The sequence below is a fragment of the Pan paniscus genome, chromosome 8 (assembly GCF_029289425.2).
Source record: "Pan paniscus chromosome 8, NHGRI_mPanPan1-v2.0_pri, whole genome shotgun sequence".
Taxonomy (NCBI): domain Eukaryota; kingdom Metazoa; phylum Chordata; class Mammalia; order Primates; family Hominidae; genus Pan; species Pan paniscus.
This window is the reverse complement of record NC_073257.2, coordinates 129,404,454-129,475,511: the sequence shown is the minus strand read 5'-3', so window position 1 is coordinate 129,475,511 and position 71,058 is coordinate 129,404,454. Positions and strand designations below refer to the sequence as shown.

Sequence of the window (71,058 nt, the reverse complement as noted above, 5' to 3'; positions counted from 1 at the left end):
AAAGAAAGAAAAGGAAGGAAGGAAGAGGGAAAGAAGGAAAGAAAGAAGGAAAGAAGGAAAGGAAGGAAAGAAAAGTAATCTGATGGAGCCAAAGCCTCACGCCCCTGATTTAGCTGGTCAAGAGCTCACAGCTCCAGCTTGGGGATTGGATGGTGATCGTTCCCTGCAGCTGCCTATCTCTCAAGATGCCTGCTAACCAATTTCAGGATGTTGCCCCATATCAGGCATTTCCAGGTACCCAACAAAGCATCTTACTGTGCAATCAAGTTTGAGTGTGACAGAAACAATTCACAGAACGGATGGTGATGAACTGAATGCGGTAACTAATTCCTTCCCAAGAGAGAGGCACACAAACCCGTGCTTGGGAAAGAGTACTGTTTTAATTCTAGGTCTTCCTACATCCAAAAGAAATGAGATTCCCATCCACAGAGGTGTTCAAGAAGAGGCAACAGGATTAGTAGAGGCAATTAAAACCCTGAGTTAGCCAGTATTCTTTGGGGTGCCAGGGACATAAGAACAATGAAAAAAGGTAGATGAGGTATTTGTAGGCTTATTTAACTGATACTTTTGATGACTTTCAAGAATGTTTGAAGCCAAGTACACAAACAACATCATGAGAATCTGCCTCTCTCCATATCTAAACTCTTCTTTTCCTTCTGATTGCTCCATTTTCAGTCTCCCCCATTGACTGCTAATAGCTTCAAGCTTCATGCTAACCAGAACTTCTAGCAGAGAAAATGTGCCTCGTTCTCAACAGTACCAAGAAAAACCCCTGGATGCAGCCTCGTCAGATGAGCTTGGGTCACCTGCCCTATCCCTGAACCATTCACCATGGCCAAAGTGGAGTAGAATGCTCTAGATGAGGGAGTGATGTCAACCCACTCAAACCTAATGGATTGAGAATAGAAGGAGAGTGAAGGTAAAATGGATTCTGAACCAAGTTAAAAAAAAAATTATATCATCTACAGTTGCTTCCCACCATACTTAAAATCTATGACTTGGTTGGCACGATTCTTGACCAGCATGTTCCTTTTTAACCCACATGTGTGATGCCATGCTCACTAGCCCTTCCTACATTCCTAAGACAGAATCTTCCAGTCATTGACACACAGACACCTGGACCCAAATTGGATCCACCTGTATCCATCCAAGTTACTAGAAATCCAAGGAAACATACAAACCCAAATGGATATGCTGAAGAAGCAGGCTTCCCCCCAACACACAAAAAACATCCTGAAGACTTCTGAAGTCACAGGGGTAGCTCAATACTCTGCCAGAAATTCCCCACCAGTCTTTGAGTAGACTTCAGTGCTCTGTCTTATTTCCATTCTTGGCGAAGGGAAAAACTTTAAAACCACGCACCCTCCCCTCTCTCCACCAGGCACATTACAAGAACTCCTAGGTCCCAGTCCACAAAGATACTTTTTATCAGACAGTGAGTAACTTGGCCTCCTTACTCCCCAGATGCTCCCAAACCTCTTCCCATTCTGAGATCCTCCATCCCAGAGGCACCAAAGGCTAGTCCCCTCCATTCTCAACTGAACATTTGGCATCAGGCCACCTCATTCATGCCAGAAAGACTCAGCCAATATGATAAGAGCACAGAGGACACTTGAGGGCATTGCATTCGGAGCTATAAGCTAATTGATGGAGTACTAATAAGTCCCTTTTGGTCACCACTTTTGGCAAAGCCATTGTCTAAATACTTAGCAGCATCTGACCAATGAAATTACTGGTTCCTAGTACAGAAAAAAGCACATGGCTACCCCACCCCAGCTTCCAGATAAATTTCTGCCTTCCATATCACTGACAGGCCAGGGAAAAGGGAGAGAAATTCACAGGTGAGCAAGGGACCCTTATGAAGCGGTGACCTCAGAAAAGGCACCTGGCCAGAGAGTCCCCCAGAACTGTGAGCACCTGAATTCCAAGAGGTCTTGAAGGATCCTTGAGGAAATTCAGGGCTGGTTATCAGAACAGGGAAAAGGAAACTTCAGGGTATCCCGAGAGCAAAGACTGATCTGAAATCAGGAAGGACTCTTGGGGAACACTGGGAGAAGGAAGAGTCTTTGAGAAGACTCGCAGCCAGGTTGGCCTGAATCCCAATGGCCATTCACCAGGTGCTTACCGTGTGCCAGGCCCCCCACTCAACACACACTGGTCTGAGCCTAGTTCATCAATGCACAACATGGTGATTGGGACTGTCACTGTCCCATTTCGCTGGTAAGAAAACACAAATTCACAGAGGTTGTTTACTTGCCCCAGGGCACACAGTAGATGTGGGACATGGCTGGAGGCTGGGCTGCATGCTGCACAGCCTGCCGTTTCAGAAGGCAGATCTCTCCCAGTTACCTTGGCATTAACTGTCTCTGAGGACCAGACCATTATTTTTGACCTGGGACTGCTAAGGGCCTCAAAGGTTAGAAGTTCTGCTGTTTTAATTACACATCCACCTGACAAAAGTCACCTTAATTAGGAAGGCTCTCCCAAAGAAAATGCAGCTGGCAGGGCTGGGTCAAGCTGTCCCATTGGGTGGGTCTTTCCGATGCAAAGTTACTGGTCTTCCAGAATTTCTCCTGCATCTTTTCCTTCCCTCCCCACTGCTCCACCATGCTGTAGTTCAGCTCTTCATCCCTCACACCCAGACAACTCAACCTCTTCCAAGTGGCCTCTGCCCCCAGTCTATCCCCCACTGTTGTAGCAGATCACTTTGCTGCTTTTATGCAGAAACCTTCAGTGGCTCCACCGCTCCCAGGAAACAGTGGAGACCCCTCAGCCCTGCACTCAGGACCTGCTCAGTGCAACCCTCGCTTCCTTGCCAACCCCAGTCTCCACCACTTTCTAACGCTGCTTCCACTCCCAGGCCCTGTTCCCTCCTGGAGGGCAACAGAGGGTCTGTCTTCTTGCCTGGAGCATGTGCTGACCACAGGGGGTCCTGAAGAGAGAGCCACTTGGCAGGGGCACCGGCAGATGCTGGAAGGGACTTCCACACATAGCCACCCCTCACACCCACTCCCCATTGTTCTTCAGAGCCTCTCACCCAGAAGAACACAGATTTGCAGGCCCGCTTTGGGACGTGTCGGAGAACATGGAGAGCCAGTCGTAAGGCACAAAGGGAAACCAAGTCACAGTTGGAGCTACTTTCTAGATCTCCTGTGGTATGATTGTGCTGGGGTGAGGAGAAGCTTTGGGAGGGATGTCCCCACTCACAGAAAGGGAAGTTCAAGAAAGCCGTCAGCCCTCCCTGGCTCCACGTCCCCTCTTCCTCTCCAACCCTCCCAGAGTCCACATTTCTGTGATTACTCCCTACACCATCTGGAAGGGCACCCCCCAACTTCCCCAAGGCAGTGTGGGTGTCCATCAAAGGCCTTCCCTGCCAGTGTCACAGCAAATCTGTGAGCAGGCGACGGCTGCAATTGCCATCACCATGAAGCAAGGAGGCTCCACGCAGGGCCTGGGAGATAGACTCACCCTAGGTGACCCAGAGGAAGATGGTCTGCTCCGTCCCCCTCCAAGCCACCTGAGGTTGCTGTGAGCACCTGAATGGACTTCACCCACCAACTCCCAACCCTTGGGGAGGTCGATGATGTGGCTGCTGGCTCCTTGCAGCCATGCAGGGACAACAGCTGAGTGGTAGCATGTTGGCAAGAGAAAGGAAAGGCCTGGGTTACTGGACCAGGGAGACAAGGATGAGGGTTTGCACAAGATCACTCCCTCCAAGGTAGCTTTAAAGCAGAAGCAAACTCAGGTGCCTCATTAAAAGCAGATTTGGGTCCAACATTCTTTCCAGGCACCTTTGAATGACTTGCTCTTGTCCCATTGCCATTCCTGCTCCCACCCTACACCCCCAGAAAGCAGCATGCCCTTCACAGCTATGCCCTTCCAGGCATACTAGCCCACCCTGGCACCAGATGCAGACCTCCTGTGCCCTCCAGGATAGCCCTTGACCACATCTCTGCCTCTCCCTGCTCCAGAACCACCCCTTTCCCTTTTCTCCATCTAGTTAAAGCCTTCCTTCCCTTTTGTGGCCTGATCCAAACCCAGCTCCTCTGCAGAGCCCACCATCATGTTCTACTCTTCCCCTGGTGAACTCTCCTTTGCCCAAATAAGCAGGATAATTAATTTCCAAGCTGTCTGGAAAATAGTTCTTCTCAGGAGAGAAACTCATCTGTGTATAAAAAGTCAGGTACAAGCTTTATTCATGACCATGAACAAATAGGAAGTAACCTAAGTGTCCATCAATAGGGGACTGACTGCTCTGTAAAATGGGGATTATCCATATAGTGGAATACTATACAGCAGCTGAAATGAATTCATCAGGTATATGTGGGGCTACGGTATGGTAAATTTGTGTGTGTATGAGAGAGACAGGGTTTCACTCTGTTGCCCAGTTTGGAGTGCGGTGATGCAATCATGGCTCACTGCAGCCTCTACCTCCCAGGCCCAAGCCATCCTCCCACCTCTGCCTCCTGAATAGCTGGGACTGCAGGTGTATGCCACCATGCCTGGATAACATTTTTAACAAAATATTTCATAGAGACGGGGTCTCCCTATGTTGCCCAGGCTGGTCTTGAACTCGTAAGCTCAAGCGATCCTCCTGCCTTGGCCTCCCAAAGTGCTGGGATTAGAGGCATGAGCCACCACACCCTGCCTGCAGTATGGTAATTTTTATATAAAACACACACAAGGCAATGCTATGTATGTAGGCATAGATTTGAATATAAGCATGGTTGAAGGGTCTGGAGGAATCCCCAACAATGTGTAACTGGTTACCTCTGGGGAGGGTACAACAGGAACAGGCCTGGAAATGGAGGGCCAATGGATTTTAGCTTAATCTTTTAATGCTCTAATTTTTTAAGGCACATGTATTCATTGAACAACTGATAATCTTTTTAAATGTTCTCTGGAGACTCCCATCTCTCACTTCAACTAGAGAAGATCTGCCTTTAGCTTTGATCTGATTTGCTTGGTTACATAGTTTCATTTGGGACAAAAGAAAAAAAGAAAAAAGAAAGAAGGAGGGTTGTTCTGATTTTTGGAAAAGACTGCCCTCTGACTTTCTTCGATGTTCCTCCTCCCAGGACCCGTGCCATACCCCGTCTGGTTTACGGGCATCATGATCCTGCCCCCATCAGCCTTGAAGCCCATGAGTTCAGGGACCATGCTTTGTGTCCCTCCAGTGATGTCCTATGGTGTCCCATCTTACCCTTACACTGGCAAGGAAGACAGACGCAGCCTCAGGGAACCCCTGCAGTGGTGGAAGTGCGTTCCTCTCACCCACAGCCACAGTGTTTGCCCCAGCCAGGAGTAGTCCCAGAAAAATAGCTCAGTCCAAGACAATAGTAAGCCCAAGAGACACAGAATCCACCCTATTGACAAGGAGAGCAATCCAGGGCAGAGCAAAGCAAGCAGTAGAGGTTGATGAGCCTAGAGCCCCATAAAGAGCAGGCCTCAGTAACCCCAGAGCCAGCCAGTGATCAACTGTGGTCAGTTTCTATAGAGCCCTTTAGCTGGGAGGGAGGAGGAGAAGGAGAAGGGAGGGAAGTGGATGGATGGCTCTGTTGTCTCCTAGCATAAACTTGACCTAACATGAGCGGAGCCTCACCTAGAGAAGCTGACAGTCTTTGATTCTAGTCTATGGTCACAACAAGGGAAAAAGAGAACTCAATTTCTCTTTGAATGATACCTCTGGCACCTCAGCCCCACTCTACTCCATATTCGCCCTCTTCCCATTACACCCCTTTCACGATGGTTCGTGCCGGATGCCGCCATGTTGCTGAGTCGGCACCAAGTCTGTGTAGACATGGTCAGTGCATCAGCCTCCTCCCCTCCCCTACCTAGGCTCCAGGCTCCATGCTCACCCCACTGGGATTTCAAGGCCTGCCACCAGCTGTGTTTTTTGAACACATGCCTCAGAGACTTCCAAGTCTCTTGGGAGAGACCACTGTTCAACCATCTTAGAATATAGATCATTAAAATTGTGTACGTGGTGATGGGTCACCAGGGAGCCAAAAGATGCTACTATAATTTGGATATGCATTCTGAAATGAATTTTTCAAGCTATAGAGGGTGTAAGGAAGATTAGCACAACTCCAGAATTTGTGTTTTTTTTCTCTTAACACAGAAAAACTATTTTCTTTGCAATATGGGGCTTGTTGGTTAGAATGAAAACTTTCCCCCCCACCTACTGGGACCACCAAGGAAAAGAAGGCAATTAGCTGTCTGTGCCAGTGAGTGCTCCAAAGGCAGATGTGTCAGGAGCCGGAAAGAAAAATCTAATTGAGCCCCACCTTTTTTGTTGTTTGGATTTTTTGTAAATTTCCATAGCCCATTTTAGAGTCTACTGCACATTTGCTCATCCACCCATAGAGTGAGAAGCTTCACAATTGTGTCCTGAATTTTGGTTGAGCCGATGATACGTGAAAATATTTCTTTTCATCTTTCTCTTAGTGTGTACACTAGACTTTTCCAAATCCAACCTAATCCAATTCACCACATTTTACTGATCATGACCCTCAGTCCCAGAGAGAAGTGTGGTCTATCCGAGATCATACAGCCATGAAATGGCAGGGCCTCTCCCTGTTTGTGTCCATCACTTTCTACCATACCAGTCTGAAGTATTTGAAGCCTATTTCAAAACAGCCTGACTCTTAGTTCCACATTTCCCATATGTAGAAGTTGGGTTATAAGCAAAAAGCAACACTCCTGATTCTGTTGCCTTCCCCCTCCCCCCAAGCAAAAAGCAACACTCCTGATTCTGTTGCCTTCCCCCTCCCCCCACCCACATTTTCTCAAGTGTACTAAAGCTGCTCATTTTAAAGCATGGGCTGAAGATTATCCCAAATAATTTTTAATTAAAGATCATCATGTAAAGTGTATCATTTTGTGAGTCTAAAAGCGATTAACTACATTAGGGATTTTGGTGACACATGTCATAATTAAGTGTTTTCAGTGTTGAGCCAATTAAGGGTTAACAGGCTGCAAATACCATCTTTGCACATTTTTGCTTAATGAATTCGTAGTAGGAAACTATTCTCATTAGGTTAATTTGTCAACAGAATCAAGTTACATCACCAGGATTTTTCTTGGAGCTCACAAATTTAAGTGCCTTTATATCATGGCGCACACTTTTGCATTTGATTACGGCTATCGGAATAAAACACTTTTCCATGAAAAGGAAGAAAGTTGATCGAAGATTTTCAGGTCTTGGTCTTAATTCTCACCTTCTAGACATAGGCATGTTTATGTTGTTTTATCGAGCTCTCTAGGGCTTTCTGTCTGTAATTCCCTAGTAGGTTGTCATGCCAGAGAGTAAAACACGCATCTGTGTACTTGTAGAGGGAGGGCTTCAGCCCCTAACATGGGCGTGCTGGCCGCAGGGAAAACTACTCTCCTCCCTGCACTCATGCAGCCAGAGAGAGCTGCTGTTGCTTCTCTCAAAAAACTTGAAAAAACACCCAGCCTTCCTCCAAAAGACTCCCTCTTCCTTCTGACAAGGTTACTATCATCTTGGCAGAAGAGAAAACAGGCTTTCTCACTCCAAGGCTGTTGACACACTAATTAGTCTATTTAGTGGGGGAATAAACCGCCAATCATATTGTCAAGCCTCTTCTAGGATAAGAGATAACATTCCCCACCCAGAGCTTTGGGTACCATGTTGCTGTGGTCTTAGTTATAGCCCAAGCAAGTGCTTGTATTGTTCTCAACAGCAAACGGAGTGGAAACAACTTACATGTCCAATAATGAGGAGCTGTGTGGCAAAGCTGCATTATGAATAGAACATGAAGAAGCTTTTAAATATAATGACATGACTCAGGACTAAATATATTGACATGAAAACATGTCCACAGTGTGGTAATAACTGGCAAAGCACATTACAAAGTGCTATGAATGTAGCGCTAACATACATTTTTGAGTGTGTATATGTGTGTTTTCATATACCAGGAAAATTCTAGAAGAACACACTCAACTCTGGTGGTAGGGGTTATCTCTCAGGAGCAGGTTTCAGGTAGTTTTTACTTTCTTCCTTGACTTTTTTCCTATACTTTCTGATTCTTTATGATAAGTATATATTCCTTTGGTGATCAGAATGAAGCTATTTTTATTTGGGAAGGGAGTAAGCCAGTGAGTGAGTCCCAGTGGCTTAGGGGTCAGCATGGGAGGGAGAATCCACAAACTCTAAGATAATAAGATGCTAAGAACAAAAACCAGTGTGGGCCAGGTGCAGTGGCTCATGCCTGTAATCCTAAAATTTTGGGAGGCCAAGGCACGAGAATAGCTTGAGTCCAGGAGTTCAAGATCAGCCTGGGCAACATTGGTGAAACCCTGCCTCTACAAAAGATACAAAAACTAGCCAGGTGTGGTGGTGCACACCTGTAGTCTCAGCTACTCAGGAGGCTGAGGTGGGAGGATCACCTGAGCCCAGGAGGTCGAGGTTGCAGTGAGCCAAAATCACACCATTGTTCTCCAGCACAGGCAACAGAGTGAGATCCTGTCCAAAACAAAAAAACAACAACAAAAACACAAGTGTGGAATTATAGTGCTCTGTTTTTTTCATCCATAAAAGTTATTTTGACTGACGATCCCCTTACACAAAATGACAAGTTTGGGTGGAAGGGATTTGATCTGGGTTTGCATTTGGTTTTAAGTAGCCTTCTCAAAATGTCATCAGCACACAACAAATGGGGGGAAATAACATGATATTGACCAACTATTTATTTGAATGTTTACACTCCATTCATTCCATAAGCATGGACTAAGCATTCACCCTACACAAAGCTCCTTCCTTGGGGTTAGGGCCAGGAAGATGAATCAGACAGGCCCTGCCCTTTGTAGCCCGCAGCCCCATCCTAAGGCTCCATGAGCAAGTGGAGAATTTCCCTAAGTGTGGGACAGGCTACCTAAGAGAGAAGTCAGCATGGGTTCCTGCGGATGCACAGAGGCAGAACTAACTTAGCCTGGGATGGTAACAGAAGGCTTTCTGGAAAAGGAGTTCTAAGGTAAGACCTGGAAAACCAAACTGGCCCAGGCAAAGTGTCGGGAAAGAGTGACACACTGTCCTCTCTTAAAAGTGGAGCTGGTGACAGTTCCAGCTACCACTACAGATTCTGCCAACGCTGTGCTGAACTGTGGCCGGGGGCTGGTAAGAGAGGCTTTATTGTGATTGTAGAAGCAGGAGGACTGCAATACACGGCAGAATCTGTACTCAGTCTAAGACCTGCCCAGGAAATTGCTCTCTTGAACAAATCCCTGCTCTTGGCTCCTTTATCTGTGTGTATCTCTCCCTCATAAAAGCAAAGTGCAGAAAAAAATTTCGAGTATTTGGACTTTCCAGTCTGGATTCTGGGTTAACAGGAGGTCGCTGTACATGCCTAGTGACCATCTGGGGCCTCACCCATCCTCCGAATGCCCTGTGGCACGTAGAAGCTGATCCTTGACCTACTTAGTTCACAGATAGGAAAAGCAGAAGCTGGTAGCTGACTCTCTCTCCAGACCAGGAAACCCCCAAGTTATTAATATCTTCCCACTGTTCCCTGAGATGGGAGATGTAATACTAACTGCTACAATATTTTTTGAGCATGTACACGTTGCATGTGTGTTACTGACCTTGTCTAGTTTAATTTAACGCTGTCCTAAATCTAAGAGGTAGGTAGTTATCCCATTTTACAGATGAGAATGCTGAGGGTTTAAGAGGTTGAATCACCTAGCCAATGTCACGTATGATAGAGGCAAGATTTGAACCCAAACCTTCTAACAGCAAAACCAGAATAATACCTCACAGGCTCCCACCCTGCAGGCAGCCTAGCTCCTCCCCAACCCCCTGAGAATTCTGGACCTAGTGGGTGAGCGGCGCCAAGCTGAAGTTCATCCCAGACCCTCCAAACAACACTATGCCTGGTTATTGGGCTCTGAGAGCTCCGCAATCTGGAGCACTGTTTTTAAACCACAATGGTCATCTATTAATTGGGTCAAAATCTATATTTTTTAATGAAGGAATAGAATAGAATGGGTGAAAAAAAAAACTAGATCAATGCAAGCAGCAAGGGTAAGTTTTGTTTCAGGACATTTTATTTCAGTTTTGCACATATGTGTGCAGGGCTGTGGGGAATGATTGCCAGGTTGGCCTTCATGCTTCAGCCCAATCCAGAAATCCAGCCCAATCTTCACTCACCAGCTCCTACATTCTGAGAGGCAGCCACATCCCCAAGAGCAAAGGGCACCTCTTTCCAAGCTGTGTGCTAACAGGGCTGGGTCTCCCCAGCAGAGGCACCCCTTTCCTCATGCAGGGGCACTGCATGGGTGAATGGTGTCTGTGTGTGCATGGGCTGGACACTGTCCATTTGGCCACACCCCACTCACTGTTCATTTTGCACCCTTCTCTGCAATGTTCTGGGCAGCTACAGGCTGACCCCTTCAAATGCCATCTCCTTGGCTCTTTGGTTGGTTGGGTTTGCCCAGTGGATATCCCTGTTTGAGATCACGAGACTGTTTTTCCCCAATCCCTCCTGGCCTCAGCACAACACCCCCAATAAAGGCTGTTCCTCCCAGGACTGCAGCTCCTGCCATGGCTTCAGCTCTCAGTGGGCCCCAGTTACACCATCCTTCATCTTGTCCCTTCAGCCCTAAGGGTGGTAACAGCTTCCCATCATTGCTAGACTTCGGGTGCCTCAATAGGTATGTTTGTTTCCTTAACCCAGCCCGCACCTCTGTCAATATCCCTTCAATAAAATCCCTTTATTTGAACCATTTGAGAGAACTCTGTAACCTGCTGGGACCTTGCCCACCACTGATCCAATGTGTGTGTCTATCTTGCTGTGGGTTACAATCAAAGCAGTTTAAATATCACTGACCTAGAGAAAGTCTAATGCAAAACAGCCTGGGGAATGCAGGCAGCCTTGGAAGTGGGGACAATGTCTTCAGTGGGGAGCTCAGGGGCAGAGAATTTGGGGTGGAGTGCACTGGGCTAGGAGTCAGGTCCGATGGGGCTTCCTCAACCTCAGTTTCCTTGGCCAGGGTGTGGGTACTAAGCCCCATCCATCATTCATGGGCTCCAGCTAGTGTGAATAGTCTAAGATTGTTTTGGAAGCTGATTTGTTTGTCTATTCCAAGGCCCACATGTATGAATATCATACATATTTTTAATCTAAGAAAATATCAGAAGGACATCTAAAACTTGCTTAAAGGAATTAATAGTCCCCCTGAACCTCTTCCTCTGAGGATCAAGTTTCTTTCACATCATAGTGACCACTTGCTAAACCCACATTACATCGCATTTGTTCCCTCTAATTCCCCAATTATGAGTCATTGTCCTCCCCTGAATATTTTTATACCTAACTCATGATCAAACTGTCTTGCCAAAATTGTAAGCAAAACCTGTTCGCAGCCACCCGTCAGGGAGGGAGGCAGGCCTGGGGACTGTGGATAAATCCCACACATTCTCCTGATAGTCTCTGTGCCCCAGTCCCACAGGCTACAAGTGAAAAATGCTCCTGGGGGAAGAGGGTCCCCCTCCCTGGCCCACTCCCACTAAGGGTGTATTAAGAGCCAAGCACGAAGTCGTGCTGATGGTGATGCATATAATCAGATCATCATGTGGACGGCATTCTCTACAATTTCCCCAGGAGTCTCTGGATTTTCCAACCACAATGGCAGTGTGGCTCCCTGTCAAATGATCATGCACACTGCAATGCAACTTTGTTGCCCTGCTTTGGAAGGGGAGGCCTGTGGTTGTGACAGATACTGTCAAAAGCAAGGGGGGCAGCACACCTGCTAGCCTGATGTGGGCCGGGATCTCAATACTCTGTTGATGGTCCCCAGCCTGGACCTGAACTGGAACACAGGGCACAGTGGAGAGACACTCTTTGGCTTCAGGGGAACCTGAGAGGAAATTCTGGAGCTGCCATTTCTTAGCCATAGGATGTTGTAGGTCCATCCTTTAACCTCTTTGAGCAGCCACACCCCCATCCATAAAACCAGGATGAAAATACCTGCTGCAAAAGGTTACAGTGAGAGTTAAATAAAGCATTATGTAAAAAGTAGTTAGCACCTAATACACACTCAATAAATATTTGTTACACTGTTGAAGCACGCAGGCACTGGTGTGAACCTACCTGTAACCAAATCTTTACTCTGCCATTTACTAGCCCTCGGACTTGGGCAAGCTACTCAATCCTACTGAGACCCCATTTGCTCATCTGAAAAATCAAGAAAATAATAATACTTACCTCCCAACTTCCCTTGGTGGCTTTAAGGAATAAATTCATTAAATGAGACAAGTGGTTAAAAAACAAATATATATATGTATATATATATACATATATATATTCTACAATATGTATATTGTAGAATAATGCTCATTTTTAACTTATTTTTTTGGAATAGTTTCAGACTTACAAAAATTTGAAGGAGTAGCACAAAAGATTCCCATCCACCTTCTATATACCAGCTTCCCCAAACCTTAACATTTTGTCCCCTGTGCATATCATTTTCTCTCTCATATATACAAACATAGGTGTGTATAAGTTCAATTTGTTTCCTGAAAAATTTGAGAGTAAGGCAGAGCCATCATGTTTTTTTAATCTCTAAATATTTTATAGAGTATATTTCCTAAAAACAAGGACACTCTCTTACATAACCACAGTGCAATTATTGAAATCAGGAAATTGACCTTGATAAAATAGCATCATCTAATCTTACTCAGATTTCACCAACTGTCCCACTAATGTTCTTTTCCTGGTCCAGAATCCAATCCAGGATGGCATGTTTCATTTATTTGTCACGTCTCTTTAGTCTGCCTGAAGCTGGAATGATCTTCAGTTTTTCCTTTGTCTTTCATGGTCTTGATTATTTTGAAAAGTAAAAGCAGTTATTTTGTAAAATGTCCCTCAGTTGAGTGTGTCTAATGTTTCTCATGATCAAATTCAAGTTAGGGATTTTTAGCAGGAACACCATAGCACCAGCAGGGATGTTATGCCTTCTCAGAGCATCACACTACGCGGTGTTGATTTGTCCCTGTTAACTGGGGATGTTAGCTCTGATCTTGGTTCATGTGGTGTCTGTCAGGTTTCTCCACGGTATTACCTTTTCCCTTCTGTCATTCATAAGTATCTTTTGGAGAGTGACATTGAAGTTAGGTAAACATCTCATATCTTATCACAATTTCAACCAATGATGTTAGCCTCCGTGGATGATTCTGGCCTGAAACAAGTATTACTGTAGTGGATGCCAATGTTCAACCCCATCGTTCTTTCTTCATCCATCATTTGAAAGCTACTGTATTGAAATGCTCCCTCCCTTTATTTATTTATCTCAGGAGTATGAATTCATAGATTCTTGTTTTCTGCCCCCTGAGCTTATGAATTAAGATAAATGTGGCCGGGGACATGTCTGTAATCCCAGTACTTTGGGAGGCCAAGACAGGAGGATCACTTTAGTCCAGGAGTTAGAGACCAGCCTGGGTAACATAGGCAGATTCCATCTCTACAAAAAATAAAAATAAAAAATTAGCCAGGGAAGGTGGCACATATGCCTGTAGTCCCAACTATTCAGGAGGCTTAGGTAGAAGGATCACTTGAGCCCAGGAGGTTGAAGCTGCAGTGAGCCATGATCATGCCACTGCACTCCAGCTCCCCTGGACAACAGCAAGACTCTGTCTCATAAACAAACAAAGAAGATAAATATTACAGTTTACAGTTGTAAGAGTGTACTCTCCTGCCATTAATGGTACCCATTTTCGATTACAATGATGACCAATATTTGCTATACACTTGTCATGTTTCAGGCAAATACTAAGCGTCTTATTCACATTATCTCATTTTAATTCTTAAATGACCCTACAAGGCAAGTCCCATTATTTTAGATAAGGAACCTGTTGCTGTTAAGAGACTACTGTGGGACAATCAACAGTATAGCTGCTGCTATAAACATAACTGTACAAATATCTGTTTGAGACCCTGTTTTCGATTCCTTTGGACATATACCCAGAAGTGAATTGCTGGATCATATGGTAATTCTATGTTTAGGTTTTTTTTTTTAAGAACCACGATACTGTTTTCCAGTAACCAAGTGGCTTTTAACACACCACTGTCTAAGAATATTCCCTTCTCCAACCCTCAGGTCTACTCTCTGCTTTATTTCAGAACCATGGGGTGGATAATAAGAATGAGCTTCAGCTGTAGCCTCAAGGGATCGAGAGCGCCACTGAAAACCCCACACTGCCCAAAAGGCCTCTAAATCAGGATCCCGACTGCCCCACACATGAAGAACAGAACTTTGACTCTCAGTAAGATCCTGTGGCCACTTCCACTGTGAGCAGGGAACTATCCTTCCCCTAAACAAGGATGCGGGCAGAAGTGGGGCTCCACCTCTGCAGACCCGGAAGTGATGCCAGAGATGCATACGGAGAGTCCTATCCACAAAACTACAAGTGTCTGCTCTGCACCTCTGTCTAATTATGATCCAGTGTCTTCACACCCCCCAGGGACAAGAGACTTGTTTGTTCGAGCTGACATATCTATTATTACTCTTTAGGTAGTTAGGAGAATCATTTGCAGTGTTCATTAATCAGTATCACCTTATGGATTACTAAACAGCAGCACTGCTTTAGCTAATGAGCCCCAGTAGTGTAATATTTTACATATTTTATAGCAAGACAATTAAGCAATGTCTTGCTTTTATAGCAGACCTTAAAATAAATCATCTGAGATACAAAGAGGAGAACAGGTAACAGTGCATATAGTGTATTTGCTACTAGAACTGGGGAAGTTAAACTCTTCTCCAGCCAACCCCTTGTTACACACATACTCTACCTACATAGAAATAACAGGTTTTCAGAGCTTTTTTGTTCAATTTCCTAGCTTCAGAATTACAAAGTACTTATGTAAAATGTGTATGGTTCATAGGCAGAGAAGACAAGGGAAAGAAGGAAAGATGAATAAGCTGTGTTTCGTCATTGTAGGCAAGAAGGGATGAAAAATGCTAGTATGTATTGAATGTCCAACTATGCTGGGTGTTCGTATCCACCCCTCATTTAACTTTCATAAAATCCTGTGAGGTAGGTGTGATGGCTAATACTGAGTGTCAACTTGATTGGATTGAAGGATGCAAAGTATTATTCCTGGGTATGTCTGTGAGGGTGTTGCCAAAGAAGATTAATATTTGAGTCGGCGGACTGGGAGAGGCAGACCCACCCTCAATCTGGGTGGGCACCATCTAATCAGCTGCCAGTGTGGCTAGAATAAAAGCAGGCAGGAGAAGATGGAAGAGCAGACTTGCTGAGTGTCCCTGCTTTCATCTTTCTCCCATGCTGGATGCTTCCTGCCCTCAAACATTAGACTTTAAGTTCTTCAACTTTTGAACTCTTGGACCAGTGGTTTGCCAGGGCTCTTTAGGCCTTTGGCCACAGAATAAAGGCTGTACTGTTGGCTTTCCTATCTTTGAGGCTTTGGGACTCGGACTCATCCACCAGTGGCTTCCTTGCTCCTCAACTTGCAGACGACCTATCGTGGGACTCTACCTTGTGATTGTGTGAGTCATTTCTCCTTAACAAACTCCCTTTCATATATACATCTATCCTATTAGTTCGTCTCTCTAGAGAACCCTTACTAATGCAGTAGGTATTAGCATCCCCACTGAGAGTTGCCAGTTACTCAAAGCCATGTACGTTGTAAATGGCTGCACCAGGATTTAAAAACTAGGTCTACATGATCACCAAGACCCTGATCCTCCCAGGACTGTGTCAAGAATGCAGGCAGAATCTCCATCCCCATCAGTTTCTCTGCTAGTTTTTTGAATGCCTTCACCTTCCTAGGAGCATGGGCTGACCTCCATAACACGCTTTTCTCCTACATTGTGCTGACTCTGGGAAAGAAGGACAGACAGCCTTCCCATGCCTCACATGTCTCTTTGGCAAGACCCCCCTACTCAGTCCAGAACTCCCATTTGCCCCACCCCCCATTAGCCAGTCATAAAGATGTTCAATGGCTAAAGATGAATTTATGAGTTTAGCTGCCAGATAGTGTCGCCTCTGCCCTGCAACCCTGGGAGTTTAAAAAAAAATTAGAGAATTCCACTCAATTCTACTCATCCTACTAAAGATAAGATTTTAGCAATAAGAGGTTTTACCCAAAGCACCCCACCACCCACCCACAACTTAGATCTACTGCTCTACACTCTCCTCCAAGCACATCACAGGTCTTAGGGCAGCAGAGGGACAGGCATGTGTTTGCAGCTGCTCTGAGCTTAGGCCGCTGCCACTACCAGCCTCCAGGTGGACCCAAAAATTCAAGACTCACCCAGGTCACAGCTTCCCCATCTGTGAAACAAAGGCAGATTCTTCTTTTTTTTTTTTTTTGCCTTTGAAGCATGAGTTTCCAACCACTGGTAGGGTCTCATGACTGCTTCCCTGAGTGGAGACAGAGTCCCCAGGGCTGGTCCTAGTCCTATTTACTCTAATGGTTCCCTAGGGGCTGTGGCTAGCCTCCCATGACTGCAGGCCACCTGCTGAGAAGGAGGCTCTCACTATGAATGAGGCCATGGCCAAACCTTGTAGTCAAGCAACTCAAATGTCCACAACAGCAGGAAAATGTTTAAAATATGTATATAAATGATCTGCCATAGAGTGAAAATACCATGTAGCTATGAAACAAACAAACAAATAAGCCAGGTCTCTCTGAATAGAAATGGAAAGGTCTCCAAGATATATTCTGAAGAGAGAAAATTACAGAGTATCTAATGTATTACCTTTTATGTGAAAGGGAGAAATGAGACTCCATATTCATATTTGCTTGCATATATGTTTCAATCCCTGAAATACTTTTAATCCCTGAAATAAGATACCAAAGAGAGTGGTTACTTCTTCTTGCAAGCACCTTCTAGGCAGGAGGGCTGGACATCTGGGGACAAAGTTGATAAGAATTTCATCAGATGTACCTTGAAGTATTAAACCATGTAAAGGTATTAACTATTCAAAAGACATTATATTTTAAACCTCACAAACACCCAGGAAGGGGCAGAGCAGAACTCACACTAAGTATATAGGATCCCAAGCCACATCCTGCCATCTTTGTGCTCAGGGCACAGTGGCCTGCACACAAGGTAGACTCTATACAAATGTTTGCATCATGGGGATGCAGAGACGCCACCATGGCCAGGGACTGAGAATCAGATTTGACTCTAATCCATAGACCACACTGATGGGGACTTGCTGGACCCTGAGTTGGGACATGGAGAGGGCAGGGCTATTGCCAGAAAACTCCTATCCCAGTCTGCCTCAACTGCTGGTTTATGAGCCACATCTCCCCAGCAACAAGGCAGGACCCCAAAATCACCTCCAACTTTCTCCAACAATGAATTCTTCCCCATTCTGGGTTAGAAGGTGCCAACTTCCAAGGTTCCTCTCTAGGTCCATCTGACCCCCTAGAGAGCCTTTCCCAATTGGCCCCTCTGGTCACTCTTTGTGGATGCTTCTATCTTATTACCACCACTTAATGGCAGGGTCCTAAGGGCACAGACCCTGTGTGGTGTTGGATATCTCTCATTTCCCCATACACAGTGTGCACAGGAGAGACCCCAACAGTGTCTATGGACCGAATGCCTGATATTACAGAAGCAGCAGCTGTTTATTCCCATTTTACTACAAGAGAAATCAGTGTGATTAGAAGCAGTATATTGAAGGGGAGACTTGATGGCAACAAGTGATGACAATTGACAGCATAACAGAAAGTCATCAAAAGCAGACCCAAGGATTTCCACATCTCTGCAGCCTGGGGCCATTAGGTCTTGTGGTTACAGGACTCTCCAAGTTAGAACTCAGGGTCACTGCTGTTCACAGTCAGACCCACAAGCCTTGAGGCCGTCAGTGGGGATGGGAGCCAGTGCTGTAGGCAGTGAGTCCATCACATCAAAGTGCCAAAATCCCACCAGGGCTGGGCCTGAACATGAGGTGGGTAGGCACATGCCCTCCCAGGCTCATGTCTGGGTGTACATCCCTCAGGGGGCCTGCAGAGAGGAAAATGGCAAAGCGCAGACTACACCTTGTCTCAGAAAGAGCAAGGATGCCCTGCAGTGGAATAGCACTTACCAGTGCATTCTGGGACAAAAGGAAAAAGGCAGGGAGGAGAAAGCAGATGGTGGCCATAATATCAATAATGGCCATTCCCTGAGGGCCTGCGATGAGCTAGCCATGGTTCTAGGCCCCAGAGGTACTGTGGTAAGTGAGACAGGCAAGGCCCTTGCTCTTCCCAGCTGATTCTAAAGGTAGATACAGACAACCAACCAAGTAAACACATAGGAAATAAACTCAAGAATGATATATGCTGTTCAGAGCATGAAACAGGATGGTAAGAGAGTGACCGGAGTGGCCATAAGAGCAGGTGCTTGGGGAAGGCCTCTCTGCCGAGGTGATAACCTGAATGGAGGCTAGCCTCTTGAAGAGGCAGTGGCTGTGTTGAGATCTGAGAATAGACCATTTCAGAATGCAAAGCAGGTGAGAAGACCAAGACAGGAACAAACTTGCGGGTGTGAGTAATAGAAAGAAGCCTGGCAAAGGTGGGTTGGGGTAAAGAGGGGAAGGTGTGGGAGAAAGTGAGACTGGAGGTATCTCCAATGCAGCCATCTTGGAAGGCCGTGGAAGCCCTGATGAGAAGCCTGGGTTTATTTCTTTCTTTTTCTTTTTCTTTTTTTTTTGAGATGGAGTTTCACTCTTGTTGCCCAGGCTGGAGTGCAATGGCACAATCTTGGCTCACCACAACCTCCACCTCCTGGGTTCAAGCGATGCTCCTGCCTCAGCCTCCCAAGTAGCTGGGATTACAGGCATGCACCATCACTCTCCACTAATTTTTGTATTTTTAGTAGAGATGGGATTTCACCATATTGGCCAGGCTGGTCTCAAGCTCCTGACCTCAGGTGATCCACCTGCCTCAGCCTCCCAAGGTGCTGAAATTACAGGTGTGAGCTACCGGGCCCGGCTGCCTGGGTTATTTCTGTGATAAGAAAACCACTGGAAGGCCTTAGGCAGGACAGGGAGGTGACCCATTGCACCATCAAAATGCAGGAGTGGAATGTGAAGCACCAGACAAAAGGCTACTTCAGGAGCCAAGGAAAGATGGTGGAGGTTTGGACTTGGAAGGAAGCAGTGGAGATGGATGGAAGGGATCAAATGTGAAATGTATGTTAGAAGGTAGATGTGTTTAACTACTTGCTGATGGAATAGATATGGAGGGTGAAGGAATAAAAGGAGTAGAGTGAGACTCAGTCTCACTTTTATATGTCCCTTATTTCTAGCACCAAGCATTGCCCATGGCAGGATTTAACGAATACTTAAATACTTAGATGCTCAGCTGTCTACTGGCAGATTGGCTGACTGGTTAGTTGTTTGAACGGTTGATTGATTGAATAGTTGCTTAATTGGATGGATGAGTGGGTAGTTGGTTAACAGGTGGATGGGTAGTTGACTGGCTGGGTGAATGATTGGATGGGTGGATGGGTGAATAGGTGGATGGGGGAATGAATGGTTGGCTGATGGTTGGGTAAGTAGGCAGTAGGGATGTTGGTTTGGTCACTAACTGGTTAATGTCTTCCCTACTCACTGCACAATCTCTCCTTCCGGGGTCCTTGGGACCCAACCAACTCCCTTGACCCTGAATCTTGGCCCTGGGCGACACTGACCCTACTTATTCCCCCCTAGGTCCTGCATTGTCCAGATCTTCCAGGACTATTGGGGGACCAATGCTGAGCACCTGGTCCTGAAAGATTTTCACTGCAGTGGACAGGTATACAAAGTAGGCCCTGACTCAGGCAGAGTACCAGCTTTGCCTCTTAGTGGTGTGTGATCCTAGGCAAGTCATTCTACCTCAGCTCCACTTTGGTAGAGTGGAGCTAAAAATATCTGGACCACCTGCTCACAGGGTCATGAGAATCAAAGGAGAAACCACATATGAGGGTGTCCAACAGATGTCAGGAATGACTTTCATTCTGTTCTAGCAGTTAAGGAGCAAGAGTTCCTGCCTGGAGAAGGCATCTCCCAAGTTCTAGGGCCTTGTGTCTTCCTCACTTGCTGCTGCCCTCAAAGTCAGCCTAATTTGTACCTGAACCTCAGCCCTCTGCCTTGGTGGTAATCAGTGTTTCCTCGGCTTGCCTTTCTCTGCCTTACATACCTTGCTCTCTGCTGTGCCAATGTCCACCATGCGTGGACCTCGCCCTGGTTGTACTTTAGACAAAGTTCTTGCAATGCCATCTGCCTCCAGTTCTGCATTTGGAGAGCCAAACTTGTCTCCTAGCTGGAGATCTCAAGCCCAACCCAAAGCACAATGTCTAGAACTTAGTAAGATCTCAGTAAGTGTGTGTTCATGCATGAATGATGCCTCACTGATTTTCCAAACTGTGTTTTGCCTAGGTGTATAAGTTAGCATTTGCTGCATATCCAATCACCTCAAAATGTAGTAGCTTAACAAACACATACTAGTCCTCATAATTCTGTGGGTGGCCTCCAGTTCTGGTCTAGGTAGCTTGACTAGAGCCAGATGGTCTAGAACAGCCTAGCTCATGTCTGGGACTGCTGAGATGACTGGGACCTCTCTCCACATAGTCTCTGATCCTCAAGGAGGCTAAGCCTGGTTTTTCCACAAAACAGCAGATGAGCTTCCAGCAGCAAAAGAACACAAGCCCAATGCACATGAACTTAAGACAACATCGCACATTTACTATCTGCTGGCTAAGGCAAGTCACACAGCCAAGGTCAGGTCAGAGTCAACCTAGGAAGGGATTGCACAAGGGCATTGGCACAGGAGACATAATTTATTGGGGGACATTAATGCAACAACTTACCATACTTGATGACTTGGAACAGGCTTGACTAGGCCCACGTTCCATAAACTCCTTGGAGAAGCAGAGCATTGAAGACCACCAGGGTAGCCAGAGAGATCAAGAAGCAGCTGGTTGAGAGCTATCAGGTCTGGCCAGAATCCTAAGAAAGAAACTGGAACCTTCTATCCAACATGACCCCACACACATACAAGCTTTCACCTTTGTATTGGCTATTGACACATAATGCTGCATAACAAACAACCTGAAAATATCAGTGCCTTCTATTCGCAACAGCAAAGACATGGAATCAACCCAAATGCCCATCAATGATAGACTGGATAAAGAAAATGTGGTACATATACACTGTAGAATACTATGCAGCCATAAAAAGGAATGAGATCATGTCCTTTGCAGAGACATGGATGGAGCTGGAAGCCATTATCGTCAGAAAACTAACACAGGAACAGAAGACCAAACACCACATGTTCTCACTTATAAGTGGGAGCTGAACAGTGAGAACACACGGACATAGGGAGGGGAAAAACACACACTGGGGCCTGTCAGATGGAGGGAAGGGAAAGCATCAGGATAATACCAAATGCATGCAGGCTTAATACCTACATGATGAGTTGATAGGTGCAGCAAACCACCATGGCACATGTTTACCTATGTAACAAACCTGCATGTCCTGCACATGTATCTTGGAACTAAAAATTATTAAATTTTTTTAAAAATCAGTGCCTTACAACACATATTAATTTTTCTTGCTTGCAGGTCTGTGGGTCAGTTGGGGTTCAGTTGTGTTTTAGGCTCAGCTGGGATTGCTCTCTTCCACGTGTCTCCTTTTGGGGTCTAGACCAAAAGGGCAGTGGCTACACAGAGCACATGCTTTTCCTAGCAATGGCAGAAGTACAACAGAGACAGCTCAACTCTTCAATAACATTCAATCTTCTGCTTACATCACAACTGTGAACATCTCATTGTCCAAAGCAAGTTACACAGCTAAACCTGAAGTCAAAAGGCAGGGAGATGTCCCTTGTATACCACAAAACCATGTCAGGTGTGGTTGTGGAATACTCCTACATAGAAGTAAAGAATCCAGTCCAATTTTGCAATCTGCTACAACCTGCCACCCTGGCCCCCTGACCTTTCCATTTCCTCCACCCCGGCTCCATCACTTCAAAGCTAGAAGTAACAAGCAGGTCAGCCAGTCTTGCCCTGCAAGGTGACCAGCACTTTCCTAGAAGCTTCTCTGCTCCCAGGTCCCATAGTAGAAATGGCCAAAAAGATGCCATGGGCATAAGGTTTTGTCTTCCCACAGAAAACAAAGCCCTGAGGCCACTGGGCTACATTTGTCAGAATAGAAGCATTAGATTTTGCCTGTTTTGACACTTGTCATCATTTCTGATATCCAGTGTCACTAGGATCTTACAGTCAAGGTTGAAAACAGCACTATTGGCTGATATCCATATCTGACATGGACTCTTGTCCAGGACACATTTTTATGATTAAACCTCTTCTAGCAGTTAAGACAGCAGAACACTTTCGAGGTAACTGGGTAAAACTTCCTTGTGAAACATGTTGATTTGAACCACCTGGGCAGAGCAGATGGCCGGATTGTCTTTCTATCTTGCAGAGCACCTTTATTGAGTTATTACATTCTCTTAACACACGTAAAGAGGGATCTCACTCATTAGCCCATAGAACTTCCCCAGGCCCCAGGAAGAGGAGTTGAGGGGATGTTAGAAAACAAGACCCTTGGCCAGGTATAGTCATTCACACCTGTAATCCCAGCTCTTTGAGAAGCCGAGGCAGGAGGATCACTTGAGCCCAAGAGTTCAAGACCACCACCCTGGGCAACAACAGCAAGACCCCAATCCCACAAAAAATAAAAACTAGCTGAGCATGGTGGTGTACACCTGTAGGTCCTAGATACTTAAAAGGCTGAGGCGGGAGGATCGCTTGAGCCCAGGAGTTTGAGGTTGCAGTGAGCTATGATCATGCCACTGCACTCCAGCCTGGGTGACAGAGCAAGACTCTGTCTCAAAAAAAAAAAAAAAAAAAGAAGACCCTTTTTAGGGTGCACCTGCTAAGTGCCAGGTGCTACATAAGAGGCTTCAGGGATGCAAGCAACAATAAGGTCTGGCCCCTGTCCTCACCATGCACACACTTGGGGAAGAATCATAAGGAAGGGGATATACTAGTTGGTGTAGACGATAAATCCTACAGGAATTTTTGAGGAAGGGGAAGTTCCAGAGGCTGGCTGAGCAGAGATGGTGCCACTTGAGATCACCAATATTTGGTATATAAGGGAATTAAGACTGAAAAAGATGAAACGACTGGCATAATAAAGATGGCGGTGGGGGTGCGGGTGCCATGGCTTATGCCTGTAATCCCAGCACTTTGGGAGGCCGGGATAGAAGGGTCATTTGAGCCCAGGAGTTCAAGGCTTGCACCACTCTACTCCAGAGAGACCTTGCCTCAAACAAAACGTATGGAAATCACAAACCATGAAAGTTTAACAAATCTAAATGAGGGCCAGGCACGGTGGTTCACGCCTGTTATCCCAGCACTTTGGGAGGCCAAGGCAGGTGGATCACCTGAGGGCAGGAGTTTGAGGCCAGTCTTGCCAACACGGTGAAACCCCATCTCCAGTAAATACACAAAAATTAGCCGGGCATGGTAGCAGGCGCCTGTAGTCCTAGCTACTTGGAAAGCTGAGGCAGGAGAATTGCTTGAATCCAAGAGGCAGAGATTACAGTGAGCCAAGATCGCGCCACGGCACTCCAGCCTGGGTGAAAGAGCGAGACTCCGTCTCAAAAAAAAAAAAAAAAAAAAAAGGATGGGGGAACCAGAATTCAATCTCAGTTCTCCTGAATTTGGGTTCCAGGTATGTCCATGATGTCAGAATCCTCTCCTCACTGACAATTTTCCAGAAGTGTCTTGCTTAATCTTGTCCCAAGTTTATATAGATGGAAATGGATTAGAATAAATTCCACCAAGACTTTCAAAACCTATGTTCTAGACCTGGCTTTGCCATTTTTCAGTCATTTAATCCCACTGCAAGGCCTTCTGTTGGAGCCTGGTTTTCGATGTCTATAGAAAGGGGTAAAAATCAGAGAGTACCAGAATTGCAAGAGATCTCACAGGCTAACTAGTACACAAGATACTTGAAGCCCTCCCCACTGGAAGAGTTGTAGCCTATACTTGCATACTTCTGATGATAAAGAACTCAGCACTCTCTAGGGAAGCATCTGTCATCTTTGGGCAGCTCTATTGGAAAGTTCTCAAAGTGAACTGATATTTATTTCCCTGCTTACTCTAGCTGTAGATCTTTAATTTCCCTCTTTGAGACAAGCAGAACCCGTTCTTTCCAAGGAAAGGTCTTCCCTCATTTGAGGACTTGGCTCATGGGACCCTAACCTTCTGCCTTCTGTTGGGTGTCCCCAGTGCCTTCCATCACTTCTCACATGGCCCGGTTTCAAGTCTCTTTAGTAACTTGAGCTCTCTTCTCTGGAAAGGTTTCCACTTCTTTTCAGAGATCCAACAACCAAGGACAGAAGCCAGTGTGGAATTCTCACCAGTCCACCACAGAGAAATCCTTCCCTCCCCAGCAACCGCATTTCCATCCTCACAGCCTGACACTGGAATGGCACTTCCTCCCACATTTGTGACACATACTGGGCTTTCTTTCAGCCAACTAGGTCTGTTTCACGTGTGTCAAGAAGTCACTATTCCCTGGTTTCTTATTAAGGGATTGCATTTGGACTCATCCAAATTCTGAATCTTACACTTATCTTGGTTTTTTTCCTCAATTCAGATCTCTGCTCCAATAGATCAAGAGCCATTTATATCTTTGGGGTGTGTTGTTTGTTGATTTGACGTGCACTGGAGTGGTTTTGCTTTAAAATTTTAGAGTGTGTTGAGACTTAAAAGAGCCAGTTCAACCCTCTCATTTATTTATATATGTATTTGGTTTTCTTTAAATTATAAAAAGTAGAGAAAAAGTCATGAATGGACATTTCACAGAAAAGGAAGTACAGTGCTAAAGGCTCTTAACTTTATGAAAAGATGGCCACCGTCATGCATATTAAAAGAAACGAAGATTGCCCACCAAATATGTAAAGATCAAACAGTTGCCAAAAATATAGGAAAAAGGCTCACAGTTATATTGCTGGTGAAAATCCAAATAGACTACTCCATGAGAGCAATATGAAAACATCTACCAAATTGCAACACAAAAATAGTAACAATAATGAGCATATCATTTAAATTCAAAGCTAACAGGAAGAGGGAAAAATAAATATAGGAGTGGAGATCAATAAAACAAGTAACAGAGAAACTTCAGCATTGTATTAGAGACAAGTAACTTCTGAAATAAACTAAATAAATGGAGGGATATACTATATTCATGGGTTGAAAGACTCAATATTGTTATGATGTTGATTCACTCCAAATTATAGATTTAATGCAATTCCATACAATTCCTCACAGGTTTCTTTGTAGAAATTGAAATGCTGACGATTAAAACTGACACGGAAATGCAAAGAACTTTGAATAGCCTAAAGAATGTTGACCAAGAGGAAAAAAGAGAAGGAGTTGCATTACTTGATTTCTTACTATATAAGTTATACAAGTCATAGATAGATAGATGATAGATAGATAGATGACTTACTTGGAAAACTACAGCAATTAAAACAGTGTGGTTAACTGATGTTTGACAGAGGTACCAGAACAATTCAATAGGGAAAGGATAGTCTTGTCAACAAATGGTGCTGGAACAAATGGAAAGTTATTCAGAAAAAAATGAATTTTGCTCCACAGCTCACAAATGCACAAAAAAAAACTCAAAATGAATTATAAGCCTAAGCACAAAAGTTTAAATTACAAAATTTCTAGAAGAAAAGATGGGGGAAAACTTTCAGATCTTAGCTTAGGCTAAGATTTCTTAGGTGGGACACACACCCACATACACACATACAAAAAAAAAAAAGAAGAAGAAGAAATAAAGTGGATTTCATCAAAATAAAAACTTCTGCTCTTCAAAAGACACAATTAAGAAAAATAGCAGGCAACCAACAGACAATAAGAAAAAATTCACAATATGTATAGCTTAAAAAGAATGTGCATACAGAATACATAAAGAACTTTTACGACTCAATAAGAAGACAAAGAACCCAATGAAAACAACAGACAGAAGATTTGAACAGACACTTCTCAAAAGAAGACATGCTGATAGACAGTAAGAACACTGAAAGATACTCTACATCATTAGTCATCAGAGAAATGAAAATTAAAAGGATAATGAGAGGCCAGGCATGGTGGTTCACGCTTGTAATCCCAGCCTTTTGGGAGGCTGAGGCAGGTGGAATGCAGCTTAAGAGTTCAAGACCAGCCTGGGCAACATGGTGAAACCCCATCTCTACAAAGAATACAAAAATTATCCAGGCATGTGGCAGGTACTTGCAGTCCCAGCTACTTGGGAGGCTGAGGTGGGAGGATCGCTTGAGTCCAGGAGGTCAAGGCTGCAATAAGCTGTGATTGCATCCCTGCACTCCAGCCTCAGTGACAGAGCAAGAGACTGTCTCACCAAAAAAAAAAAAAGGATAATGAGATTCTACACAACCACTAAAATTGCTAAAAACAAACAAAACAGAATAAGCCTTGTTTATAGGGTTCTGCTCTCCTAGAAGTTCCCACTTTGGGGACCAGAACCTCAGGCTGTCAGAAGGGATATTCCCAGTTTGGGTACTTGGCCAAAATAATACCTGGAGGGGTCACTTTATGATGCCTATAAAAGAATTTGCTGAGAATGAGAAGAATTTGCTGAACCAATTCATGAAGTACAAATTCTAGACATTTTACAGCTCAGTGACCTTACTATTAATGATTTTTCAGGGGATTCTGATATTGTCAATCTGCCCTTCACTTGGCCCAGGCATGGCTGAGCAGGGGCCACATTGTGGTGGTAAGAAGTGAAGCTTTGAGTGGCACAGACCTGGCCTCCACTCCACTGAGTGACCGAGAGCTTGGGCAAGTTATTCAGTGTCTGAGCCTCAGTCTCCTCATACCTAAAAATGGGATAAGGACACTTACTTCACAATACTGTCATAAAAGTTTCCGTGAAATCAAGTATCCCTTGGCACATGATGTCATCAATAAATTAATCATGTTACTCTTTTTTTGTTTGTTTGTGTTTTTTGAGACAGGGCCTGGCTCTGTCTCCCAGGCTGGAGTGCAGTGATGTGATTGTGGCTCACTGCAGCCTCCACCTCCTGGGTTCAACCCATCCTTCCCCTTAGCCTCCCTAGTAGCTAGAACTACAGGTGTGCACCACCATGCCCAGATAATTTTTGTATTTTTTGTAGAGGCGAGGTTTCACTATGTTGCCCAGGCAAGTCTTGAACTCCTGGGCTCAAGCAATCCATCAGCCTCAGCTTCCCCAAGAGCTGAGATTACAGGTGTGAGCCACTGCAACCGGCCTCATGTCACTCTTGCTGATAAACCTACCTAACTTTCTTATCCCCTTGAGATGCTCTGCTGATCTTCTCCTGGGCAGCGTGCCTCACCACTGTGTGCTAAGGTGCCACTGAGCTACCTTGTGCCCTTTCCCAGCTCTGTATCACAGCAGAGACCACCCTACAAGCTGCGATTCCCAGACTCCCATGTCAGCCTATGGGAGGCAAGAGAGACTGTACTGGAGGGTGGGGAAGAGGGGGCAGCCAGTGTCCTCCTCCTGACTCTCTGCCTTGGGGTGTCTTTCAGGCAGCAGCTCCTCCAAGCTTCACTCCCACTTGATTCCAGATTACACTGGGCTCCAGTAACACCATCTCTTCCCTCCGTTTTTCCAGCCTGGCAGGGTAGTAGCTCCCGCCCCTTGCTAATCTCTGGGGTACTTTATTGAAATAACCATATTTGGCTTCTGGGCTCCTCCATACCACCTGCGTCCCAAATTCCCTGTCTTACACTTCCCCTGTTATAAATACCTGACACGTTTCCTGTTTTCCTGGTCTGCTCCTGACCATACAGATGGTTGGTCACCTGGTATGCAGGACCCTTGAGATTTGCAGAACATTAATTGTCATTGCTTATGGCTTGTTCCCAGTCCACCGTCAGTGCCAGTTCTCTATCAATCGCTTTGCTGGGAAAGCTTTGCATCTCTCCGATCCCTTTAGTAAAATGCCTGCTGCTAATTACCTATTACCCAAGGGGATGGGATGGCTTCTTTCTGTTTTAGAAATTTTATGGCCAGATGCCTGGCCGTGGGTATTTGTTTCTGGAGTTCCTCTCGGTGTACAAATTGGTTGGGGAGAGGGGAGAATTGTATCGTTTTCCTTTAGTTGAAAAGAGTAACTTCCTGAACGAGATCCCAGTTAAGAGTGGATTTTTTTTCTCATCATTGCACAGAAGCCTGGACACCATGTCTCTCTCCATGTAACACATACAACATCTCTCCACCCTGCCCACACCACCCCAACGCTGACCACGCACAGCAGCTCAGGCCTATTTGTTTACCAAGTTTACACACAACATGGTTCAGGCTGAATTTGCATGGTGCTAGGTTCTATGGAGAATACATGGATTTGTTGGATGAAAATGCCCCCCACCAAAATCAGCTACATAATTTGCAGGACCCAATGCAAAATGAAAATGTGGGGCACCTTATTCAAAACATGTTAAGAGGAAAACAGCGGAGCTTTGAATCAAACACAGGGTCTTGTGCATATGCGCAGGTGCACGCCCAGGCACCTGGCTCGTCCTCCACCTCCCCCAGCACAGTGCCCAGGATTGAAGCCTGCTTTAGGAAGACTGGATTTAAGTACCTAAAACAGTGCCAAATGACATGGGATCAATGGGCTTGCATGGTCCCAGAAGGTGACTGCGCCAGGGACAAAGGAGTTCTCTTGGCCACATGGGTAGCATGCCCAGAGGAGGGAAGAGAGGGAGGAGGGAGAGCTGCCTATCCTGAAACTCAGCCAGAGCAAGGGGACCTATTTTACCAATTAATCGTGCTGTAGTTTCAGTCTCCATGCCGCGTCTCCTTGGATTCCCCCATTACCACTATTTTGGCCCCCAAGTCTTCAAAAGCTCAGTCACCCTCCTCTAATGCTTTAGCCATGGGACTTTGTATTATCTGCCCTAAACTTGAGCAAGCTAAGGGAGAAGGGGAATCCTTTAGCCTGGGCCAATGCATATCAATTAACCACAATAGTAGATCACATTAATCTATGCATAAAGAGAAAGCTATATATTGACACAGGAATTGACAAATCTACAGGCCACATAAGATCACTAAAGAGACCTGGACCTTGGGGACAGACCCATCTCAGTACTGGCAGCACGGCAGGGGAACCACAGATGTCCAGTCTGGATGAGGGAGGGAATCTGGGTTTGAATTGCAGCTCTGCCACCTGCTAAGTGATCTTGGGATAAAAGATTTCATGTCTTTGACCCTCAGTGTTATCATCTGCAAAACAGGGATGGTATCTATCTTATTTGAGGATTAAAGCATTTGCTTTACATACCTTAGTATGTAATAATACCTTTTACATACATTAGTATGTAATGATACCTGGTCTAGAGCATGTGCAGTAGTGGACTCTCAAAAATGATAGTTTTTGAATACAGATATATCTGTTATACACATGGCTATGTCCATATGTACATATATTGATATGAATCTGTATTATACATGTGTATTTATATATATTTTCATGCATTCAGGTAAACGTGGTTGTATCACCATTCTATTGAACAACTTTCTCCAACACTGCTCATCCCAGCCTCAACTGTCCCTTCAAACCAGCTCTTCAGGTTGTTTTTTCCCTGCCCTGAGCATAAAATCTCTGGCAGGTCCCAGAGCTTTTCTGCTTTGCAGTCACTTTCAGTCCCAAGCATAGTCTCATTTCAGTAATTAAAATTTCAGGCCCAGAGTCATAATTACTAACTCCTTACTCTCCCCACAGTGTAGGAGCCCTCCCCAGCTCAGGCCAGCTTTAGCCAGGGAGGCCCAGGGGGGCCAAGGGCAACAGTGTGGTCTTCTCTCCACTTCCCAGTCTTGTGTATCTCCTCCTCTACTCCCCCGGACTCCCAGGCCTCCAGGTTTGGAAAAGAAGAGGAAGAAGAGGATTCAGATGTAATCTTGTGCCTTAACTGGCTACCATAGACATTCAAAGTTCACTTTCTTGAGGGGTGCTTTTTCTGGGTTTCTCTAGAACTCTCCCTCTAGGAATTTCTCCTCCTGTTACTTAAGACACCCCAGCCCCTGGGCTTCCAGAGGTCCTCCCAACTCAGATGTTCTCAGTTGAGGTCACATTGTCTGACTAGCCAAAGTCGACTGTCTCCTGCAGATCTCCTTGGTTCATGGGAAGGCTCATTCACCCAGGCCCCCAATTCTAGGGAACATGGGTCAAGCTTTCTGAGTGGTCCTGCTTGAGCCTGTCTCCCTTGACTTGTCAGTGAGAAGGAAATACCACCTCCCAGGGTGGGGCAGGGCAGGGTGCAGGGAGCAGAAGGAGTTGTAAAATGGGGAAATGTACCACATTTCAACTAGCCCCTAAGTCCTCTACCCTGACCTCTTTGCTTCAATCTTTTATAATCTTCTGGTAGGTGTCCTTTTAGCATCTTATTACACGTAAAATACCAAAGAAAGAAGGGATTGCCTCTGCCGCCTGCACGCCTGCGTCGTCCCATACTTACTACAGTTCCAGCTCAGGGGAAGTACTCAGAAAGCATTGGTTGAGTGGATGAATGAATACAAACCTCCAACCTAGGCTGGCAATTTATTTACTCTAGTTAACAAACATGGAATACTAGTTTGCCACCTGCCAGAATCTGTTCTAAGTGCCTTACAAGTATTACTACTTAGTCCTCATAACAACACTTTAAGAGGTGGATGTTATGGCCAACCCCATGTTACAGATGATGGAGGCTTAGACAGGTTAAGTCTGGCTCCAGGGTTTGTGCTCTTTACCCCTACCTCACCATCAGCATCCCCATGGCTTGAGAGTGTGTTCCAAATGCAAATTATCAGAAACCCCTGGATGCACCCACCCAACAAGAGGGTCAGCACTCCATTTTTCGCAAGCCCTTCTGCTGATTCAGGTGCTTGCTCTGTGTGAAACACACTGGTCCATACCTGCTGCCTCTCAAACGTATCCAATTATAAGAATTACCTGTGGTCTTGTTAAGACTATAGCTTCTTAGATGCCCCACCCCACCGAATGAATCAGACTGCAGAGTAGGGGCAGGGAGAACCTCAGAATCAGTATCTTTTAACTTTCTACTGGGCAAGTTTTCGAAACATTCATCCAAGCTATTCACATTTTGACTCTGCACTGGAAGAAAACTGGGATGAGATACCATAAAGAGCATGGTTGTGGGTGTGCAGGTGGGTGGGTGGATCTGGAGGATGGCAGGTTTATCTTTCCTGAAAATTGAGTCAAACACAGCAGCTGTTCCATCCCGAAGCTTAGAGGACAGCAGATCACAAGAGAAATCGCAGGTATAAATCTCCCTCCCCTCAAAGGCGGACACCGATGTTTGTACATTGTTCGCAGCTTCCTAATCAGAAGGACAGATTCCACCTCCTGCAGGAATGTTAATGCCACCTCTGTCAGATATTTGCAGCTCAGCCTCAGAAGTCCGGTGCTCCAGGCAAAAGTTTGCCTTTATTGCTGTCTCTTTGAGAAGCATGAGATCGTCCTTGCCAGGGATTTCCTGTAATAAATACTTTTGTCGTCTTGACTAAAGAAGTTGTTGATCTGAAACACCTTGGGCTGAAATATTACCTCTGCCTACTCCTTCACAGTAACCCGGCCCCTTCACAGTCACCCGGACTGTTGCAGTGTTGGGTTTGTGGGAGGCTGAAAAGATAAGGAGCAGGCCAGGAAGGGACCGAATCACCCACGAAAAGTGCCATGCCACCCGCCCCAAAACTCCTGGTTCCCAACTGCTGCTGAAAATCAAAAGGGAACAATGAAAAAAGGAGTTGGGTATAAGTTGGCAGAATTTTAAATATCTTAGTGTTTATTTATTTATTTTTAGAGACAATGTCTCACTCTGTTGCCCAGGCTAGAGTGCAGGGGTGCAATCACAGCTCACTGCAGCCTCCAACTCCAGGTCTCAAGTGATCCTCCCACCTCAGCCTCCTCAGTTGCTGGGACTGCAGTTGTCCACCACCATCCATGCCTGGCTAATTTTTTTTTTTTTTTTTTGTAGAGACAGAGTCTTGCTATGTTGCCCAGGCTGGTCTCAAACTCCTGGATTCAAGAGAATCCCAAAGTGCTAGGATTACAGGATTGAGCTACCTCACCCAGTCTGGCAGAATTTTTAAAGTTAATATTGTAAAATAAAAGGATAAGTCCAGACATGTAGCTTTTAGCCCAGCTTTTCACTTATAATGTACTCTGAAATAGTTATGACGCTCAACCTGTCCAAAACAATCTGCCAGACTGGGCCTTCCAGGCCAAAGGGTTTACATTCCACTCCACCACCATTTACCAGCCAGTGTGCCCTTGAGTGAGTCTTTAAACCTCCTGGAGCCTTGGATAATTTATCTGTAAAGCAATAGAAGTCACACCTTGTTCAGCTGACCTCACGGGCTGTTGGGAGGATTATATGGGAAGATAGCTCTGAAAAGCGCTTTGTAAATGCCCTCTCCGTGTGAAGGGTTATTATGGTATAAGAGCAAAAGTGGGTCCTGGGCAGATCCCAGACCACTAAGTATCAGACATGGAGGAAGGAGGTGGGTGGACAGTGCGATATCCCAGGGTGGGTGATGAAAGATATCTACTCTGTGTGAACGATTGACTTTCACGATGTAATCCATGTCCTCAACTTGGGGATATGAGGATGTGAGATATCACTCATTGAGTGAGGGCCAAACAGAACCAAGGAATCACTCCTCTTCCCAGACATGGTAAAAGTCAAGACCTGACCCTTAAAATCCAACTCTGGAAGTGGAGATGTTAGGGACACAAGAGGTAACTTGCAGTGGTCCTACAGCCAATTGTAGGCATCTCTTCCCAACTCCACCTCCAGTGACATGTTATTCATGACACTAGTCATGAATCAGCCATGGTGGTGTATTTACACCACAGAAACTGCCAAACACTATAAGTCAGGGTACTGCACAGACAGAGTGTAACTGTCGGGATGCAGAGATCACTGCAAAAGATGAAAAGGGAAGACAGAAAAACTCCTCCTCCGCTCAGGAGAGGGGGTACCATTCAATCATTAAACCTCTGATTGATACAGGCAGACCACACAGAAGAGAGCATTTCATAAACCAATTTACAATAAGAGATTGCCATCTCTCTATGTAGCATTGGTGCAAACTCCACTCCCCTAACACACATGCTATCAGTACCACCACTTCCAGGTACCACCACCTCCAGGCAGTCTTCCCTGATAATCCTCATCTTACTCTGCAAAAAGTTGCAGCATTCTGTCAGTTCCCACGCACACCGTGGAAGGTGATTCTTCAGAGCTCAGGCTTTTGGAGTTAGAATGCTCAAATTACAAATCCCATTTTGACCACTTCCTAGTATTTACGGGAAAGCCACTTAACCCATCTGTGAAATGAAGCTAAAATACTCTAAAGCCATCATGAATTGTTACGAGAAGATAAATGGGTTGAGTACTCAACATTGTACCTGGAACATAGTAAGTGCTTGATAAACACTAGTCATCAAGACACCCACTCCTTTGGATGACCATTTCACTCCTCAAACAGGCAAAAGTTGCATCTCTCCACTTGGACTGAAGTTTCCTGAGGATAAAGACCTTCTCTTCTTCATTTGTCAGGCCTTAAAGGGTCCAACATATAGGAAGTACTCAGGAAATCCATGTTAATTTAAATGGAATTGAAAACAGGTATGTTTCCCTTCTTTCTACAGCCTCTGTACCCAAAGATTGGATGAACCAGTGGCAAGAAAATGCCAGGTGGAAACATCCCAACAGACAGTCCATGAGCATCGGTGGAACTCTGTGCTGCACCACCCACATGCCTCGCAGCTGAGTCCTTCTCCAGAACTTTCCTTCACCTGGAGGAAGGTGCCTAGTTCAAGGTTACCCCCGTCCCTGGGGCAGCTAGCATCCAAGGACCGGTCCAAGCAGGAGTACAAAGACCCAGCCCCCAGCCTCATTCAGGTCATCTCTGAAAGGCCATCCCAGCTCCAGGGTCCCATGGGGTCTGCCAGGCCCTTGGCTGCACTGCATCACAGCCCAACTTCTCCCTCCACCCCATCCTCCTTCCCTGATTTGTTTGTAGGTTTTGTTCCTAAGTGCATTCCCTAATCGATGTCCTGCATGCTAATTTGTGTCTCAGACACAATTCAGTCCCCAGCACGTTTGTGTCCCTGTTCATAGCCAAGACCCATGGGCCAACCCCTTACCCTTGTCATTCAGAAGAGATGATGAGATCACAGCCTCTAAGATATGGTTCATTCACAAATACACTCTAGCACATTCTCAGATGGCCTCTTCCCCATCTCTGTGCTAGCCAACGCTTCAAAAAGGGCTCCCCTCAAGCTTAAATTTCGGTGAAGGAGCTCCCCTTCCCTTTCTAATTTCATCTGCTTTCATGATCTTGATTCTGGAGCCCTGCCCTTGTTCAGCACCTGTCCTGGGTCCAGGTCAGAAGAAGACCTTTAGATGAAAATGAAAATTTATCTTACCACACCTGCACAGTGGCTCACACCTGTAATCGCAGCATTTTGGGAGGCCAAGGCAGCCAGATCACTTGAGGTCAGGAGTTCAAGACCAGCCTAGCTGACATGGGGAAACCCCGTCTCTATTATAAATACAAAAATTAGCCAGGTGTGGTGGTGCATGCCTGTAGTCCTAGCTACTAGGGAGGCTGAGGCAAAATAATTGCTTGAACCCAGGAGGTGGTTCAAGCACTGAGCTGAGATTGTGCCACTGCACTCCAACCTGGGGAACAAAGTGAGACTTCGTCTCAAAAAACAAAAGATTGTATCTCATCTAAAGGTCTGGATTCATGAGTAATTAAGGAAGTGCTCCCAGGAAAGATTGGAGGGAGGACATGGTGGGGGAGCAAGACAGAGAGAAATGAGAAGAGTGCAGTTTCAGGTGAAGTCCCAGCTCCAGCAGGGGACCAGTCCCATGGGGAGTTCTAAAGGAGTTTGCCCTGCCTTGAGCCGAGAAAGCTGGGCTTTCATATCCCTGCTCCAGGCAGTCCTTAGCTGCAAACCTTCCCAGGGGCACATCAGCCCTAGGGCACGTACAGCCCTCTGCCTGAACAAAGTGGCTCCAGTAGCTCTAAGGTAGCATCTTGGAGAGCGAAGGGAAGCAGAGCACAGAGAAGCTTGTGGGTGGGCACACAAAAAGGGCAAAGGGAACCCCCTTTTACATGAAGGACAGTGCTCCAGCAGCCCCCTCTACAGCACCACCAGTGACATCTAACTCAGGAGTGGAAAACACAGAGGGCTTGCAGGGGATACTGTGGTGCCAGGAAAAGAATGCCAAGCTTGGTCCGGAATCCCAGCCCTGCCTGTGGTCTGCTGCATGATCCTGCTGTGTGATCTCAGCACCTCTCTGAGCCTCAGTTTCACCATCTGTAAACGCAGGCTAATAAGGCAAATGAACCCTCCCTAACTCTTAGGCTTGTCATGTGAATTAAATAGGATTATGTAAGGGGAAGTGTTTTGCAAACCATGGGGGGATTCCTGTCCTGGAAGATGCAGCCTGCTGTCACCAACATAATCAAGCCCTCTTCCAAAACTTAGCCTGGGATTTCCTCCTCTCTCCCCTGCCTACTCCCCCTTGCCAACTTCATTTACTCACTCTCCTTAAAGGCTTCTATGTCTATTAAACTCCTAACTCAAAATAACTTGATAAAATATTCTGGGGAGACTCGCTGGTTCCAAATAGATATATGAGGATCAGGTTGGCCCAAAACACAAAACTCAGAGCCCCAGCCCAGCAGAGGTGAATTCCGCAGGCCTAGAAGACTGACCCCAGCCCACTGAGCTCTCTGCAGCCAGCTCATTAAATCCTAATCACCAGGACTCCAAGCCAGGTGGGGAGGGTACTGTTTGTACAGGGTTTCCTGAGAGGAGCTGGGAGGAAACTACGCTTACACGATCTGCCCAGGAAGTCAGCCTGGGAAGGATCCCCAGCCTGGGGTCTCAGCACCCTGCCCACGTGACCCATCTTATGGCTGAGAACCCCTTCCCTTTCATCCAAAGCCCTGTTTAAAGTCTGACTCAGGTCTGTGGGGTAGATCCAAGGCTCCCTTAACCCAGGAGGAGTGTTTATGTCTTGGAAGAGGAAAGCTCAACTGATCCCCAGGGTGGATGAAGAGAAGGGCTGAGAAACTGCTGACTTTGTTGTTTAGTTTCAACCGTATTTTTGTCCATCTGCTGAAATGGAAGCATCTTGGCAGCATGGGTACCGGCCTGAGAACCAAGAGGTTTGGCATGAGGTCCCAGCTTTGTTGATGACTTCTTGAGCAAGTCAACTACCCTCTTGGGGCCGCGGTGTTCTCCCCTGCACAATGGGAGTGGTAATACTTCTCTCCTACCTCTTCAAAAGGGTTTGAGGAACACAGTGGAAGGAAAGGTGACCTCAAAGCTGGAGCTTGTCTGTGCAGGTGGAAGTGGAATGAGGTTTATGTGCAAGATGCTTTACCGACACCCTCTCCTTGAGTCCCAAGAGAGAAATATAACCCCTTTTGCAGACGAAGAAACCGAGGCCAGCTGGCTCCCACACTCATGCTCTTTCTGCCTTAGAGGGGAGCATCCAAGGGGCCCAGGTGTAGAAAAATCAACAACGGGCAAACATTTTATCATTCTTTCACCCAGTAAGGATATTCTGGAGCAGGGGGCTGGTTGATGACTGATATTGGCACATGCTGCTGCCCCCCGGGGACATCTCCCCTCCTACTGAAGCTCTGCCTCCCTTCAGCCTGGTCTTCAGAGACTTTGCCATTTAGCTTCAGGCCAAAGGGCAAAGCCAGAGCAGAGCTTCCCCCAGCAGTCTCCAGGCTGCTTTTGCTGTTTGACTTTCGCTGGGCAACTCATGAAGGCAGAGAAAAGACCTCACCATGAAGTAATGGGCCACACTGCAAGTCAGGAAGTCAGGGCTGAACCACAATAATAACAAGAATAAGAATAGCAATAACTAGCATGTGTTGAGCCCTTGGTCAGAAACAGGCACCGTGCTAGGCTCTTTAGATATATTACCTTCATCTCTTTGCAGTCCTCTGAGATGAGGGTATTTGTGGGCCAAGATCACGCAGCCAGTGAGGAACAGAGGCAGTCTTCAAAGCATCATCTTTCTGCCTCCAGAATCCACATGCTTATCTACAGCCCCTCTTTCCCTGACATGTTGGACTACTTTGGGCAAGCCCCTCCACTTTCTTGGCCTCAGTTCCCCTGCTACTCTGCAAATTGCTGGAGTCAGACTTTCTCTTCCAACTTTGACAATCGAGTGTCTTGACCTGGGAGATGAAATGGGGAGGGTGGCCCCAGCTGGCCCTCTCCCTGGAGGAGGGGACCCAGATCCCAGCTAAGCCAAGCCTGGGCACAGTGGAAGGGAAACCTCTGGAAGGGATGAGCCCTGCCAAAAAGCTTCTCCTTGGAAGCCAAATTTTGCACTGACGCCAAAACTAAAGCCCCTTTTCAACCTCCCTGCGCAAACTGCTCGCTGTAAGTGACTCCTGAGCTAATGAGCTCGGAATGTCAAATTCCATCAGTCAGCCAGCACGGACACGATGCGATGAAACACCCCATGCAGGAGGAGGTATGGTTCTCTTGCCTCTTTCTGGTTTTTTTTTGTAGCAACATTCGTCACTGCTACACATGAAAATAAAAACCAGATGGAATCCCTGAGATGCAGAGAAGGATCTTTCCTTCCTGTGCAGTAGGACAAAGGCTGCAGTGGGCACCTAGGGTCAATGTGGATAGGCAGGAGCTGTCAGCTTCTCAGCAGAGCAACCTCCCAGCCAGAGGCACAGATGAGCAACACCCGGCTCTTACCTGGCTCTTCTCCTTGGGGCCTAAGAGGAGGATGGAACAGGTAAAGAACTGATGTTACCCCAGCCCTTCAAAACTCTGGCCAGGTCACAGACACTCACTCCCAGCTTCTCCTACCTAGGGCCCTCTGTCCAGCCCTGGACACACCACTGGGACCACTCACTGAGTGTCAACCCTGTGCCACATGACTGCAAGCCCAGGGTGCTGAACAGGACACACTGGGCTGAGAGTGGGCCAGGACCAGAGCCTGATCCTCACATCCTCCGGGAAGCCTTCCCTGACCACCACACAATGCCAGGCATTGGTCAGTGAGACCAGCCCTCTCTTTTGATGTCTTCCTAAACTTTAAGGCCAAGTCACGTGGCTTTACCACCACTTGCCTTGTTCACGCAATATGTCATGCATAGATCCTCACCTAGACTGTCAGCAGCTCCTAGGGGATGGGCAGTACCAAACACTTTCTTGGAGGGCCCCCTTAGCCCCTAGCACAACGCCTGGTGTATCAAAGCTGTTCTATAAATGTGCACAGAAATAATATAGTTATAACATCACTTTGATTAGCATTAATATAGCAATAATGATCATCTACCCCCACCCCGTGTGCTGTGTGGGCACTGGACAAGGTATTTTACCTGATTAATTCACCTCCCCAAGCCTCAGCTCTGCTACACAGCTAAGTCAGTCTCCTGCACACCACAGTGCCCACTAACTGCAGCTCCCACCCCTCCTAGGCAGGCCCAAAGCCCACACACCAAGAGAATCCAGTCCAGCTGGGGCTCAGCTGGGGGCTAGTGGCCTTTTTCTAGTCCCAGAGCAAACATCCTAGAGGCCCAGCAGATCTCCCTGAGCCTCCATTTGCTCATCTGCCCAATAAGGGGTGGATGAACAATGACTTAGAAAGAAGCTGATCTTAGCTGGGGCACCTATATGGGGTTTCGGGGCGGGGTCTGAGCTAGGTCCTTCCCTCTGTCCATTTTTTGTTGCTATGAGTCAGTTCCATCCTGAAATAGCAGTAGTGCCCGGGCAGCTGCCCCCAATCAACAGGCTAGTGGCAGCCATTTGTTCCCCAACTTGCAGGAATATAGTAGTGCCTAGCATTTATTGAGCTCCTATGGCATGCTAGGCTCATTTAATATACACAATACCCCCAGGTTATAAATTTTACTATTGCCTTCATTTATGCATGAAGAAACGGAGGCCAAAATACTTGCCCTGGGTCACACAGCTGGCAAGGTTAGTGGCCAGTGACCAATGCCAGGCATTGGTCAGTGAGGGAGAGGTGGGGTTCAGATCTGGAAGACAGTGCAGCCAGGACCTCAGTGCCCTCAGGGTTCTAGCAAAGGCCTAAGCCCTACCCTGGACCTTTCCCTTTATTTTCTCCCTTTTTTTCCTCCAACCCCCAATCTGAGAGCCTCCTAAGTAAACTACTTGTCTTCTAAGCCAAGAAGTTCTCCAGCTTTCAGTCCAATTCATTGCTGATTTGGGAACCCCCAGGGTAGGGTTGCCAGGTATCTTGTATACAAGGATGTGTCTCATATTTACTTATGTGACGCAGCTCCTGTATAAACTGTCAAGGTGGTCCATAATTAACACCCTGTATTCAGCTTTTATCAATACATTACAAAATTCAGCCTTTAGAACTATTTTTCTAATTTAGCTGGGCATCCTATCTTTTTATTTGCTAAATCTGGCAATGCTACTCCAGGGTCCAGGTGTTCTGAGACCCCCAATCAGAGCATCCCCAGGGCAGTCATTTCTACACAGACCATGGAAACAGCTCTGTGCATGTCCGTGTGTGGACATGTATACATACGTGTGTTATATGTGTGCATTACGTGTGTCCCTCCATGCCTACTGGGAGTGTGCTCAGTATGTTCACTGACAGAAGTCTGTTGAGGGCACAAAAATGAGTCATCTCCACCCAACTCTGAACAAAGCCTGCAGAATAGGGGCAGCCACACCAGGGGTCTGGCTGAGTTACACTAAGGTAAACAATATTTCAATCACCTTTCCCATTGGGATCTTTCCTGATAAGCTTAGGATTCATCCTGCCAAGGCTCCCTCGGATGCCGAGGAGAAACCGCTCTATGAGGTGTTCAAGGAGGCCTCATCACGGACCTATCCGGCTGAGAAGTTCCATTGGTCCAGCTCCTTCACTACCCAGGTGAGAAATCTGAAGGCCAGAGGGGGAAAGGGTCTTGCCCAATGTCACACAGCCATTAGAGAAAGAATTGGAACTGGGATCCCCATCTTCTGGCTCTAGCCCAAGGCTTGTCCACTGCCTACAATGACTCTGTCTCATACTAGGGCACAGTCAAAAGAACACTGAACTCTTGACAGTTCAATGGCAGCCATTTGTTCCCCAACTTGCAGGAATATAGTAGTGCCTAGCATTTATTGAGCACCTATGGCATGCTAGGCTCATTTAATATACACAATACTCCCAGGTTGTAAATTTTACTATTGCCCTCATTTATGCATGAAGAAACGGAGGCCAAAATACTTGCCCCGGGTCACACAGTTGGCAAGGTTAGTGGCCACTTTACCCAGATGTGCACTTTGAGCCAAGGTAGGAATCTGGCTTCCTTGTGCTAAATAAACTGGGCTCTAGAAGTCAGTTCTTCAGATGCCTCAGCGGCTGCTGTGAGTGAGGGCCCATGAAGATGGGCTATCATTTAATCACCAGGATCTGAACGCTGTTTCTCCAAGCCAAGGGCAGCTATATCTCCTGGCCACTTTTCTTGCCTGAGTCATCAATTTCAGCTAAGATCTTTAAACCCATCTCACTAACAGATTTTCCAAAACTGATGCCTGGGACAGGGGACAGGAAGTGATCATGTTGCTACCTTGTAAACCTTGCCTTTCAACTCTCCCCTTGAGAGAAGACGCTCTCCTCTCCTTTCCTTCTGAATGGCTCTTCCCTGTGCAGCCCCCACACCACCCCGTCTGTCCATCTTTCCATTCTCAGCTCAGCCCAGCCGCTGCATTCAGCAGCCATTTATCACAGCGCCCGACACCACACAGGGGTACTGTTTGCTCATTTGCCTTCAAGAAAGTAAGTAGTTTTTTGGTTGATGGCCAGTTAAGGGGACCGGATATGGGCAGAGAACTGTGTACCAGACCCCTCCCCAGGGGAGTGCCCCTGGTATGTTATCTGGTGCTCCTGAAATCCAATGCTGGGCTGGTGGGGCAGCCAGGTGTGCCTAAGACAAGGCTGTTTTCCCTCTCTGGAGAACCCTCCCCCGTGAGAAGGGGGCACAAAGGGCTCTGCTTCCTGCTGTTGGGCTGCCAGGCCACCCCACACGGTAGGGATTTCATCTCCAAGCCTGCTCTGGCTGAGTCTGTGTGCTCTCCCACCTCCCCACTGCAAGCACCTAGGTTTGACCTCCTGAGCTTGCCCTGAGCTCCCCTGTCTCCCCTGTGGACCTCACTTACCTCCCAACATTTCTGGGTTGGCCAAGATTACCCTCCTCCCTCCTTTCTCTCCACCCATTTCTGCCCCCAGTAAGCTCTCCCTTCTCCCCGGCACGTGCTCCCAGGGGCTCTGTCACTCCTTGGTACAGCCTGCAAATGAGCTTGTCCAGAGGCCAGACATTATCTCCACCCAAATTCCTTCTCTGCCATTTATCAGCTGTGTGACCTTAGGCAAGGCACTCAGCCACTCTGAGCCCAATATCCTCACTTCTAAAACGGAGTTGGTGAGAGTTTCTACCTCTCTGGGGGCGTCATCAAGAGGATTAAATGAGAGAATGCACATAAAGTTCAGAATTCATAAAGTTCAGAATTGAATGGCACAGAGCACATTCAATAGCTGTTGGTCACAAGCACTGTTGCCGCGAATACTCAAAATCTTATACCTGCCTTCTAACTTTCCCCTGGTCTTGACTGTTTTAATTTATGGTTTTCCCATATTGATTTCTTACTGTTTTATTTTTACATTATAATGTGTTTATACCACAAATGTATTAATAAAGTTTAATTCTATTCCCTGAGGGCCACTTCAGATATTTTGTGTAATCAGGCAGGAAAAGTAGACACTCAGAGAGCCACACAGAGACAGGCAGAGGTGATGGGGAAGGCAGGACTGAGAGAGGGGACAGGAGGAGGGGCGGTGGGGCAGGAAGGACAGAAGAAGAGACTGAGCGCCCCTAGAAGGACCGACCACCAAAGGGCAACCAAGAGGGGCAAGGACCAGCCCCATTCCCTCGCGCCGCGTTCTTACTGGCTGTTGGAGAGACTGCGCTTACAGATTTAGAGGGAGGGAACCACTGGGGTCAGCAGGTTAGGGAAATGATGGTGGGCAAGGCAAGGAAGTGCTACCCGTAAGGGCACACAGGCAGGAACATTAGGCCCCTATGAGCCACACCGAGACCAGGTGCTTAAAAGGAAACTGCGACAGAAAATGTTCCCACCCTCATTCATCTCCCCAACACACACACACACCTACACACTACCCAGACACATCCATACACACACATGCACACCCACACACCCACAGTAACACATGCACAGACACACACATGCACACCCACACACACCCACGGACACACATGCACACCCACATGCCTACTTGTATATACATGCACACATCCATATACACACAGACATATCCCCACACACTGATACACACTCATACACACCTACCCATACACATGCACACTCATACAGACACACCTGTACACATATGCATACACACATGTACACACCCACACACACCCATATACACACATACACACCTATGCACACTCATACACATGCTCAAACATACATCCATACACACACACATAAGCACCCACAGAGTCCCTTATATAAACACATGAGCAACCACACGCAGCCCCCCACACACACACATTTGTGCATGTGCGCACACATACACCTTCATGGCTCTTTGGAGGGGCCTCTCCCCTCCCCTCAGCACCCACAGAATTACCCGCACACACCTGCCAAGACTCGGGCCCCTCTCCTGGCTGCCACCCTGTGGCTCTCTCAGGTCAGGTCTTGTGTCAGCTGCAGCCTCACCTTGGCATGCCTCTCAGGGGCTCACAGGAGGGCTCAGAAACGCAGAAAAGGGTAGCAGAAAGTGAGGAGTGGTCCATGGGGAGTGGCCATGGGAGAGTCTGCTCAGCGAGTCACCAGGGACTTCGTGACTGGAGGGTCCAGAGTCTGCAGACAAACACCACACTGCTCCGTCCTCACCCACCAGGCATGGCAAGCACTGGGCCCTCCCCACTGGGCCCTCTATCTAGGGCACACATGGGGGCTGCAGACCTGGCTCCCCTGGGTCCACCTAGAAAGCCACCCAGACCCCTAGCCCCAAAGCCTACAAAGCCCCCGAAAGCCCACAGGCCAGCCTGGCCCCACCACCACCCAAGGATATCCATTTCTCCCTCCACTTTTCCAGCACAGGTAATGACAACGCACTTGAGGAAACTCGATAGGTTGGCTACCTTGAAATGGAGAAGGAGGTCAAGAAACACATTTCCTAACTTTCAGAAGGAACAGTCTGGGATAATTAATCAACACATCACCAACACCAAGGGATTGTTTTATATCAGAAGACGTATAATTAAAAAAAAACAATAGCAGGCTTGTTGTGTGTTTTGTTTCTAAGGAATGTTAATTATGTTTGGCACCTTGACACATCCAAAGTTCTCCCCCAATATTTAGAAATCAAACAGAACTTGGCTTCGAGGTCTTTCTTTGCCTGGACTTAGCACAGGCAGGGTCGTAGAAACAAAATGGGCCTCCAACAGATCTTTGAATGGGCCTGTGATTGCTGTACTAGTGAGGAAGGCACTTGCAATTGCTAAATTGCACTCACTATTGCTTAATTACACCTTTGAATCAGCACCTAATTTGCTTAGGGTGCAACTGAGCTGCCATGGGTGTAATTGCTTGTACGCTACTTGACAATACAGCCACTGCCAGAGGAGACTGGAGCCTCACTTGGCTCTGCTCAGAGAGGCTACAGCCCCATAGCTGTGGTTTCCAGGGCCACAGACCCCCCAGCAGCCCACAACAGCAGAAGGCAGCCCTGGCTAGCTAGCTGCTCCCTGGAAGCAACCTGCATGCCAGAAACCTTAGAAAGGTCCATCGGAGGTGTTCACAGAGCAACTAGGAGGACACTCCCAGGCTAACCCTCCCAGTGGGTTCCTCCCTAGTGGGCCCTCTCTGGGAGGCAGCTCTAGGACATGAGCAACTCCACCTAGGTTCTGCCTCAGCTATCCTGGTTACTCTGGGCTGCCAGCTCCTGCTGGGGCCTGGTTCCCATGGTTAATCTGTGCTGCGACATAGCAGGGGAGATAGTGGCTAAAGCTGCTGGCACCCAAGGGGGACAGGACCATGACCACAGGCACCCAAGGCCCCAGGTAAGAGAGCAAAGCCCTCCTCCTGAGACCCCTGTAGCCCTGCTGATGTCCACAGTATGGCCAGACTGGCAACATCAAGATTCATGTCCCACAGAGGAAGGGGGAGGCATCCACGTTTCCCCCTAAACACACACACACACAGAGGCCACACACCACACCCAGCCAGAATTGCATATGTATTTTTAGTTCTACTTAGCATTTGCTGCTTTGGGGAATGTTTCTGGAAATTTCAGAGAGCATCTTGTTTAATGAGACCCACAGACCCTAGAAGTGTTCTTGCTGTATACCTGAAATTACATGAGCTTAGTCAGGGGAGCTGGGCAGGGTGGGAATGGCAGAAATGGGCAGCATCACCAGGCTCCACCCAGTAGGAGAGCCCCCTTCCCAGGACCAGGGCTGGAGAGTCTGGTTTACCTGGATCCAACAGGGATCTCATCTTTGGGGAAAGCGGAGACTGAATTCTGGACAGAGCTCAGAGCCCAGGCCAGCTGGGCAGGAGTCACCACACAGGCGTCTGCTCATCCTGTGGGGCATCCCCTCTTGGGACAGTCAAATTATTAAAGAATCGTGGTACTGCGGTTAAGCTTTCAAAAGAATCCTGTTAGAGATACATCCTAACATGGTTACTAAGGACAAGACACAATGTCTGGAATTTGCTCCAAAATAGCCTGGGCTGGTGAGAGACTGGGAAGGGTAGATGGAACTAGATTGACCTTCACTTGATCATTTGTAATTAGCAAGCTAAGACTGCTGTTGTTTAAACCACCAGACTGCGTGGTTTAAACAACAGAAATTTATTTTCTCACAGCTCTGTAGGCCGGAAATCCAAGACGGAGTTGTCGGCAGTACTGGTCCTGCCGAGGAAAGGCTTTATTCCAGGTCTGGGTTTGTAGACAGCCATCTTCTCCTTGGATCGTCACATCATTTTCCCTCTGGGTCTGTCTATGTCCAAGCTTCCTTTTCTTTTTTTATTTTTTATTTTTTATTTTTTTTTAGATAGATGGTCTGACTATGTTGCCCAGGCTGGTTTTGAACTCCTGGACTCAGGTGTTCCTCCTGCCTCTGCTTCCTAAAGTGCTGGGATTACAGGTGTGATCCAAGACAAGCCACCAAACTTCCTCTTCTTGTAAGGTCACCAGTCACACTGAATTAGGGCCTGCTCTAGCTATCTCCTTTTTACTTGATTACCTTTATAAAGCCCCCATCTCCAAATGAGTTCACATTGTGAGGTAACTGGGGTAAGGATTTCAACACGTAAATTTGAGGGAGCGTCACAATTCAATCCATCACATAATTACTGAAGATGGGAGATGTATGCATTACACTATTCACTCTACTGTTGTATAAATTTGCATTTTCTTCATAATAATGGGCGGAGTGGGTAGGCAAACAAGGGAACAGTGCTTCAAACAACTGACTCAACTCCAGTTTAAACTCCAGAGAGGTAAAACTTGTTCTCCAGAGTTCAAGGAAAATCCTAAAACTCTACTGTTTTAGAAGAGACTATGCAACCGTGGGAGGTAGAGAGCTTCTCAGCATGGAAATATCCAAGCCCAGCCTGCATGACCACCAGTGGGACCTCCTGTAGGAGTCTTTCATGGAAGGGAAGCTGGGCTGGCCAATTTCTATAACTTTGTCCAAATCTTGGTTGCCAAAAAAAGCCAGTGCCCTTGTGGACTGCATTAACAGGACGGTGGCTAAAGGCAAGGAATGGGAGAGTCCTGCTCTACATAGAACTGGAGGGGATCAGCTGGATTATGATGCTCCATTCTGAGAATCCCTTTGCAAATGGTCCATTAACCACTCAAGAGGGACAGAGTTGCATCTGGAGAGGAGCAGCCAGGTACTGGAGGAAAGCATGCCATAGCATTCAAGAAAGACTGTGGAATCCACTTTACCAGTCCCTCTTGTATCCTGCTAGGAATATTATAAGCAAGTTTCACAACAAATAAACACCCATATGTATTTCTTTTATAGTAATGATATTCCATGCACACTCCTTTTGCTTTTATCAATTAACAGTTACATATCTTAAAGAGCTTCCCATATTAGAACACAAATTATGCTTCTTTGTTTTTAACTACTGCATAACATCCCATCCTAGGGTAAATTATGTTACCAATCCCCTAGCAATGAACATTTTGATTGCTTCAAATATTTCCCTATAGCTAACAGCACTTAATAATTAATCTCACACAGGCTGGGCATGGTGGCTCACGCCTGTAATCCCAGCACTTTGGGAGGCCAAAGTGGGCAGATCACCTGAGGTCAGGAGTTCAAGACCAGCCTGGTCAACATGGTGAAACCCCGTCTCTACTAAAAATACAAAAATTAGCCAGGCGTGATGGCCCATGCCCGTAATCCCAGCTACTTAGAAGACTGAGGCAGGAGAATCACTTGAACCCAGGAGGCAGAGGTTGCAGTGAGCTGAGACTGAACCATTGCACTCCAGCCTGGGCGACAGAGCGAGACTCCATCTCAAAAATAAATGATAATAATAATAATAATAATCTTATATATATATGTCACTTCACATATGAATGAGTTCATTTGTGGAATAAATCTCTCTAAGTTAAACAAATATTATGAAAGGAAGGAAGGAAGGAAGGAAGGGCTGGATGGTTGAGAGAAGGTACAGGACTCAGGGGAAAAACTTTCCCCTTCCTGGGCACAGCCCCGTCTGTGGCCTCAAGCAAGCAGACATGGGGAAATGGGCGAAAATCATGATCAGACTGGAAGCAGGAAGGTTCAGGACAGGGCTATGCTGGATCCTGTCTCTTTATAGTGACACCTCTACACCCATTGGCTTGGTCCCTTTCACCAGGATGAGAGAGCGAATCATGATGCCGGGAAGGAACTACCACAAGGTCCTCTCCCTCCCCAAGTGCCTCCCATCATCCACTAGTCTGCAATAGAAGGAGAGGCCAGAAAGGGCAGTGAGCAGGGAGGGCAGGTAACTAGGGCCTGACCCATGGGGGTAGGGGTGGGGGGCAGACAGCCGTAATGTTCATGAAGTGCTGGCACTGAGTAGGCATTTGAAGCAGAAGCAGTGGCTATTTACTCCTGCCCACAGGCTGGCCTACAATCTAACTCAAGGCCAGAGGTGGGGAGAGAGCTTCCGAAATGAGCATGAGACTTGGATGCTAGACTCCCAGAGGCTCCTGGCTCACCTATTCCCTTCCCTGGGGCAAAGAACCAAGTGACCCCTCTAGAGATTACCCTTCCTGGGGTTTCCACGAACACCTAATGGGCTTAGATCATTGGTACACACCCATACACCTCACATGTGTACACGCAGGCCCACACATGCTCTCTTCCTCTACCCTCCTGAGGCTGACAAGTGGATGTGGTCTAGCATATTCAGTATATTATAAATAAAGTCTCCTTTTCAGCTATGAAAACAAGATTTGAGAGGGAAGCAGGTTGTGGGGTGCCATAGGGTGTGGGCAGAGAAGGTGGGCCTTTAAAGGGCTCTGGCTTTCAATAAACCCTGAATGACACCACCACCCAGGGGCCTTGTAGCTGCTTAAGTCCCTTTGTGCTGCCCCTAAACGGCAAGTATAGAAAGTGACATTTGAGTCAACATGGTGCTGTTTACTTAATAAAGCAGTGGCCTTCCACTTGAAGTGATCTACAGTAGCAGATACCACTTCTGGCTTTCATGGAAGGCCATAATTGCAGTCTTTTTTTTTTTTTTTTTTTTTTTTGAGATGGAGTCTCACTCTGTCGCCCAGGCTGGAGTGCAGTGGCGTGATCTCGGCTCACTACAAGCTCCACCTCCTGGGTTCACACCATTCTCCTGCCTCAGCCTCCCGAGTAGCTGGGACTACAGGTGCCTGCCACCACGCCCGGCTATTTGTTTGTGTTTTTAGTAGAGATGGGGTTTCACTGTGTTAGCCAGGATGCTCTCGATCTCCTGACCTCGTGATCTGCCCACCTCGGCCTCTCAAAGTGCTGGGATTACAGGGGTGAGCCACTGCCCCCAGCCAATTGCAGTCATTTAGAGTGGGTCAAGGAGAGGAGTGGCAGTGAGCCCTTTAGGAAGCAGACCATCATGGCCGAAGGGGGGCTACGCCTGTGTGAGGCTGGGGGAGCCACCACAGAGAAGCCAGCTGTACCCCGCAACCATGCACCTCACTGTGGCTCCCACAAACATGTCCAATCATGCCCTCTCCACCCTCATGGTCACCCCTGTGCCCACCTATACTCACACACACAAATATTCACACTTCCGAACATCCATCCATACACATGTACTCTGTTACTCAGCCCCACTCACAAGTGCAAATGTACCTGTGCTTACCAGGCTTACATACTGATCAGGGGCTTTAAGGGTCCAAGATGGTGGTGGCTGTTGCTCTTCAGGTCCTCCGTACTGCAAAGGGGGCAAGAGGCAGTCCCTAGCTAGGTGCCACTGAAGGAGGGACTCCTAGGAATAAAGCTGATTCTCAATAATAAAGTCACCCTTGGATAATACCACACCCAACACACAGACATCTCCACCAGAGTTTGAGTTTATGGACTCGAGATTGTGTACTGCTTAAGAAGTCTGGACAAAAGGATGGGTGACGGGGTGCTCTGCTGAAATCCAGCTCACATTCCACTTGGCAAGCCACAGGAGAGAAAGGGGTGCCTTCCACCCAGAAGAAGGGATGCCTTTTTCTAAGCTGCATAAAGACACAGTATGGGCTACAGCAACCCCAACCCCCATGGTCACGTGCACACTTACATACATGTTTGTGATCCACGTGTTCAAAGTTGCATGCTGTACAAGCATATTCAGGTATAGCCACTCATACATATGCAGCCACCAGCATGCAAGGTACATGGCACAGAACTTTCTTCATTAGCACACCCCTTCCTAGGGACCCAGGCACAGATTCTCCTGCTTGGCCTTGACCTGAGCTGATGATGATGCCCTCAACCCCCATTCCAGGCCCTGCACCCCATAGACAAGGTCTCAGAAGTGCCTGATCCCTCAGGAACAAGATCCAGTGACCGGGCAGGTCCCCCAACAACTGACTTACCTGCCCTCTCTTACCTGACCCAGGATGAGGCCACTGCCAGAGTGGCCCCTGTTGAGGACAAAGGCTGGACATGGTGGGCTCTGCTAGGTGACCAAGAACATGGCCCACCCACCTCTTGGGTTTGCAGTGGGTGAGTGTGTGTCTGGGAGAAAGCAGGGAAGCAGGGGATAGGGAGAGCTCTGCCTCCAGGGGGACCTTGCAGCCTCATGGAGCCAAGTGCCAGAGTAGCTGTCTCCAGACCCATGGCTTCCAAGTAAGCCAGACCCTCAGCCAATGCCAGCCACCCAGACCTAGCTGTGCTTTTACTTACCCAGTAAGCACAGGGGAAAGTACCCCCACAGGCCCTGGGGACATCTTCCTTTAATTACTCCACTGGTGACTCCTGAAACTTTCTTACCTTCCCCAGGGCCTCCCTACAAGAAAGAGGCTCTCTAGCCTAAAGAGTCTTCTATGGGTGCCCAGGAGCCCCTATCTGTGTGCAAGCGCAGTGCCCTGAAGGCAGACAGCAGAGGACGCAGGCAGTGGCCCCAGCCCAGACAGCCTCCCTCCACTCCCGCCATTCAACCGCAGACAGGCCCAGGGCCCAGGGGCTCTGGCTGACCTGGGGATGGGCAGTCCCTGGCATGGCTGCCCCTCCAGCTCTTCTGTTTTAGGGGAGGGGAAGGGCGTCCACATTCTCTGAAGAGCAGAGCCCTGCTAAGTGACCCTGTTTCAGAATGAAATTGAGCTGCCATTTTCATCTTCTTCCCAAATGTCAGCAGCGTTAGATCAGATTAGGAACTAATCTCTTGCCAAAATTCATTTCCGAACAAGAGAGGTGGCTGCGGGCGATGTGGAGGTTTGTCGTTGGTTTCTCAACTCCCCGTATCCTTTCTCTCCCTGTTACTGGGGTGGGAGTGGGGGTAAAAGTTGGCTTAGACTGCACTGAGGCCCCGGGGGGGCCTAAGGAATGTCAGGCAGTGGCACCAGGTGCAGCGGGAGGAAGCCCCTGGCATTAGGTGAGTGGGCAAGCCGCGCTGGCCCTGTGCTCAGTAGCTGTGCAGAGCCGATTGCTCAGGCATCCTTCTTGGGCTGGAGAGAAAAGGGAACAAGAGCCAAGCGAATGGGGCCAGAAGGACAGGGCCTGTTGCCTGCACCACATCCTCTCTGAGGTCCCTCCCCAAACCCCACCTAGTGCCCCGCCTCAGTGTCCCCAGCCTCTCACCTCACGGGCCAGAGTAGTAAAAGGAAAAGGAAAAGGCAATTGCAACTTAAAGAGAGAGAGGGAAAAAAAGGAAAATAAATGCCCAAACGCACTGGTCAGTACCTTGCAGGAGGCCTCAGTTGACAAGTGACCAGAACACAGCCGCTGGCCTGAATGCATAATTACCCCCAAGTGAAAATTCCCCCATCTAATTTGATATTTGGTTCTTTGCAGAAGCTATAGCCTTCGTAAATAATATACAAAGTAAGAAACCTAATCCCGCCTGCTAGAATGTTTAATTCATCATTATGCGAGCTAATTGGAAGGTGATTATATGGTAATTGCTCATTAGTGGTGTATATTTATCGCTGTACCTTATGTCAAGGCCATGGGAATTGTGTAGAGTCTGTTCTCTCATTTCAAGGATCAGTTTCAGAAGCAGGAGCGAAGCAGGCAAGATCAAGTTCTTTCTGACGTCAGGGTCCAGCCAGGGCTATGGAGACCGGTGCTATATATAGGGCCTGGAGCTGGCTGGGAGCAGGGTACGTCTGGGGCCAGGCTGAGGCCCAGCCATCCAGACGTTGCTGGCAGCCAGGCCACCGCCAGGCGAGGCCAATCATCCTCAAGTCATTTTCCAAATGAGACCGCATGCCCATCCCAAGCACCTTCGGGACCCCCAGGTGCATCTTGGCCTTTGTGCCTGTGCTGGGAATGGAGACCTTACTTCTGTACTGTCTCTCGGGAATGGGAGGAGGGGCAGTAAGTGTGGGGTAGGGAGGAGGATGGCGAGGCTCGATGTGGAGATTGAACACTGGGTGGGAGATAGGGATCGGAAGGTGAGGTTTGACTTGGTGAGGAAGGTGGAATTTTGAGTGCTCTGTCTCTTCCCTCTCTCCCTGCCTTGCCAAAAACATTCTCTCAATCACACCACCCAGCGAAGCAGGAGGCTGGCTCCATACTGCCGGGTTGGTGTTTAGGGAGGGAAACCCAGAGTAAAAGGGGAGCTTTCTCCCCGCGGTTAGCGGCGGAGCCACGACTAATGAACTCGAAGCACGAAGAACGAGGAACGGCGGGACGTGAGCGGAACCGAGCCACAAGGCCAGCGCCTGGGATGGGTACTTAGGAGAGGCAGGAAGGCGGGTCTGAAATCCTGAGGGTGTGGAGAGATGGGGAGGGCTCGGTCTGCAGGTGGAGGTGGGGGCAGGGGCGAAGCCTGGGGCGTTAGCAGCCGGGAGGACCAGGCTCCAGCACTTGGAGTCCAGCCTCCATGCGCGCATCTCCGCACGTGGGCGTGATCTTTGGCGCGCTCTGGCGCCCCCTCAGAGGAGTGCGACGCGCCTCTGCCCTACCTGGACCCCAGCTCTGGGCGCTGGTCCGCCGCCCGCTTCTGGCACCCCGACTCGCAGCTCCGGGGCCCTCCGGAGACTCCCAGCCGGGCAACAGACACTAATAAACAAAAGGCCAATTAGACGCTGGGGCGCGGCTGATGAATGGACCTTGCGCTTCCAAGCGTGGCGCCGCCTAGAGTTTTCTGGCGCACCGGGTCATGCGGGAGAAGCCACCTCCCGGAGAGGGGTCACGGCTGGGGTCAGAGGGTTCTCAAAACTCCCACTTTCCTCTGGCTACGGGGCTGGCTGGGGCGAGAAAATCGGCGGCCGAGCGGAGGGCGCGGGCCGGAAGCTGCGGGCGAGGCGCGAGCGGCCCCACAAAGCAGCCCGGCTTTCGGGCGCGGTCCCCCGACGCTGGAGGCCGGCATCCTCTGCCGCCCCGCCGGCGGTTGCTTCTAGGCGGCGCCCCAGTAATTCCAGCGCTGATTGCTGGAATAATAAAGACTGGTCTAGAAAAATGCGCAGTTACACAAAACGGCTGTTGTTTGCCAAACTCCGGAGTTAGTTGGGCGCTGCTGGAACGACACCCCAGCCCAAGCCTCCTCACTAGACACACACGCCTCGATCCCAAGACACACAGATGTTGCCCTAGGGCTGGGCATGGACATCCATCACAGGGACCCCCATCCAAACACCGAGAAACGTCCCCGCAAGCCACACACACCGAGGCCACCCCCATCTTCTGAGATGTACAACTCCAGACGAATTCGCAGATACACAGTGCAACCAGACCGCGGCACACACATTCAATAAACTGCATTTCCACACCGTCATAGGCACTCTGCAGCCTCACAACTGCACGTGCTGGCCCTAACTCAAAACAATCTAGACGCACAAGGACAGCTAGACATCTTGACCAAATCTACATAAGTAGCCCCAGGCTCTCCAGCCTTTAACTTATTCAGACAATTAGAACGGACACAAATTGACTAAAGTCCTCGCTGAGACACACAATTCTATTCCACAATCCACACAAATGCCATTATACCACAAACTAGTGCTCTCACCCTATACAAACACACAAGAACAGACCCTCACCCTGCCAGCCTTACACCGACTTGGACCAGCCCTAAAACCCCCACCAAGGAGTGGGGCCCCGGGCCAGGCCTCCGAGCAGCCAGAGTCCCTCCCCAGCCGGCCTGCACGTCCCAGACTTTGTTTCCTGCGACTCGAGGCGGGGACGGGGAGGAGCCGAGGTTTCCAAAGCCGAGCGCAGGCCCGAGCCCCCTTTCTGCCTGGCCCGCCTGGCGCGGCTCTCAGGCTGCCACAATCCGCCCCTCGCACAAAAGTGGCCCGGCAGGTTCCGGGCCGCAGCCAATGCGCCAGCTCCTGCTCGGCTTGCCTGCCAGGAGCAGAGCCAGAGGGAGCTTGGAGCACTGAACACCCAGAACGAGAGCCAGGAAGTTCGGAGGTCGAAGGCTTCTCTCACCCTAGGACTTTCTGGCGCCTCCGCGAGAAACGCACACGGAACCCATGTGTACTTCGCAGGAGAACGTAGCCGCGGCACACGCGCGTGGTAGATTCCGTTTGACCCTCTCAGGGCAGCGCAAACGGAGAACCCATGGCTCTCCCGAACATGCGCTTGGCCAAGGGGTCCCACAGGGAAGGTCCACAAGTAATTAACAAGGAAACGGAACATGGATCAAACTTGTATCCTACATCCCCATTAGGGGTCACAGGCAGGACCCAATGGCAACGTGCATACAGTTCTCCGTGTCCCAGAAGGAGAGCAGAATCTGACCCACGATGCCCATTGAGCCCTGCCCGGGAGCATCCAGGGCTGGCACCCATATAGCACGAAGGGGCACATAGACCTGGGGCTCATGGCTCCTACACCCCGCCGCTCAGCTCAGCACGCGCGCACTGCGAAGGGAACGCAGAGGCAGGGCACACGCGCACCCTGCCCCGCGCCCCACGCCCAGATAGTCATCGTGGGATGGCATCTCGCAAATATTTATATTCCTCAGCGCCACGGCAGCCCGCGTCCACATTAGACACTCTAATCCTGCCACTTTAAATAGATGAATTAATAAAGCAAACGAGCGGCTAATAAGCTGACTGTCCTGCCTTTTTGAGGCGGAGGAAGGACTCGAAAGTGCGCCAAATTTGTTTGCAGTGGATCAAGGCGAGCCGCCTCTGCTTCACTTTCTTTATCTTAATTCCGACTTGAAAAGATATAATTATCTAGTTTGAACAGAGCTGCTATCAAATCCTTCTTTGGGCCGGGAAGGGGGGCGTTGGAGTGGATTGCGGCTCTCTGAGCCGCTCCGTGCAGCCGGAGATAGCGCGTAATGAAGATGTGGAGGCCTGAGATACAAAGGGCATTAACCTCATTAGCATGAAACCTTTTCTTCTTACCATTGTGGGACCCTTTCAGCCGCCTAATCCCCCCTATTTTCAAAGCTTGGTTTGTAATAAAGCTTTTAGGTTTTTTTTCAAAGCTAATAGTATTCTCTGATGATTTTATTGCTGTTACACTACATAGGACATTTACCCAAAAAAAGAAAAATCTTCACCACCAGCCCCGTTTTCTTGTACTTAAAAAGTATAAAGTATATAATTTCGGCAGAAGTAAACCTTCTATTAAGACGGAAATTTTTTTTTCTGGACAGACCATCTGAATTTTAAGAATGTTGAAGAATGAGCTCGGTGTTTGAGGTATTCCGGGTTTTGGAAGGTGAGTGGAAGGAAAAGGTAATTTGTACTTGTTGAAGAGAAAGGGATGCTTTACGGGAGCACTGACTGCAAAGCGCTTGAGACAGCTAGTGGTCACTGAGGGTCGTGCTGTCAAAGCGCCTGGAAGCCCCACGAGGGTTTCCAGGATACCCCGAGGCGCACCTGTCCCTGTGAGACGCAAGCCCGGGTCTCCTGAGGCCACCCCGTCTCCCTCCTCCCCCGGCAACTCCCGGCGGCGGAGTATCCCCTCACGGCACACACACCTTCCAAGAAGAGTCTGTGAAAATGCACTATGAGCAGCCAGGTTTCTACAGAGGGACAGAAATGGGGGAAAGAGGGGAGGGGGAAGACAGGCAGAGATGGGGGGAAAGGAGAAAGAGACGGAGAATGAATTCTACTTTAGAGAAGAGGAGAAAAAAAAGAAAAAATTTCCATAGTGCCCTATAGTCCCCACACGTGCACGGAATGTCTAATCTTAACTTTTCAAGGCAAGATGTTAACAAAGCTTGTATTTTTGCCCTGCATTGTAACTTGGCCTTATCACAGTGTAAAGGGTGGGGAGATTGTCCTAAATTATGTCCAGGCAGCCCCCCTGGATCCGTGGATTAAGAGATTAAAGGAGACCACTGGGCAAGGCCTCCTCTTTCCCCTTCATATTCCTGGTATGATAATTGCTTAAACTGATTTGCACTTTCACAAAAGCTCGCAGGACGCTTTGTAGCTCGAACAGAACAGACGAGGTTTCTCTATCAATGGAAATAAAACTGATTAATGCAGCCTATCAGGATAAGAAGCAAATGAAGCATGCAAAAACAACCTCGTACCCCCAGAAGGGGGAAGGAGGGAGGGAAAAAAGCTAAGTTTCCTCCAAGTCTGATTACAACTTTTTCTTTAATGTTAAAATTAAGAGTTGAAGGTTTCTCAGAACACTTGCCTTATAAGGCTGCTGAGGCCCTTGGGCTTGGCCCATCACCTTCAGCAGATTGGGGCCAGGGAGAGGAGGAAAGAAAGGAAGGAAAAGTAAGACTTGTACTTTGGGGTTTGAAGTCAGAAAGTTTAGAAGTTGCAAGATTCTGCTACATGTTTTCCCCAATATTTTGGGAGAGTAGTCCTCAATGTGTAACTATATGTCCAGTTTTTTTTAATAACCAGAGGTTAAGAGAAGTAAGCATTTTAACCTGAAGTTCAAACTAAACTCCCTCAGGAGGGCATACAATGGTCAAAGGTCTGGTTGAAAAACTTTTCTCCCATCCCTTTTTTGAAGGACTTAAGTTTTCCTAATCTTCTCCCTTCTCCACCCTCATCTTTCTTTAAAATGCCTGAGAATCCATCAATCTGGCCCTTTTGTGGGTGAGGAGCCTGGGTTTCTTGAGCCTAGTTGGGGAAGGACCACACTCAAATTACTGAGATACATTTTTAAAGATCCACTTCAATTTCCCAAGACGACTACTCTGAGGGCATATTGATAAATCTTTATTGACAAAATATTGACATTGACATACTTCTTGGAAGTATATAGTGTGTTAGAATTCTAACAAATTAACACAAAACACAAAAATATTTACATTCTGGTATAGAAGACATTAAGGAAGCATTTGTCACTCTCTTTAGTAAGTCCATGATCTTGGAATAGAAACTCAGTGCTTGAAAACTTGCTGCCGTGTGCTTGGCCACACTTAACATCATCCCCGCTAACTACAGTCCTTCAGGTTTTGCAACAGATAGATTTAAAGTTTGGAATAGGCATTGCAGTGAATGGTTGAACTCGGCCAATTTCTCCAACCACTGAAAGGAGAAGTTTGCATCAGGGTTTTAAGCCTCAGGATGTTAGGAAAGGGAATGTCCAAGAAATATAATTAATTTAGGGGTTTTTTTTCCCAGTACAAGTCCTGACTCTTTTTGTGGGCACCCTCCCCCGCCACCCCCAGCCCCCCCGTCGTCCTGCTCCCCGTTTCTCTGTAAGAGGACCACTATCGCTGAGCCTACTTCATTTAGCTTGCACAATAACTTTGACATCAGAAGGTATCAAAAAGTGTTTACAGACTGCACATTTCTTGGGAAAAAAAATCAAAATAAAAAGCACACAGAACCTGTCTTTAAAAGGAAAAGCAAATTACAATTCATTTTCGGTCTTTAAACACCATTCGCCCAACAACTGCTACATGCATTTCAAGGATTTGAAACAGGTGTGGGATGGGGCTAGATATGGAATTTTCGTTTTTTATTACTAATTATTTTTAAAGATGGGGGGGAAACACAGCGAAGTGCAACAACAAAAAAAAAAGTCCTGTGCCTGGTTGGGTCGTGGTTTTTATCATCATCATCATTTTTTAAGTGGACTGTGATAAACGGAATACCTGCCAATCATCTTGTCTCCCCGGTTTGGTGTTTGATTGACAGCTCCCCTTGTCAGAGTGCACGTTCAGCTTTCTCTCTCTCTCTCTCTCTTTCTCTCTCTCCCTCCCTCTTTCTCCTTCTCTCTGTCTCTCTCACTCAGCTGCCTCTTTAGACGAGGGTCGCTTGTTGATGAAGGAGCCTCCATCCTCTGCCATCTTGGCGCGGCCTCGGTTTGGGACCCTGTGCCCTCGCTGTCCAGAGTCTTCGCCGCATTCCGCTGCTCCCTCCGATTCCCTCTCCCTTTCTCGGTGAACGTGTATGCGGTTTGTTTTTGTTTTGTAGGGTTTTTTCCTTCTCCACCTCTCCCTGTCTCTTTTGCTCCATGTTGTCCGTTTCTGTGGGGTTAGGTTTATGCTTTTAATCATCTGAGGTCACGTCTATTTCCTCCGGACTCGCCTGCTTGGTGGCGATTCTCCACCGGTTAATATGGTGCGTCCCTTTTTTCTTTTGTTGCGAATCTGAGCCTTCTTCCTCCAGCTTCTGCCTTTTGAACTTTGTTCTTCGGTTCTGAAACCATACTTTTACCTGCGGGTGAGAGGCAGATGGGGTGCGTTAGTTCTTTCAGAGCACCCTTCTATCAAGTGCCTGATCGTTTCACCCAGCCCAGACTCCAGTTCCAGACTCAGCAAAGACCCAGCCCCCGAGATGCAAGTCCTAAGGTCCAGCCTCCCCAAGGCCTGCCCTCAGGGAGCAGGGCCCCTAGTGCGTGGTGGAAAAGAAGCCCAGCTCCCTGCCCTTCTGAGGCTTCCTGAAGAGCCTTTCCCCAGGGCCCTGTGGCCCGGAGTGCACTGAGCCCCATCTCTCCTGGCCCTGCAGAGGGCATCTATATCCCGCTGAGAGCAAAGCCTTGCAAAGCATGGGAAGCCCCTACAAAAATAATAAGTGATTAAAAGAAAAAGAGACATGTCCCTAACTCCCTCCAGCAAGCGAGTGCAAGAGAGACCTCAGTCCGCCGCTGCTGCAGCTTCCCTCAGGGCCCAATGTGCTTTCTATTTTCTGCTGGTCTGGGCGGCGTTTCCTAAATATAGCGTCTCCTCTTCGTGGCGGGGGCCCTGGGTAGGCGATCAGGGTTTGCCTGAGCTGCATCCTCCGTGCGGGGGACTCTCACAGGTGAGCAGGAAGGGGATGGGGCTGGAGGAGGCCAGGAGGGACATGGAGTGTGTAGGCCTCCAGACCAACCCAGCTGTACCTTTATAGCTAGGAAAATGAGTTCAAAACTGAAAGCTTCTGAAAGACCGTGGGTTACACGGAAAGTAAGAGAGAAACTAAGAGAAGGGGAGGTGACAGCAAGCCCCCTCTTCCCTCCTTCTAAACAGCCCCGGAACAGGCTGCTGGTCACACAACCTCGGACCCCAGTCCCATCACTTCCCACCAGGGTGGGGCTGGAGGCCCGGCCTCACCAGAGCGGCTGTGAGAGGTCTCAGGAGCAATGAGGTGGGAGTCGGCTGCCATCCCACGGCCCCCTAGGAAAGCTGAGTCGTGGGTCCTCATTTAGCCACCAGACAGTAACACAGTCCAATCTTCCCAGCAGTGGGGTACAGGTAAGGGAGATGGCAGTAACTGCACCTCTGATACCCTCCCCCCACAACTCCTATCCTATCTGGATAACAGTACCCCACAGCCCAGTGCCAGTCCCTGGACCCCTGGGATCCATTCCATTCCCTCCTTTGAGGCCGCAGGCCGGTCCGTCTTGCTCTCCCGGAAAGCCACAGTCGCCCAAAGTGCTCCATGAAAAAGCTGAGCGGGAACAAGGCTGAATTTAATTTGCTTTGAGTTTGCTAATTGAGGGGGAGGACGGTTCATTTCTCCCCGGCGCTGGCCCAAGGCGCGCGTCGGTGCGCTCGGGGCTTGACACGCACACAAAGACTCCAGGCAGCGTGGGCAGCGAGGCGGACAAAGACCACCGCCGCCTCGGCTGTCCAGGAGAAATCAGCCGGGCCGCGCCTTGTGCCGGGCTCCGCACAAACCCGCCAGGCCCTCCTCGGTTTTGGGGTGGAGAACATGTTTTAAAACAAAAGCCTCGACCTTTCTGCGCTGCCCAGGAAAAGTGTTACAACTTAATCTGCCCAAAAAAACGTTACTGTTTGCTGGGAACTTTGACCCCGCCCTGCGGCTCCGTGTACAGTAGCGCCTACTGTAGTCCTAAACCCCCTCCCCACCCTAGTATAAACCCAAGCCAGGCCCGCCCAGGGACCCTGCTGTGCAGAAGGCCTGTGCCCTGAGGCAGACCCTCTCTGCAGCCTCTCAACTTTACTTCTCTGATATAGGGTACACACAGGACGCTTGCCCTCTACCTTCCTATTGCCCATCTCCTTCAGGGAAGTCACTGGAGCCGACGGTGTGAGCCGTGGGCTCACAGTCGCTCAGAACTCATCTTTAACCCACATCCTGTCCTTACCAGCCTCCAACTCCAAACACCCAGAAACCCCATTGTGCTCTCCCTCTTCCTGGACCCCAGCAGGGTCTTCACACTCTCATCAAAAGTCTCACTAGAAATGCAGGGATGTCTTAGCCAGGACATGCCCAACTGGACAGAGAAACAACTCGGCGCGTTTCCCCAGAACCTGGGGCAGATTGGCACTTACAGCCCCTTTCTGGAGCCCAACAAAGCCAGCACCTTGAGACATACATCCCGAGCCCAGGCGTGGAATCAGCTACCAGGACCTGTGCGGAAGGCCCTCACAGAGCTCCGTGCTCATGGGTGTGCTTGGGAGCCAGCTTTGGGGAGGGGGCGCACGCCTAGATGGGTTCCTCGCGCCCGGGCCGCAGTCACCTGAGTTTCCGTGAGGCTGAGGCTGTGTGCCAGCTGCTTCCTTTCGGCGCCCACCACGTAGTGATTCTTCTCAAAGGCGTGTTCCAGCCTTAGAAGCTGGGACGGGGAGAAGGCGGTTCGGATCCGCTTGGGCTTTCGGGCCAGCGCGTTGTGCAAAAGGAAACTCTCGGGGCTAGTGTCGTTCCCTGCGGGGAGCACAGCAGAAATCCCATTAGGGGGGCTGCTCTGACCCGAGCCGCGCACTTCTCCCGAGCCGGGCTGGCCCGGCACCGCGCTCAGGGCCTTCGCATAGCCGCGCCGCTCGACCTGCGGGGGCCGGTGGTCCTCCCAAGGGCTCACGAAGGGAACGCCTGCTCAGCTGCCCGGCCCGGAACGCCGGGTCTCCACCGGTGCGGCACCCAACCAGCCGCTGTCGCGCGGAGCTCAGTCCCCAGGCTCCTGACCTCGGCCGGCTCGGCAGCCGCCCTGGCGCCGCGGGCCTAGCCACCTCCTCGCCGGGCGCTGGAGGCAGGGGAGGGAGCCGCAGAGCCTGGCCAGGGTATTGGCGCCCACAACCCGAAGAAACTACTTTCTCTTCTTTCTAACCTCTCGGGGAACTTTGACCCACGGTGGAAAGGCGGCGGGCTGCTCTCCAGAGTTTTCTTGGAGATTTATTTTTAAATTATTTGTTTTATTACCCCTCCGGAAAAGTATAGAGGCGGGGCGAGTCGTTGAAGCCCGATCGGGACAGAAATCTGGCCGGCGGGTGTGCTTGGCTACAGCCGCTGCTGCCTCTCGCGAACTGGGCTCCGGGGCTCCCGGCTCCCGAGAACTAGAAGAGAAACGCGAGCGAAGGGATCGAAACCCAGGGGGTTACCGACTTGCAGACACCGCCAGGACAGTCTGTAACGCAGGAAGATCCCAGCGGCTCCGGGTCTGGTGAGGGGACCATGAGCATGACTGATAGCGAATGAGGAAGGGCAGCCCTAAACTTTTCAAGCAAAGCCTCAGAGTTTTGGGTTCACTCATTAGGATAGGAAATCGATTCACCGAAAACCCAAACAAAGAAAAACAAGCCGACAGTCCAGGCAGGATGCAGGCAAATCCAGTTCGGGATTAAGGGTAAAAGGCTTTTTGGGGTTTTTTTCCTTTGGTTTGATTTTTTAAAATATGGGGAGGGGGGTGACATCTACCCGATTCTAGGCTCCGGCAGGAACGCAATGGGTTAATGAATGGACAAGCCGCGGAGTATTGATCGGCTGCCGCCGGAGGTAGGTCTTTTACTGACTCCGATCCGTAAACTAATTACTCCTTTTTCTGAAGTTTTAACTCTCCTCCTCCCACCCCGTACCCAGAGAAAAACAAACAAATAAAAAATATCGCAAGAAATGAAAACACACGAACAGATATTTCCCTCTAAGACCGTTTCCTGACCAGGTTCTTTTTTTTTTTTTTTTTTTTTAAGAAAGAAAGAAAAACAAAAACCAGACCGAACCTGCCTTCCCGCTGTGGCTGCTCGGCGCCCCAATTAAGCAGGTCGCGGCGAGAGCGCCGAGCCCTGGAGCTTTCCTCCCTCACGGGTTCCCGCCCCTCCCCAGGCCTCCGAAAAGCAGGAAAGAAAAAACAAACCCCATACTTTTCTCCCGGGGCGCGAGGATCCTCTCGCCTCCAGAAGAGGGTGGAAGACTAAGAAGCCGCGGGTCTGGACTGAAGGGGCGCAAAGTGGGTGGTGAACAGGGTCGAACGCAGTCGAAAGCAAGCCTGGCGGCCGAGTCCTGTCCGCGCCCCTCGGAGCCAGGACGGTTGGGGGCATTGCCGAGGGTACCAGGAGCCTGGGGATCCCGCGGACTCTGGGCTCCGCGGCGCCGGGCACGCACAGCCCAGCCTGCTCTGATTCGAGCGCACTGGGGGACAACTTCTCCGTTCGCACCCCTTCCCAAAGGGTCAAGCGGCCCGCAGGCCATCACTCCAAACCAGTCGTAGCTTCGGAGACTGGGGATCGACACCACGCCCGGCCCCGCGCCGCCTAGTTTCCCAGCAGGGCGCGCTGGCCCGCGAGCCGGAGGAACCTCCGCCCAGGCCTTGCCAAGCGCCCACCCGGAGCAGGCCGGGGGCAGTGAAGGATGCGGCGGGAGCGGCGCGCTGCAGTTCCGCGACGTGGCACGTACCTTGGAAGCGATGACCCAGATATCGGTAGCGGTGGATGAGCCAGGGGTAGAAGGTGGACGGATCCCGCTGCTGCGAGGCGAATAGGGGGTGTGGCGAGTGCGAGGAGGGTAGGGGGTGGGCGGCCAGGGCGTGCGGCGGCGGCACCGGGTGCACTGGCACGGCGGGGTTGGGCGGGTGCGAGACCGCCTCGGCGAACACCAAGTCCGGGTTGGAGTAGACGCCCCTACCGGCGGCGGCGGCGGCGGCCGAGTGGAAGCCGTTGAGGAACGGATTTATGGGGCTGGAGTTAGCGTAGCTGAGTGCCGCGGGACGGATGGGGTCCTCGGAGCGCGAGGCGGGCAGGGGACTGTCCTTGGCCACCAGCGACTCGATGGTGAAGCAGCGCTTGGGCGCCGGCTGGAACATGCTGCGCCGAGGAGCGGGCGCCCTGGGCTCCCAGCTCCTGGCGACCGCCGCACGCTGCCTCCGCCGCCCGCTGCCCGCGGCGAGGACGGACGAGAATTGGGGACTCGTTTGTTTGGGGTGGGGGTGGGGGTGGGGGGAAGGAAAGGAAGAAAGAAAGGAAAGGAAAGGAAAAAGGAAAGGAGGGGGGAGGGAGAGGGAGAGGCAAAGCCGAGGATCCCGAGAATCTTGCACCAAACGCGCCCAACCTGAAGCGAGGGGGGAAAATTCTTCCAGAAGAATTTGCAGGCGTGGATTGGGGTAATTTTTTTTCTTTTTTTTTTTCTTTTTTCTTTTTTTTTTTTTTTTTTGGCGAGATGGCGTGGGGGGATCGGAGTTAGAGGCAGGGAGGAGAAGGGGGGAAAGTTCTCGGGGGAGGCAAAAAAAAAAAAGTTTTTTCTCCTCTGCAAAAGGCGGGCAGGGCGCCCTAAGTCCAAGGACAATCCATGGAAGTGTTCGCTTCTTCACAAGTTGTGCAAACGATTTGTTAGTTCATGAGCCTAATTAGTGCGGGGATCACATAAACAGCTTCCTCCGAAGCCTGGTAAATGGCTTGATGATTGGTCGCTATTACTCGCCCTGAGGTGGAAGGGGGGAGACTCTTTAAAGTGCGTCAGAGGGAGGTGAGCGCCTGGGAACCCGGAGGCCTGGATCCGGGCCGAGAGTGGAACGGAGTCGGCGCCGCCGCCTCGGCTGAGCCTTCTGCCGCCCACCGGGCGGCCGGGCTTCTCCGCGCCTTCGCCCCTCGCTCCCAGCTTACTCGCTCCTGCGGCGCCCGCTGCGGCTTCTCCTCCTCCTTCGCCTCCTCCTCTTCCTCCAGTTTCTTCTTCTCCTCCTCCTCTTCTTCCTCCTCTTCTTCTTCCTCCTCCTCTTTCCCCACCTACTCCCCCTCAGCCACCGCCTCCTCCTCCACCAGCACCACTCCCTCCGGGGCACCCCGGTCCCTGCAGAGTCCCTGGCCGGCGCCGCCTCCGCTGCGGCCCCCTGAATCCCGAGCCTGCCTCGCCCAAGCTGGTAGGACAGACGGACAGACAGATTCCTCTAGCCTAGCGCTCCGCCGCTGCTGCCTTACGCGGCCCCGCGTCGGGAGAACTGGGATCGCCCCAAGAGCACCGCGAGGGTAAGCGGGCGGGGGCTGCTTCCCGGGCTAAAGGCGCCGTTCGGTTTTACCAGTCCCCACACTTAGCAAAACTCCCAGCGGTTTCCTAGGCCAGGAGGGATCCTGGAGTGAGGGGTACGGGGTCCTCCCACCCCATCAACCACGCTTAGCCTCGAGGTCCCAGGGTCGGTGCGTTCGCGATTCTTGACCCGGCTCGTTCGTTTGCGAGTTGAGACCGGGAGCTGCCGACCCCGCCGGAGCAGTGGGCTTCCAACTCTCTCCCTCTGTCGCCCCACGGTCTCTAGCGTTTTCTGTCTGGGAGGGTGCTCACCTCCTTCCCCAAAACAATTCCTTCTGGAATATCTGGGACCGGCAGTCCAAGGTCAGGGGAGAGCCCGATATGGTGCTACTGTACTATTAAGGTTCCGTCGTAATTATTTTTGTCAGTGTAGTCAATGTTATTATTATTATAGATGATATTATTTTATTATTATTATTTCTATTATTATTATGCCATCTGTTGTCCCGGGGTTGGGGGGGGGGTGGTTGCTGTGCAAACCCAGTGCAACTAACGACTACGGATCGCATCTCCGGTCCCAGGCCGTGTCCGCATTTTCGAGCTCGCCTTCGGTTTTGGGATGATTTTAGGACCGAGTTCCCTCGTCCCCATTGGCTCGCGCGGCGGCATAATTATGATCACATCCCCAGGCTCCTGGCGCTGCTCTCTGTTTATTGGTGGTTAAAGATCTATTATCTATTCATCAGCCGCCTCTTTTTTCCTTTTTTTCTTTTTGCCAATTACATTCTTCTAAAGTGAAGTACCAGCAGGTATTTTGCACGTTTACAATTAATGATAAAAAAAAAATTCTAGCGTCGTTTAAAACTATTACTCCCAGGCCCCTGTCATTTCTCCTAAGAACGCAGAAATGCCTGTGTTTGGTGACTAGGTTGCCGTGAAACCTGGGAAGCCGATGGGAATGGGAGGAGAAGAGTGAAGTCCACCGTGAGCCAGGCTGCACTGCCACCAGATGCATAGTTGAGGGGACAGGTCTCAGGACAAGCTACCTGCTTCCTCCCTTGGTTTCATCTGGTGTATATTTATGTTTGTGTCAATTACTCCTTTATTCCAGATATAATGTTGTGTTGGGGCAAGTGTCCAAAAACCTCTTTTGGGAAACCAGGCAAGACACGAGTTGGGAGCAGTGTTTTCCGGGGTTGTCAGGGCACCAGACAGATTCGTGAGGAACTGGCAGAGATCATCTTTGTTGCCCCCGCCCCACACCTTCCCGGGGAACACACATACACATCTTCACACATGAGACAGGTGTGCGCCTCAGCTTTGCCCTCACAGTGGGAGACACCTGCCTTTCCCTTAGGCTTCGAAGTTCTGGGCTGGGGTCCTAGCCCAGTATTGTCCCTCTGTCAGTTCCAGGTGGCTTTGCTTTCTCCTCCTCCCCTTTTTCCAGGCCCAAAGATTCTGGGCTTTGGATCCAGCCCTTGGGGTAGGGGTGCACTTAAAGATGCACCTCCCTTGGGCCTGGACCACTGTCCCCCAAAATATTGTCTACAGTTTGGAAATCCCTCTCTCAATTAGGCTGTGGGGTTAGAGGCCTCTCCTCTAACCCCAGCTAGGCCAGCAGGGAGCCTGAAGACATGGCAGAGGGGGGAGGTATTTTGGCTGTGCCCAGCCAGTAAGCTTAGGGTGGAGCTAGAGGTCCGCCCTCGGGTTTTTGAGGCTGGAAACAAACACTCAGCTTAGGCAGACTGTGCATCCTGAATCCTGGCAAGCAGGAGAGTGCACCTTTCATGCAAACTTCAGAAGGAGGACTGGAGGGCCAGATTCTGGCAGTGCCCTCAGGCCAGACCCTCCAAACTCAGCCTGAGACTCAGAGGTTGCAAACTGGAGCCACTGAAACTCCACCCTTAGTGATCTTGGATGGGGGCATAAAAGTCATTGACCTTTAGGGCAACAGGTATCCAGTCTGTCTGGGAGATTGGGTGAGACCCAGATGGTTTGTGATGTATAAGGGTGATGGGTGCCTTCCCTCTTTTAAAACTTGCAGCCCTGGGCGCTAAGGTGCAATCGTTATTCCCTTAACCAGGACGGTGTTGGGCTGGAGATGGGACCCCTCAGCCTTCTGCCCCAGGCAGGGACATCTGGCTGCAGTAGAGGGGTAGAGTGCTCCACAGTCCCACTTCAGTCAGTTGGCATCCTCTGCAGGCCACCTGCCTTTTATAAACTGCCCTTCTGTGGCCAGGTTTGCCCCAGGGGCTCTAGCTAGCCAACACGTAGGCAGGGGTAAAGGGGCAGCAGGATCTGAGATCTGGTGTCCCCCTTCCTGAAGGAACCAGGATATGCTAGTTCCTCTGCTCCAAGTGCTGCTAGACCCGAGCTGCACTCCAGCCCCTTGAAGGAGAAGCAGGTTTCCAGTGAGTCGGGCAGTTCAGAACCCCAGAAGCTGGGTAATCTATGCTAATTCATGCATGGGTAATCTATGCTAATTCCCGGGGCCAGAGGAGCCCGGGAAGGTTCGCGGGGTCTGGCCCCGATGTGCAGGGAAATTAACTAGGATAGTAACTCATTAACCGGGCTGGCCAGTGGAGTCGTGCCAGGGCACTGGGCACTGTGGTCTGGACTGGACCCTAAGCTCCTAGATGGCGCAGCTGCCCTGCCACTCAACTTTATTTGTGGATTTAGCCACCTTTGTTCCTTAGCTGCCCAAGGAGTGGGTGTTTGGTTAAGTAGCCCTGCATGGAGTGGGAGATGTGGGGATTTCAGAGGCTACAGCTTAGAGCAAGGGGCTTCCTCCCTCTGCCCTATGTGTGCCCCAAGCCACTGCTGCCTCTTGGGCTCTGTAGACTGAGGAATCTACCTTTTCAGGCAGCTGGACTAGCAGACACATTCAAACGTTCTAATTCCGAATCTGTCACTGAATGACCTTGGGCAACACAGAAACCTCCCCACCTCATTTTGTCATATGTAAAAATACAGCCAATGCTGTCTGGGAGGCAGTGGGGAGTAGCAGTGGGCTTGTTTTGGAGAAAGATAGAACTATCCTACTTCCTGATTGTGGTGGTATTTACATGACTCTATGTGTTTTTCAAAACTCACAGAACCATATACTACAAAGGGTGAGTTTTACTATATGTAATTATACTTTAATACACCTGCCCCCATCCCCCAAGATGAGAGACTTGCATTTACAGCTTAACTGTGTGACCTTGGGCAAGTTACCTAACTTCTCTGTGCCTCGGTTTTCTCTTCTCTGAAATGGGAATAAATAATATAGTACCTTTGCTCTGGGTTTGTTCAATGAGATAAACAAAGTAAAGTGCTTAGACAGTGTCTGGCACATAATGAACTACAATAAAAGTTTGCTCCTGTCCTTGATGCTGCTATTACATACCCACCTCCAAGGCTTGTTACTGGGTTTCAGAGACTGTGAACAATATAGCTGTACAAACATCAGCTAATGCTGACACTCCTGCCACACTCCTCCGTGCTCCCCCAAAAGCTGAGAGCTTTTTAAGGGAGATTTTGGGGTGAGCAAGGCCTGGAGTCCTGGCTCCTTGGTTGGTGTCAAAGGGCGGAGACTCCTGGGGATCTCTGATAAGCATCTGCTAGGAGTTTCCTGCAAGGTGCCCCTGGGCTTCAAAGGAGCAAAGGGCAGTGCTTCACTATAGCTGCGCTCCGTGCTAGGCCTGTGAGGTACCTGGGGTGGGTGCATGGCCTCCTGCAACTGAGAATAGGTGTGTGGGAGCTGTCTGGGGTCACCACCTGTGTGACTTTCACCTTCTTAAGCCACGGTTGACTCATCTGTGAAAAGGAAATAGCGATGTGTTAACGGTTGTTGAGAGAGTGAGTGAGCTCATATTTAGCACACTGTTAGCGTTCATCACATTTTAGTTATTGCTAGGCCATGGCCTTGTGCCGTCGAAGCTACCCGCTGCACTCTGCCACGTCCCTGATCGCCGAGGTTCTGGTCCTCACGTTGAACCAGAATGCTGAGCCCGCCCTGTGCTCCCGCGGCTCGCCGCGGACCGCACCGACGCCCGTGAAGGGCGAGCCCTTTCCCGGCCCGAGGCGCGAGAACGATGTCCCGAGTTGGAAAGGCCTCGGGGGCGTTAAGAATTCCTCCAACCTACTGAGATCCCCAGTCACGCCGGCCTCTCCGAACGCGCAGGGTGGCGGTGAGAAAACGAAAAGTATAATTAATGCCCTAAAAACATTTTTTTTAAATTATTACGACAAATCCCTTTCTGGCGTCTTCCCCAGAGGCCTCTCGCCAGGCGGGCGCGGCGACCCGGGGCCCCGATCGGCGTGAGCGCAGCGGCGCCTAGTGGCGAGGGCCGGGCGCGGGCGCGGTACCCACCGCACCCCCGAGCCCGAGGGCGGGGGAGCGCTGGGGTCGCTCCACACTGCCAAAGTCTCGCCTAGGCCGTCATCCAGGCCAGTGGAGGGGTTAAAGGAGGCTCACTGGCTACGGAGGAGCCCGGATGGCTTGGAAGTGCGTCCCTCCTGCCTCCATCAGCTCCAGCTCTTGGCTTGAGAGTTCGCCATCCACGCTGGAATTCCAGCTCCAGTAGGCTTCCTTCCGAAGGGGGCGCAGAGGTGGGCTGGAGTGGGACAGGTTCTGCTCTAAGAAGGACTAGGAAGCCGTGATCACCTGTGCAGCCACAATTCCATGCCTGAGGTCCCATATCTCCCGGCCCAACCCAGGTGGTTCAGAGAACAGGCCTGGGACGGCCTGCGCGGGCCCTGCCTGGGGTGGAGTAGGAAGAGCTGCGGTCCCGGGGTGCGACTCTCTCAGATCCGCGCCCCCTCGCGGCTGGCTGAAGACGCCCGACACAGGGGGTCCTTGGTTTTGGCAGGGGTGGCGATTGATTACCACACACTCCTAGCAGCGCACATTGACTAGCCCATTCCTCTCGGAGCGCGCGGACCCCATCCATCCCGGGGCAGCCTGGCTCCTCCGGTGATGTGGGGCCGTGGAATTCGCTTGGGCTTCACTGGAAACCCGTGTCATAGCAAGGCGGCCTGGGAGCGGCGCCCTCAGCATAACTGCTTGGAGCTCCGAGCCCTTGCGGCAGGGTTTTGACCCTGGCCCTGGGCTCCGCGGGTGGCTGCAGGGGCGCTGTCCTCCTCTGGACATCCGCGCGAACCTCTGCGTCTCCGGAGATCTATCCGTTTTGAGACCCAAAGTTTCAGTGACGCATGGAGCCACTGGCAGGACCCCACCGTCGGGTTTTATCTCCTTCATCACGTTGAAACTCGTCACTCCCTCACCACACACACGCTGTCTCGATTCATTATTGAAAGCAAGGAAACAGAACCAAAGGGGTTTCCAGTTTCTTTCTCCCTCAGCTGCCTTCAAATGAAAGCCTAGGACCGAGCAGGGACTGGGAGGGACAGACAGACGTACACACAGACGGTGGTGCAGGAGCTAGGGAAGAAGTACACTCTCTCGTTCGGGCGCCAGCCCGGGATAGGGATGAAGACAGTTGCGTCTCCCTTGCACTCTCTCGGGATGGAGGGTGGGTGGGAGCGTGGCAAGTCGTTCCCATCGCCCCCAAAGCTACATCTCTATGAGCCCACCAGAGCGTGCACCGGCTCCTGAGTTCCCAGAGGACCAGCATGGGGAGCGGAAGCGGGGCGCACCTTCCACGCCTCTGCTGCGCTTTCTGGCTTTTCGTGTTTGAGGCTCTGCTCTCTGCCACTGATAGCCCGGCCGGCCTTTTAACTTGGAGTCTGGTCCTCGCCGGACAATGTAAGGCGCTACTTGGGTTTGTCAGCGTCCATCTAGGAGCCTATGCTACTTCTGAAACGCTGGCGTCCCAGGAGCCTCACTCTCAGGGGCTTAATCGTCTCTTCCTTTAATACTTCCCCATTTTCTGGACGTGGGGGCTGGGCTGGGGCTTGGAGGGGAAATCCAGCCAACTGAGGAAAAAAAGGAAACTGGAGGTTTTTTATTTTGGACTCTGCGGCCCTCCTTGAAACATGGGGAGGATTGGGGCAAGACTTACAAGAAAACTAACAATTCCTCTCATCTGTATCGAGTTTTAGCAATTTTTAAAAAGTATGTGTGCTCAAGCCCATGATTTCAGTGAACATCACAACCTGGTGTGGTCAGTTAGGGAAACAGTCGTGATACCCACTTTTCAGATGAGAAAACTGAGGCTCAGGGAAGTTACAAAAATCACTCCGCGCACCCCCACCTCCTGGCCATGGGTGCAGTGATCACTCCACTTGGAGCCCTGGGAAGACCACCCTCTCCTCCCCGCCCACAGGAGTCAGCCGCCCGCACTCAAGCCAAGGAGAAAAGGCAGGGGAGAATGCCCTGCAGGTGGGCCGGGGTGCACGCGCAAGGTTCGCCCGGGCGGCCCCACTTAATGTCACTCTGGCTCTTGCCTCCTATGCACCCGCTCACCGTTGACCTCCGGGCCCGCTCTTCCCGGCCTCAGGCCCTGCCCTCTTTCTTCTTCCTGGTTTAGCTCCTGCGGTCTCCAGCCCCGAGTTTAGGACTGGAAGGCGGAGGGTGGTCGGTGGCCTCGCCGCTGCCAGTGAGCCGAAGCTCGGGCAGGGCAAGCGCTGCGTGGCGGCAGCTGAGACTCCGTGCGCCCCGTATCCCCACGTCGCTCGCGTGGGCGACTCACAGCGGCCGGGAAACCTCTGCTGGTGGCCACAGAGCAGCGCCTGCGCGGGCGGGCGGGAAAACGAGTGCTTCCAACCGCAGCCAGCGAGGCGGCCCCAAGACCCCTCGTCCAGCGTCTTCTTCCCCGGCTCTGCCCCGCCTGCGCGGAGAGAGCTGCGGGACAGAAGAATGGACAGGGACTGGGACCTTCCGAAGGGGCTCACGGGGGTCTGACCACGACCACTCCCCCATCGCGGGCCCTGAGAAGACCCCAACTCTCTCTGGGAGCAGCCGCAGCTTTGCCGGACCAGGAGGCCCTAATTACAGACCGGCTCTGCTGCAACTCGTGGGGGCCCGGCCCCCAGGGGAGAGCGAAGGAATACTCTGGTTCTGGCCCCCGCAGCTGCCCCCGCCCCCGGCCGCATGCACATTCTGGGGCCCCTCGATCCTGGAGGTTGGCCATACCAGGCCCGGCTCCCCTGTTTGCATCCCCTCGGCGTCTGGGCGCGGGAAGGCTCCGTGCACCCCGCTTCTCCCACGGCCACGCGGAGCCCTCGGCTTCGTGGCCTGCCCCTGGCGTCTGGAAGAGACACCGCGAGTGAGGCCCGAGGGAGCCTCTGGGGACTCGCAGCAGCCGAAGCCCGCTTGGGCCTCGGAGGCCTCCTCTACGCTGGGCCCGAAGTGTCCTCCCACCCCTGGCGTGGACCCGGAGAGGCCCGACCGCGGCCGCCCTCCGCTTAGCCCCGGCCGCCAGCAGCTTGCCGGGGGCGGCGTGCGCAACAAAGGGTGGCATCGCAGCGGCGCGGACAGGGACAGCATTGATTCAATATTAGCTTTTCATTCCAGTCTATTGTGCCCATCTGAGATAATATTGACTCTGAGGTGAGAGCCCACAGACAACAGGGCTTGTCTAACACTCCGCTGCAGGGCGCTCGAAGGGAAGAGAACCAGAAAGGGCGAGTTAAAGAGACTGCGAATAAAAGCTGCTCGCGCGGCGCGGTGGCCGCCGCTGGCGCCCAGAACCTCGGACCCGGGAACTGGGGGTCGTGGGAGGGCCGAGGGGTCTGGAGGTGGCTCTGAGGAAGGGAGCTGTGCTGTGCGTTCCCAACGAAAACAGCCCTCGCTTA

At 49.6% G+C, this 71,058-nt stretch overlaps 1 protein-coding gene and 1 long non-coding RNA gene across 3 annotated transcripts; both read right to left on the bottom strand.

Moving 5' to 3' along the window:
* Nucleotides 1–12,552: 12,552 nt before the first annotated feature.
* On the bottom strand, nucleotides 12,553–26,956 carry LOC134731113 (uncharacterized). Its single transcript, XR_010113212.1, has 3 exons — nucleotides 20,821–26,956; nucleotides 16,738–16,819; nucleotides 12,553–13,476 (listed from the first exon to the last, which is right to left on the bottom strand). It is a non-coding gene; the product is annotated as an uncharacterized LOC134731113 (long non-coding RNA).
* A 28,935-nt stretch (nucleotides 26,957–55,891) lies between these two features.
* On the bottom strand, nucleotides 55,892–69,894 carry EMX2 (empty spiracles homeobox 2). 2 transcript variants are annotated; one of them, XM_003825633.5, is made up of 3 exons: nucleotides 61,759–63,336; nucleotides 59,612–59,796; nucleotides 55,892–57,363 (listed from the first exon to the last, which is right to left on the bottom strand). In XM_003825633.5, the coding sequence occupies exons 1-3, from the start codon at nucleotides 62,162–62,164 to the stop codon at nucleotides 57,196–57,198; spliced, it is 759 nt and encodes a 252-aa protein (XP_003825681.1). In that variant the 5' UTR covers nucleotides 62,165–63,336; the 3' UTR covers nucleotides 55,892–57,195. The 2 variants fall into 2 exon arrangements, with proteins under 2 accessions (XP_003825681.1, XP_008949212.1); XM_008950964.4 differs by lacking the exon at nucleotides 59,612–59,796 and having other exon boundaries at nucleotides 57,260–57,363; nucleotides 61,759–69,894.
* Between the last annotated feature and the right edge of the window lie 1,164 nt (nucleotides 69,895–71,058).

What these genes read in the sequence shown, in the direction of transcription:
- EMX2 (XM_003825633.5), bottom strand. Translation starts at nt 62,164, where the DNA reads ATGTTCCAGCCGGCGCCCAAGCGCTGCTTCACCATCGAGTCGCTGGTG. An exon ending in TCTGGGTCATCGCTTCCAAG is followed by an intron (nt 59,797 to 61,758) that starts GTACGTGCCACG and finishes TGCTCCCCGCAG; the next exon opens with GGAACGACACTAGCCCCGAG. An exon ending in TCAGCCTCACGGAAACTCAG is followed by an intron (nt 57,364 to 59,611) that starts GTGACTGCGGCC and finishes TCTCACCCGCAG; the next exon opens with GTAAAAGTATGGTTTCAGAA.